Source organism: Blennius ocellaris (genome assembly GCF_963422515.1).
Source record: "Blennius ocellaris genome assembly, chromosome: 5".
Classification (NCBI taxonomy): Eukaryota; Metazoa; Chordata; class Actinopteri; order Blenniiformes; family Blenniidae; genus Blennius; species Blennius ocellaris.
Window position 1 is genome coordinate 22,152,026 of NC_137654.1, and position 64,378 is coordinate 22,216,403.

The following is a 64,378-nucleotide window of genomic DNA, read 5'->3' on the forward strand; positions in this document are numbered from 1 at the left end:
TATAAACTTGTGTAACTCTGAATATCCAAGACTTCCGATCAGTAGACATTGTTTTCTTACATTTGAGCTTGTTCCGATTTGAATTTCAACACTTATGAGTCACGAAATCAAAATCATTGTGTCCCAATGAGACCAGTGATTCATAGTTCATAGTTTTAATGGAAGATTATAGGTGTCATGATAAAACTGAAATGTCAGGAAAAAGAAGGATTTCTTACTGAAAGAGAAGAGCCAGCTGCGTTTTTGAATCACGGAAAAGTGATACAATGAATATTTTAAAACATGTATTAAAGCTCAGTGAAAAGAAAATTAAAATCATTACTGAGGCGTGAAACGTTGACGATAATGTTAACTGACAATAGATTACTTTATCTTTTTTAAATCACATCAATCGACAAAGTCATCAAGTACTAAACTCATTAGTGAATGCAATGATTATGGAAGACACTGTCATAAAGGAATGTTTAATATTTAACTGGGAGCTACAGCAAATGTTTCTTGTACAGAAAATGGAAAGGTGGTTTAAATTACTTCAATAGGATTTTTTGCAAGTGGATTAATATAAAATATAGCAAAAAGTAGCACTACAACAATCTAAATACGCCACATTGTAAAAGTGTCTCAGGAGATAGCTTTGGGCTTTTCCTGCGTTAAGTTTGTAAGTTCACTCTGAGCATGCATTTTGATAAATTGACCAAAAGTGTTGAGTTTGGACAGTCTGCATGTAGACTGGCGATCTGTCCAGGGTGGAACCTGCAGTCACCTGCCGTTTTCTGGGTTCAGATCCAGATGGATGGACTTTAGATCGACCCTTATTATAGAAAATATATGTCATGCCTTTACCAATATTAATACTTTAATCACATTTACCATATGATTTGTACCAAAAGTAGTTGTTATTGTGGTAGCATGTGGAGGTGAAGCTATTTTCATTCTGATATCATTCCATGTCTTGTGTGTGAAACTGTCAAATGGCACTCAACTAAGCATGGTGACAAAAACCCTGAATAGCTTCAAATGTTTAAAGCAGCGGTCGAACAAAACCTCGGTCCACCCCTCCTCCATTGTTCATTCAAACTATCTGCTTGGAAAGTGTTTCTTTCAGCCGAGTGATGACAGCTGACAAGAAACCGTCACGGCTTCATGTGCACGAATGTAACAAGATGAAGTCAAGGACAAGTGTTTTTCCTCGGAGACGGAGCCGGAGGGAAATCTCTCACCGGCAAAGCCAGTCATTTTAGTTCACGCCCGCAGTACGCCACTCGTGTTTCAGGCAGCTGATACAATTTTCACATCCCTTTCACACATTGTTGAGGAACCCAACAAACCATATGGGCCGACCCAGGCTCTCACTCCGTCACTTGGCACGCCTGCTGCTTTCACACTGGTCCCATAATGATGGATGAATCCAGTCTCAGAATGTGTCGAGGTAATGGAGATTTCATGAAACCGACACAAAAGCTTGAGAGAAAGTGGCACAAAAGAGGCTAAGTAAGACTTCTGCCGGTTTTAGAAATGTACTTACGGGTTTCCTCAGTCATCGGAGGTGTTGTCTAAGCATTCCTGTCATCTTACGACGAGGTTATTGTCAGACTTCCTTTGACTGTTCTTACCAAACAGACACTAATGGCCTCATGGTCAGAGTCCACTGGATAACAGGGGGCAGTGTCTAAAAGCACTAACTGTTCTCCACTGCAGCCTGCTGCTACGTAGGCCATATCACTCACCAATCACTTGAAGTGGGGTTTCGACATTTTGACTCACAATAAAAACATACTGCAGCAGCTATTTTTGACAGATTTTGGCTCCATACAGAGGGAGCTGGGGAGTGAAAGTGTTTTGTCGATTCTGATTTGAACAGTGGTGTGCAGTCAGGGGCAGCAGGGCTTTTTTTTTTAATAATTAAAAAGTGCTTCTGAAATCTGTGTCTGGAATCAATTAGTGACTTTAGCAACGTAATCCAGAAGACAACTGGCAATATTTTATGCAGCTCAAATCTCCTATGTCCTCGAAACGTGTCACAGCTCCTTTCCTCTGCTGGGGCTAGCAGAGGAAAGCATTGCTGGCCTCTGATCGAAGCTGGACGCTGCTATTGGGTTAAAATGTGTTGTAACTGCTGGCCCTGACTGAAACACCACCGCACATTACTGGATTTGAAGGATCACGAGGCGTCTTCTTAGTAGGTGATGTCTTCCACCATTTACTGGAATACAGAAGGTTTGTACAAGAGTTCTTATCTGGTTCAGAAAACCTCAGTCAGTGAGCTGACATAACAATGTTTACAAACATACATGAGCTTCTAAACGATGTGCTGTGTCAAAAGATTGGTCTGGATGCAGCGGAGTAACTGTGGTTTAACTCTCCATTAGTTGGTGGTCAGGCGAGTCCCGGCCTCTTGCCACGCTCCCTTTTAGCCAGTCAGGTCATCCTGACCCATTACAGCCACGTCGTATTATCTTCTCTGAAAACAACCACTTCTTCCGTAATGATGGCACTGCGTTGGTTAGGTCGCTTAGTCACAGGCTGTTTGTTTTCATTTACACTAGAGCGTTACACCACATGAAGCAAACGTGTTGGATAGAAATCAGTGTGAATCAATTCCCTACCAAAAGCCATAACTGCAAACACACAGTACTGTGTGAAAGGGGTTGAGGTTACGAAATGATGCTCATCACTCTCGAGTCTAGGATTTCAACCTGCCTCATAGCTGAACAAACAAAAAAATAAAACCTGAGCTTTAAGATTAAATATTTAAATATTTAAGTCTTTCAGAGACATCATTGTGTTTAATGACCTTGATAGATAATCACTTATAAATCACCTTATTTATTAGAGAACTGTTTACTTTTACCTCAGTATCTCAGTGACTCTGAGGTATTTCCCAGCACATTCATGAGTAAATCACTCACACACAACAGAAATTGTTGATAGTGACTCCAGTTTGTGAGGAAAATGAAGCAACCAACAGAGGATTACTTCTGAGAACATTCAGAAAGATTGTCCTCTCGTGGCAACTTTTATTCCCCCCCCCCCCCCATGAGTCCTAACAAGTAGACTGTCTGCATGTTTCTTGTTTAAAGGAAATATTTGTGTCTGCCCTCAAGGTCACATGCTTGGGAAGAGAGAAGCGCAGTGGGGCTGTGAGCCTGTATCTCCTCCTCCTGGACCCAGGAGGAAGTCCTAGAGATTGAGCTGTGAGTGTTCCAACTGGTTTCCTCCCATAGTTCAAAGAAAGTGCATAATGGGTTTATTGGGGATCCAAATTACGCTTAAATGGCTGCGAGTGTGTATGTGCTGACCCTGCAACCCGTATGAGGATGGATCATATACTATGTATACCGTCCAACATACGTGCAGATTCATCCAACATAGAGCACCAAATGTTCATGAAAACTTCAGTGACTTAGCATGTTTAGCATTGCAACAGCAAAAAGAACAAAGCTTTTACCAAACAGTAGGTTCTCGGTGTCGTTATAGTCATATTACATTCCATAGCTACAGTGACACCTATAGCGATCGCTATAAAGTTTAATATGGATTTAAAAGGTCCTGAGTATGACTGAACCGTGGTTCTTTTAATCAGTTTGGAGATGTTTTATATTGGCTGTTTTAAAAGCTGTTTAGAACTTCCAAAACATGTCCTCACTTCTTTTATATCCCAAAGAGATCAAATACTTTGACCTGTCAAGAATCCACATGGGATAACAACACGGTTAGTAAATCCTTTTTTATTATAGCTTCTTATCGTCGTGCACTCATAACGTTTAACCAAGATAACTTTATTCTAATCAGTGATCGAATATGATTGTGCGTTTTTTTTTAAAGTGCAATACTGGCCCCTGGTGGTGATAGGATATTACTACAGTTTCATAGTGTCTCCAGACAGACTTTGTTGTAAATTAAACAGTGTGAATGTGGTCGCGTCTCCTCTTTCTGATCAGACATGCATCACATGTATTTTGTCACCTCCTGAGTCACTGTGACCCAATGTGGCTTTCAACAGTTAATGACGATAATTATGTGTGAAAGTATTTTCTCTGTGTCCCACTGAACCAGAAACAAGTTAATCACCAACTCTTTCTAAAGAGATTCAGATGTCTCTGCACTCATTTACTGTTGATTGTAGTTTTTACTCTTCTGGTCAAACAAGCAGCTTGTTTCCCCTCCTTCCCCTTCTTAGACAGGCTCCCAGTTCCACTTTCAACCCTCTTATTTTTAAATATAGTCTCTTTCTTTTTTCTATTTTTTTTTTACTGCAGCTGCATTTAGTTATTAAACAACCACAATTGCACTTTTTCAGCTTCTTTTTTTTTTTTTTTACAATATCACTTGTTTAAGCTCACATATCGAACCATAAAAGGACATAATTTATGCAGAGCAACAAGAAAGCGTGCAGGCTGTAAAATCAGACCAAACCATGGAGATTTTTGTAAAACACCCTAAAATGTGCATGATGTTTTAAACCTGCAATGACTTACTGAACTATAACAACTTTTGTGAAGCTCATCGAAGCTTTCTGCTGTCGCTTGTTTAATGTTTTGTTGGGGGTTTTTTTTATGTTCAATTAAGTGTGTGGCAGGAAACCAGAATATGAACACATGGACAGGTCGGACATGCAAACGACGCAACTGAAAACCTGGCCCACATTTGAACCCAGACCTTGTCACTATGACGCAAGGGCCCTAACCACTGTACAAGCATGTGGCCCATTTATTTCATGGTAACCTACTGCCCCAAGGGTTAGGGTTGCACTGGAATTGGGAGCAACAGTTTAACCAGACGGTATCTGTCAGCATGAAAAGGTTAAATCAGCAGCTGAAGAGCTATTTATGTAAAAGAAAAAGAAAAAAAATTGTAATTATCAGCACTCGTTTCAAATAAAAATGGCGTAATAGTTTATTTTTTGAATCCTTTTAATAAATATTTTAAAAGGTGTTAGTTCAACTTATAATAACCCGAGTATTACAAGCCCTCTGTAAATGTGTTTTAGAGTATCTCCATTAAACGCAGTACTAAACAAACCCACTGTTTCTCCACTCTCCTACTCCATGATGCACTCAGTTGTATTAAACATTAAGGAGAGGCAGGAGGATATTTTACTTCAACACAGATCATCTGGAGTTTTAATCGACTTTAACTTCACTTATCCGTTGCGTGACATTTTTGTTCACGACCACCGCATTCCCCGTGTAAACAGGCTGTAAACTAACATTATTGCACACAAGAGATGGTAAAATCTCAATTTTTATTATATTCCTAATGGACTCATAGTTGTGGTAATGTTGCTGGTGGTGCTTAAAGTGACATTAGGCATTTTTCAGGATCCCAGCATGTAGCGGCACAGGACAATGGGGAGAAACTCACGAACTGGGAAAGTAAAAAGCACACTCCTTGATCTGTGTCTCTAATAAGCCAAATCATAATGCTTTTATCTGATTTTTATTGCTCGGAGAGTCACGGGACGAGACGCCGGAAAACAAAACCTGAGCCGGTGCACATGATCACTGATCTGTAGCGACACCGACTCGTGGTTATTTTTGTCTGGTTTCCTTCCGTCTTATTGGGAGTGAAAAGAGTGAGACATCTTGTGCTCTCCGACGCACCCCAGTGTCCACTTGGCAGTTCCTTTTCTGGAGACGTGTGTCACACATACAACACTCAATAGTGAGTGGAACTCCGTTCAAATACTCACGTCACTGTAAACAAGTAGGAATTGTGTAGTCATGTTATTTAAGGTGTACGATTGTACTCGTACTTATGTGACAAGCCAGTTGATAAAGCAGTTAAAATGTAAATAGTAATTTTTAGACATGTTCACTTAGTTGACTCCAAGTTAGCCAGTGTAATAGTCACATGACCCTTCCTGTTCTTTTTGCCCTACTGATGACAAGTAAAACATTTTATTCTATTTACATAGGCCAGCACTGTGGTGAGCACTCGCCTCACACAAAAATTAACACTGGTTTAAGTCTCAGTTGCACCTTTCTTTGCAGCGTATTCTACCAGTACGTGAGTTTTGCTCTGGGTGCTCCATGCATTCATGATTCCCTTGCCCACACTAACCCGCAATTGCCTCTATTGCCCCACAACGAAGTAAATAGGATGAAACGGTGGAGATGTGTGAACTCTTTGAGTGCCAAATCGATTCTTTTACAAGGAAACAGTGACAAATACTACTACGGCCCATTATAATGTAAAATAAACTTCACGTGTATGATTTTGTTCAATTAAGTAAATCCTATTAAGCCCGACTATAAATAACACGCAGCTACATATAACTGCATTAATTGTATCTCCCTGGTATGTGAAGCATTAATATGTATTCTTCTGATAAACACAAGGACATGTGCTTCAACTGCATGTATTAACAAGGTGCACAAGACACAAAAAGGTGAACTTCTTCGTCACACGACAGCTTTATGTGTTAGATAAACTGCTCTGACCTGCCAGAACCGAGAGGAAGCGGATTTCACTTCTACATTCACACAGATCTGCTGCAGATCTAGAAACTACTGTGCACGTTCTCACCTGGAGATAACGGGCCATGTGTGTACAGCCATGCACGTACTCCCAAACTCGGTACCTATTTTGTGCGAGCTAATAAAACCCATTCTTATTCTTTGTGTTTATGTGATGAACGTCAAACTCCAGAGAAACCAAACATTCAGCGAGCAAAGTCAAATCATTCTTTTTTCACCACAGAGAAGCAACACACAGATGTACACTCAATAAGATTATTTATGTTATTGTACAATCTGCATTTTTTTTAAACAAATAATAATAATAATAATTAAAAAAAAAAAAGATTAGTAAGATGTACAGTATTCGAATGATTGGCGTGGACTCACAACTGGAGTGTCCACCCAGAGCTCCAGTGATGGGAAGAAGGAGAGGGCCTGGAATGACGTTCATGATCGCTCAGTAATTCTGCATGTGTGTTTACGTATTCATGTGTATATGCATATGTGTGCGCTTGTGTGTGTGTGTGTGTGTGTGTGTGTTGTTTTGAGCCGTGTTCTGTGTGTGCGCTCAGCCATGGTGTCGGCAGCAGGTGGAATGTCTCATGGCGCAAGGTGGAAGTGAAGGGATGAAATAAAAACAGAGAGAGAGGAAGACGGGAAGAGTCGGGGAATGAGGGGGAAAAAGATGGAGGCAATAACGTAGCAGGGGGCTCAGTTGGTGTAGATCTGGCCCTCCGGAGGCTGAGGAAGCTTCATGTTCTCCTTGCACGTCATGAGCCGTCGCAGCTCCAGCAGCACCATCCGGATGCTGTAGGTGTTCTGCCACTTGGATAGCGCAGTCACCGCGTGCATGTCGACCTGCAGGGCAGAGCGGAGCCGGAGGTTAACGAACACTCGCTCCTCGGAGGCGGCTTGTGTGCCGACATCAGCGACGCACTGGCCTTTTACTGCGTTATGAGACGGCGAGCGGTGGGAGGAAGAACTTCTCAGACGCTCAACTGTGACCTGGAAAGTCTCTTAAGAACGGCAACCACTTTACAGTGCAGTAACGGTAAACAAAGTGTGGAAATTCTGCGTCCTTAGATTCATCCGAGTCTCAATTTACATGAGAAGACCTTCACAGGTGCCAGTGGATGGATTTCCCTTATCATCTGCACTGCAATTGAACACCTTGCTAATCTTGTTTCGATGTAATGATGGCGGTCTTGTTCATTTGTGATCGCACCTCCTTAGATTTAGCACTAGGGCCGGACATGATAGGGCAGGGATAATTATCTTTGGGGCCACACGAAGTGAGAGGGCAAGTGGCTGGGCTTCACGTCTAATGATTCAAAACTAACAACAAGAGAGGACTTCTCTCTTTCATCCATTAACATTCATCTCTCTTCTCTCTTTCATCCATTAACATTCATCCATTAACATTTCATCCTTTAACAGCGCATAGATCCACTTTAGATTTGTTGTAGAAAAGCCTCATTCATTTAAAAATGATAGAGGACATCCAATGTTATGATTGGTCCTGCCAAGGTGGAACTTCAGCTGCCGTATGAGGAAAATAGAGTGTACAAAATATTAGATATTCACACCACTGGCTGTAAGAATTATTTTGATGCAAAAACTACCAGCAACTGCTTGGCCTGCATTTTCGCACAGGATCTTAATCATCAAAAACTTTGAATGAGAAGAGAGGGGGGGGGGGGGGGGGGGAATTAAGAATGTATACGTTAAAACACAATGTAGACTCAAGTGCCTTTGAAAATCAACCTGCTTAACCAGACTGACAGCATTACAGATACGCTACGAGATTTTTCATTGTGTACGTTAGAAAAGAACCATCGGACCACAGATTAACAGCATGAATTTATGTGTGTTGGACAGCATCACCATTGTTTAAAAGAAGCTACTCAACAGCATTTCATTTACCCAAAAGTGGATTAAAGCAAGATTTTAAGCGCAAAACAACGCGGGGAAAAATGTTCTTCTCCAAAGTGTGATTATTGTCAGGGAGGCGTTCAAGGACAGCTCGAGAGTGTCGGTCAGCTGGGTATTAGATAAACTCATAACCCAGTTAAGCATGATTGGTCTCACCATCTAAAAATATGCGTCAGGGAAGAATTATTGTGTCATTACCACATCTTGCTTTACCGTTGTGTTTTACCCAGACCAGAAAAAGTCCCTGTCCTGGCCACCATCATTTCAGCTCCATCCCCTTTTTCTAAATCTTGATTCTGTAGAGCTGCTGCCATCCGAGTTTTACACCATTTTAACTTCAATTCTCATAATTTACTGTGTTTTTAGCACCATGTTTTTACCTCTCCGGATGAAAAAATGCCAGGATGTCATCTACTTTAAGGGTCTAAACTACCGAGGCATCCGAACACAGGTAATGAAGATAATGCCGCAACTGGGTTACATACCACACCGTTGGTGGTGTGCACGCCATTCAAGTTTATCTTCGTCACAAATCTGACAAACGGAGGCGACTCTGGGTATCCTGGCCCACATTCCACCTTCAGATTGTACATCCGGTTTTCATAGCTGGTCTGTGGACGGAGAAAAGCAGTGAGAGGTGATAAGGCAGCGCGCAGTGTGTTCATGAGCTCCAATCCATGAGGGAAGACGTGCAGGTAGTAATAATGGTGTGACTACAATCAAAATGTATTGGTTCAAACTTTTAAAAAAAAACAAGCGATAATCACAACACCGATCTATTCTGATTGGCAGCAACATCCACAGCCCTCCGAAAAAGGCTTGTCAGTTCTAATTATAAACACTGCAAAATGATCATTGAGCTGCATTTGATCTAACTGAGCTTCTTCTCGGCGGTCGCACAAGCCAAATATGGCGACGCTCCACTAAAAGCGTTGCTTTTTAAATAGATTAGGTCTATGATGGACTCCCAAACTTCAAATATCAATTGATTCTGCTTTTAAATTGTTCAAAGATTAAAAAAATAATAATAATAATAATAAATAAAGCTCCCCAGATCAATGCCTGTTCTTCAGTAAGCTGCAGTCATGCTATATAGTTTATCTCTACTTCGGTGATTCATAGATATTATCACCTGGGATGTAGAATTACTCCCACTTTAACTTGCTAAAACTTTCACTCACAGTTTTGTTAAAACTAGTGAGAAAGTCTGTGCGTCTCCAGGCTTGTTCCGCCGACAGAACGCCAAACCTGAGACCTCTCCGGTTACGTAAGGGTCTGGTAATCTTCTGGCCACACGGCTCTCGCTGAAGTGTTAGAAATGACAACCACTAACCCTGGGTGGGCCGAGGATCACCCCTCTCCACTTTGATAAGGTCATGTCCTCGTCGTCCTCCAGACCCCAGCTCACTGTGCCGTCTCCTACACCTTTCTGACCTTCTTCCAGCTCATCCAGGAGCCGGAAATTGCGGGGAACTGTGACGCCTGTTTGTGGACAAACGACACGAGAGAGAGGACGTCACGCTGGCCTCCCGTCAAGTTCAGGATTCAGTTCCGAGTTTCTTTTTTTTTTTTTTTTTTAACTCGTGAGACACTTGCGGTCACACTTCGTCCTGTGTGACATCTGTGACGGTCTCCATCCTTACATAAGCCACAGGTCACCAGGCAGATTTGCTTTGATTCCTTCTTTCAAGCGGTTCATCTGAGCTCTGGCGGCTACGTAACAAACAGACTCGTTGATGAGCAGGTCTGTCGCCAAATCAACACCGGTACTGTTCAACCCAGGCATAAAAACTGCACAAACCAACAGTTTTACCAAATTAACGAAGTCGACGATGCAAGAAGTGCTTTCTACTTACATCAGATTTGTGTGAGAGTCAGGAAGTCCCGCTGATGTGATGACTGTTTATACATTTAATAAGGGACCGTGAGCTCTTTGCTTGTAAACGATTTCCACCACAATAATCCCGCGAGTGCTTTTAGCCTAGTGAACATCATCATTTCCAAAGTTATGGAAGTTCAGTTGCATAATAGCAATCGTAAAAGAAAAAAAGCATCCAGTGTGCCGTTTGTTTGCAGACTTTGGTATGATGTTAAAAAGCTGAGGACGGTCACGCCTTGGATACTGTGGACGACTCCGCTATAATACTAAACAACACCATAAAGCCTGGCTGAGGAGCCTTGATTTTCTTCAGCTGACCTTTTTTAACTAGCGGCTGTACGTTTTGATAGTCTGTTGGGAGTGCGGCCGTGTAAAAAGTCTGCTGGTCCCTTGGACTTGTGTGATCAGCATAAAGTGCATCACGGAATCTCATGCAGCAGCAACCTGCTGGTCCCCCCGGGCTGACGTGGTCATCATGAATCAAACATAGAGGCCTGCAATCCCTTTGCTGTGTAACACCCAAATCAGGCCTATTTTGAGAGGTATGGGTTGGTTCAGGCATCTGATCTGAATTTGTCGCAAGCAAGTCGAACCAGAGAAAAGGCCCAAGGTACCCTCCAGGGTGTGGCTGTAAGAATTTTGTCTTTTTGGTGGCAACACCTTACAACACCTCTGTGTCTCCTCTCTGGAGGAAAGTGGTGGGAAAAGGACTGTACGGTAGTACATTGTGGACTAAGTGGCTAGAAAAATTAATGGATGAAAAATTGTTAGTGAATTTTAATGGGTATGTATAAGGTGTTTCAGGCAGACCCTGCATGAAAGGTCTTTCCAAATTTGACAATTAAGGTGATGTTAATATTTTTGAATCATGTCTGTCTTCCTAAATTTGTGCCATGTAAATTTGCCTTCATCACACACACAAAAATGAACACACCATGAACAACTCCTGTTGAAAGAGGCTCTGTTATTGAGAGGAAAAGGCTGAGAAAATCCCAGCTGGGATAACAATCTGAAGTACTTCAGGCCAAATAAAACAGACAAATATGAGACAGCACAAATGAAAAGTATGGATCTATAGTTGTAGGAAACAAGGGACCTCAGATCTGAGAGAAGCCATCCAAACATTTGTTGTTGATCTTCTGAAAGGGAGCCACTGCACCCTCAGACTTGAGATGTTGAAGAGCCCCAGACATTGACTATATTAATGGTTTATATGCTGTAGAAGTAATCTGAATTTGAATTGTCCTTGAACTGGCTAGTTTTGTTTTTTTAAATTTGATTACATCATGGAGCCTCCCCCCTTTTTATTCAGTTTCTGACTGATTTCGATTCCCTTGCTCCTTTTATAGCACGTGTTATTGTCTGTACCCCCCCCCCCCTCTTAAATCAAAAGACGAGTTCTATAAACGAGGTTAACCAAACAAAAAAAGAAACGTGATTGTTAAAATTGGAAAAGACCACGAGGCATCACGGAACCGTCTGTCAGACAGACACAAGCGTCTGCCAGGCTCTCCTCTCCCGTCCATGTGACTCATCCCGGCTGGCAGCAGACCGGGAGAAGAACCGACACCTTTTCGCTGAAAACGGCTCTCAGGAGCCCTCAAGATGAAACCAGGTGGGGGTTTTTTTTCCTCTTGTCCTCTGACTGACTGAGCATCTGGCCTCGGCTGTGCTGCATCAATGTGGCCTCTGCAGTGAGATACGACGAGAGCTGCACCGCAAAACCCGAGCCCACCCAAACAAACCGAGCCCCGGTGCCAGCTGGAGCAGCGGCTCTTTTTTTTTTTTTTTTTAATGGATTAAATGTGATTCGCAAGTCGAAGTGAGGGTGGGGAGAAAAAAACAAACAAACAAAAAAAAAAAGTCCCCGTTATTGTTGACAGTGGCAGCCGGGGCAGAATGCGGATGAACCAGCAGATTATGTTTAGATAAACGCCACAGACGTGCTCTCAATCACGCCGGTTTTCAGTCATTTATCTGATGTGGCACACACACACACACACACACACACAAAAAGAAGCTAACACGGTCGTTTTTTTTAGCAACGTTGTCGTTCAACCGCGTCACTGCCACATATCGGCTCCGATCATAGGATTTAATAGCAAGTCGCATCATCAGCATTTATACAAACAGATGTGTGATCATTGAATCGCCAGTCCCGCAGCGTCTCGCCTCCTTTTATCCAACTTCACTTACGTTAGCTTAGCTAATAGCATCGCTTCCTATTCATTCTCTCCGGGGCTTCGCTTTCGCTTCTGTCATCACGCGCAGCTCAGCGCGTCCAGCGACAACGAACCCCCGGCGCTGAAAACCTAACATCGCCACTGTGAATATTCACCGAGACGATTTGTTCCCCCTACGGCTTCTCATGGTGATAAATAAATGCCTCAGTCATTTACCTGATCCGGCGGGGCACGCCATCTTGTCGCTGCTCAGCGGGTGCGCGCACGTAACCTTCTGCCGCTGGGAAGTCGGACGTGCGCGCGCGAGGAAGGAACTCGAAGCTCTCGCCTGTCAAGTTGTTGCGAGAGATGATGAATAAACGTACCGCTTATTGATATGAAACCAGAAACCTGAGACATTTCACATTCTGATATGATGGAATTAAGACAAATAGAGTTTTTGTACAATATTTCTTGTACATCCCAAAAACAAAAAACACAAGCTGCTTCTTTGAGCACACTTACACAATCTCACATACTATTTTATTACATTATTGGCTGTGTTACATTCAATCTTATTACTGGTAGTTGTGTTATTGGCCATTATTACATTATTGCATATTGGTTACTTCAAGTGCAGTCATATTGAGAGATGTCTCTAAAATCCTCTCATGAAGGAACATCTGAAAAAAAAAATGGAGGAAAAAAAATGGAATTGATTTCGTTGTGGTGTAGTTGTGTGGACTCGTGTAGAGAATTTGAGTCTGGGTTGAGCCAGGGAGCCATTCTGTGCAACAGGTTCTTGCTGTGCTTGCGTTGGTTTTCACTGGTTGCTCCAGTTTCCTCCCACATTCCGGATACCTGCAGCTCAGGTTTGTCTCTAAATTACCTTAATGTGTGAACATTAAGGTAATTTAGAGTTTGTCGGGCAGTGTGACGAGCAGCTGGTCCAAGGCTTACCTTGCCTTCACAGAGACATAATTTTGTTAAATCTCTATTGTTATACTTGTTAAATGTATACCAAAGTGTGTAAAGAATTTTATGGTAAAAAAAAAATGTTACGATCATGGCTGAATATAAATCTCTTGGTCTGATTCAGTACGCAACTACTGGGATGTCCTGCTCTTTCTGTTCTTAAACCAGGCTCTTCAGCCAATCTTTGTGAAGTTCCTTGATGTTCTTGCTTGACAATTTTGTCTCAGCTGATGCGTTTACCTTTTCATACCACAGATTGTCTTTAAAATCCACCTTTTGTGAATTCGCTTTGATTCAACTGTCTGTCATCGCACAAACCCTTTAGATAGATGTTGACATCCTTGGGCAAAACATTGAACATCATTGGAGGCCAAGCACCTCACATGGCAGCCGTCACCATCGTGACTGAAAACAGGAAATATAAGAGAAGTTTTGTCACGAGTGCATTCTGGACTACTGTTAAGTCAGCATGCTTCAACCGTCATTGCAGATGTGTGTAGACTGATCTTAACTGTGGAATCCTATTTTGATTATCAGTTGTCCATGCCTTTGAGTCATTATGTATTTATTTAATTTTGTGAGAATTCGTGATATTGATTCTCGTATTTTTTGTCAAGTTGAATTTCATCGGGGTCATTTTATGCCTAAAAATCATGAGTTCTGCACTCAGTCAGTGACGCATCCTGATATCTTGCATCTCTTTGTTTCACTTTGGTCCTTTTACTTACTTTTGGAATCACTTCACATCTCTGGCACAATCTTGTGTTGTAGTTTGGTCACCTTGCAACTTTCCTACTGGATAGCATATTTGTCGTATGTGGTTTATAAAAGATTCTTTTCCTCAATTTGTTATAACTTTGTGGTCTAAATTTGTCCCCCCCCCCCCAATTACTTTTTTTACTGTCTTTGTGTCACATTTGACGTCTCATCTGGCTTAGTATAGATAATATGAGGTCTTTCTTTAGGCTCTTGGGTTTGTGCCTGGTAAGAACATGTGGTCTAATGTTCAGGGCTTATAATTAGAAATGATCCTGCTGTATGTGGATGCTTGATGCAATGGTGTGAGCAGTGTACGGTGAGGAGTGAATGTACATCAGCTGTTAAAAGCTGTAAAAATGAACCAGAGCTGAGCTCCAAGCAGAAGCCAGTTGAAATATGTATTAGGTGTTTGTTTTTTTAACAGCAGCTCCACAGAACAAACGTCACTAATAACTTGAAGGACGACCCTGTCGGTCTATTTTTACGATGAACATCTGCGCCTTTCTTGCCGTGTCATGTCAAAACGTCAGGCGGTGACTGCAGGCGCCTCAGAGATCGAATGAAGGGAGGCAAAGAGCAAGACCAACGGCGCGAGCACAGAGAATCTGAAGCTTTGTAGCAACAACAAAAGAGACACAAACACAAAGAGAGCTGTTTATTAGTTTAATTATAAATACAGTTTAATTTACACATTGTAGGCCTCCCAAGAGGAAGGCAACAAAAAGGCATCAAGGCATTATTCTGATATCTAAAACTCCGTCACCACTGGCTTTACGTAGCCAACAACAAACATCCATGAGGGTCTCGCCTCAGATAAAAGTAAGAGTCAAATGAAGGGCAATTTAAAGTCAGTCAATAAATTGTTTTTTTCCCCCCCTCCCCCAACATTGTTGGCAAGATTTACAGTAAATCAATTAGGGAGCAGATAAGGCAATTCAATAATCTGTCCCAGGATCATTACATGAGTGATTTCTGACAAAGCATGTCAAACATACCAACAACAAACTGCCCCACCTCCCCCCTCAATAACATTTGTATTTACTTTCTTCAAAAATATCGTCTCTCCAATGGGAAAATATTCTAATTTAACCGCACAAGGTCACAAAATGCCCTTCTAGTCAAAGGGAATTGTCTCGAAGCAGAAAAACCAAACACGGGCTCAATCACGAAATCCACCTTAAGAACAAGAGGAAACGTTAACTCACTGCACTGATTCATGGCTACAATAGAACCGAAAACACACTTGAAACTCATTCGACTACTCTTGGCCAAATAAAATCTGGAACTGAGCAATTGGAACAACTTTTATTTATATATATATATTAAATAACTTCACGAAAAGGAGTTTCTTTTTTCCCCCCCCCCATCACAAATTTACTATTTTAATCAGTCTAACCACATCCTGAGATCATCTGGAGTATAAGAATAAAAACTACTGCTTATGCGTCAAATCTAAGCTCACTCTCCTCCATAGCGATAACAGCTAGTCTGTAAAATTATTTGCTCTCATTGAGTAAATGCTAAATTGTCAGCCTCTAATGTGAGTATGGTGCATTTCCAGCTATCGTCTTTAGTCATCTTTATCTTCTTTTCTGCTCATTTACAAAAGCACAACACATCCTTATAGTTTCTCTACCTTTATAAGATCACAAAAAAGCAATTTAACGAAGCGCCAAAACATCCAACAGGCGACGCCAGAACTTCGGTTTTGAAAGAACGTCAACGTTCCAGAGTGTTGGCTGACTGCAGTCCGACAGTACGTGACCGCTTCGCCTAATACTGAAGAAAAAGATCTGCAGAAGCAGCACTACTTTGACTCGGGTGTCGCACCACGCCGTCCATCTACCGCCACGCATCGCCACGACCAAGCGTGCGCACCAAAGCCGCTTCCCGCAATATCCTACAAGCACTACGCAATCTGCAGTGTTCTGCTGTTGACCTATGGTGAATCGTCTTATATAATCAAGCATGAAGGATTCAAAAAAAAAAACTGGAATATTACATAACATCAATCACAACTTTGGTTGTAAAAAAAATCAACTATCGGTATCTTTAAAATTATCTACTTGGACTATAACACCAGGAGCTTCACAGGTAAGCCTTAAACCTGGCAGGGTCATCTCCCCCCCCCTCTTCTCGACCTGAAAACCTTGGCGAGGATTTCCTTGGAATGAGGGGAACATTTTGGTGTTTCGAAAACCGGGACCAATTTGGTCAAAGTTTGAGGTCATCAAGCAGTACTTTGAAATTCACCTGGAGCCAAGGCGGTCCTTGCTCAGTGTCCGCTTCACACAAACTCCAAGGAAAGCCGGTGACCCCCAGTGTATTGCTTGCACAAGCCAACATGCTCTCAATGCATGCACGCATTCTTACGCCCGCGCGTGTGACATCTAGAACGGGTTCAAACATTTTGTCATGCAGTCTGTTAAGGTAGCTAGAATTTTTTTGAGCTCCAGTTTTTCCAACCCTACTTTTGTAAACTATGAGAAAAAGAAAAAGGCATTTTAATCTAAATCACACGAGTTAAGACGCAAAGTTAAGGGCCTCTTATTACACTGCATAGTTGTTTGCTGTACAATACATTTACAGATAATCGACAACACCATTGGGGAAAAAAAAAAACACACACGAAAAAAAAAAAACACAGATCTCAGAACCAGTTAATCTCATCTACAGGAGTGAAGAAAGTCCTGGATCATCAGCCTTCAGTGAAGCCCTTGAAACGTCACAAAGTCTGCCTGTCACGGTTACAGAGAAGGTACGGCGCATCAACATTACTCATCAGAATGTTATGCTCCAACTCCCGACAGCTCCTTCTTACAGCAACACACACACACACACACACACACACACACGCAGAAAAAAAAATTGTAATATGCGAGGAGTGAAAACGGTGTTACACAGATAGCACATAGATCTGGAGCGTCTGTGTCTGATTAAGTCGAGGCGCAGATCCCCTAGGATGACGGCGTCAAGCGTGGCAACACCTGAAAGTGCTGCAGAGGAGGAAAAGGAAACACGACGACTGTGGCGAGTAAGGCAGCGACTGCATGTGCCCTTTTTCTGCAAAAACTGCCAGTTTACAGGAGAAAAAAGAAAGAAAAAAACGTAAAGAGTAAAAGTGAGATTAACTGGGCACATGATGGTGTGGAAAAAAAATAACAAAATAAAGGCTCACTGCGGTCCAACTAACACAACAGATAAATACACACTCCGCAGCCACTTTATTAGGTACGCCATCTAACGTAAAGCGAAGCCATGAATTCTGCTTTTATAAAAGCAACGATGCCGTATTTGCTTGAGATCGCCAGAGGTTTCCATTTGTTTGCATTAGCTGGTTTGGGGCCATTCCTCTGTGGGTTTTGGGTGATTTCCACGTGTATATTGGATTCATTTTCTGGACACTCCAGATTCCACCCACAGCTGGTTAGATTACGGTAACATTTAGCTCGCCTGTATTATACAGAGATGGAAAATAATAGAGTGACCACAATAGCTTAATTCTGCCCATGCATTAATGAATCAAAACCTCTGAAGTGACCTCAAGCTAAATTAATCATTACTTCAATAAAAGGGGAATTTATGGGAAAACCGTTGTACTGAATCGAATGAGGATGGAAAAGTACCCAATAAACCGGCCGACTGGCGAGTGTAAATTTCACCAGACTATCTAAAGGTTTCGCATCGACGCCGACTACAGTTTTACACACATTTCAAACGATTCACAGCAAAATGTTTTGTCTGAAACCATGTACTTTTGTGTTTGCGCCCACATCAGTGAAGGAGCAGTTCTAGTGGCCAAAATCACTCCGGAAAATAAAGTCACAGGAGGGAGATTGTATTCGTTTTGCATTTTAAAATGAAGTCAAAATGTTTTACACAGAAAATTTCAAACCGTATCATGTTTTCTTCTTTTCAAAATGCAAAATATAAAAAGAATATTCTTCCCATTTCTATTTCCCCTAACATGACCCTTACACAGGGTCTGTGGATCTGACATCAACAAGAGCACTTTGGTTTGTTTCCTTTTTTTTTTTTTTTAGCATCCTGGTGGTAGCAATTAGCTCTTCCTCTGTATCTGGAGTCATCGTCTCCAAGTGACAAATCGCATATTAAAACAATGAAATATGGCTACATTTTATCTTTTATACTGAACGAAGACAAGAAATATTTAACACGTCGTATATCACCTTTCGTCAAAGGCCTCATCAAAAGCGTACAGGACTGAAACCAAAATGTGCAAGTCGACGAAAAATGTAACAGTTATCAGTTTTGTTCTTCGCAATCTAAAAATTCCAAGTCGCCCTCAGCACGAGCACTCACCATGGCCTAGATCCAATTTTATCTCTCGCACGTCAAGTAGACCCCTGGTAAAGTGAAGTTGCAAAGACCGATCCACAGAAAATTAAAGTGCCGCTAAATATAAACGTGATTTGAGCGAGTGTCCAAATAAGCAACAGCTGTGGCTTCCCGAAGAGGAACGAGAAGAAAGTGTTCATTCTTTCAAGTTTTCGTTCTTGTGTTTGAATCCCCCCCCCCCCCCGACGCTGGACGAATCATTTAATCTCCTCGAAAAGCAATTCGAGTTGTACACGACGCCACCGCCGTCTCGACAAAAGCCTTCAAAAAGTGATGAGCTATGTTAGATATACAAAAGACTTACGGATATATTGCAATTTGAAAGGATTCCGTGAATGAATAATGAGGAAAAGGAACAAAGCCCTCCATTTAGAAAAAAAAAAAAAATTATGAAAAAAAGAAAATGTGCAAGACTTAAAGCTATGGCATCAGAAGATGTTACGTTTTTTTGTTTTTTTAACTCCCTATGGATTACAGTTTAAGTGAGGCAATAAAAAGGGGAGGAGAAGCCTGGACGGAGCCAGCGTCTTCTGAGGTAGGGTGCAGTTAGTCTTCGCGGTTACTTCACTTTGTGAGCCCATTTCAGGTCGTCCGCTCGGGGCTTCTCGCCCGTCACTCCCTGGATGAGGTCCTCCAGGTTCCTCCAGAAGCCCAACTTCTCCAGAGGGTAGTTCAGCCAACCTGAAGTAGGAAAACTTTAAAAATCAGACCAGCGTCTCATCTGCTCAGCTCTCCTCCCAAACGGACGCTGCTCTGATTAGGTTTTTATTTGACTTTTAATCTACAACACAGGTGCAAGAAGGGAAGCCAGTAGCTATGGTACTATTAAAAAGGAGCCTTCACTGTTGTCTGGTCCCACTGGTCCCAGACTTTAAAGGCCTCTAAACCGACCAAACACAGAATGGGAATGGAAGAAAAAAAACAAAAAAAAAAACGTACCAGGTGTGTTGCTTTACATCAAATCCACCATAAAGCATTGCGAGTTTACAAAGTAATGCTGCAGGAAATAAGTCGCAGCAGCTTTCCAGCAAGGACACGATCATACAATCCTGGTACAGTAAGGAGGCCGTGCTTTCCTCCAAGTTCCCGAAATGTAATATCTTCAACATGTGCAGACTAGTTTTAATGAGCCACGGATTGAAGTGTGCGAGAGCGAGGATACATATAAAAACACGCCGGACACCAGGAGGAGGATTCAACACCGCTGGTTTACATGTTCGAGCAGCTCAGGCTCCTGTTAACCTGGACAGTGGGTTTTCTTTTCTCCTCAAACTCTGCTCTCGACCAGCGAGCTACACGACAATCTGGAACACAGCCTCAGAGAAACGCTGGAAAACCACAAACAGCTTGTAGAAATGTCACCCAGCTTTTTTTTGTTTTTTACTGATACTATTCCTTTAGATATTTACACAAGAGCAAGTAAGTCTGTGGATTTTTCTCACTCGACAATGTGTATTTACACTTTAGCGCAACCCCCCCCCCCCACTGGAGTAAACACAGATGTACCTGTCGTGATGCAGAAGTACGTCTCATGGGGGGAGACGTGATGGATGCGGTGGTGCTTGCGAGGGAGGATGATGTGGCAGTCCTGCAACAACACGACCCAGCGAGGCAGGCCGAAGTACGTGTGCGACCACTTGTGGATCTGGTTGGTGAGGGTCACAAAGATGGCCAGTGCAAACAAGTAGCAGTACCAGGGGTAGATATGGTAGATCTCCGCTGTGGATAGAAAGAGGAGAGAGAGAGACTTTTATTTGGTTTTGAAAGGTAAAAAAAATCAATTTACATGGTCGTGGTTGAGGAAATGTCAGCGTGTTGATCGTAAACTCGCCAGGGGAGAGGGTGAGGAAGTTGAAGGCCATGTTGGCGAGAGGAACGATGGTCAGCATGCAGTTGTCACCGTTGGTCTCGATGAAATCATGCCGGGTGATGGCTGTGGGGTCGATGTGGTGCTCCCTGAACGGACGTATAAAGGCCTGCAGAACACACGAGGAGGATTACATTCTCTCTTCATTCTCTGAGGTTCAAGCGGTGGGAGTCAACTTCAGTGGAACCCACACCTTTCCGAAGATGGGCAGATCCACAGATCCCCACGTGTCCGCTCCCCAGTGCACAAGCCCTGATGCAAAGTCTGCAGTGAGTATCCCTGCCACTGAAAGAAAAAACAAACGGCCGGGGGTAAGAAAAGTGCAAGACGCAAACACAGACAAACGCAACATTGGGGAATTGTGCCATTTCTGCTTACCGATGCCCAGCAGGATGGGCCATGCATGTCCCAAATGGAAATTGGCAAGGAGGTGAATGAAGTTGAAGGCCATGAGAGAGAAGCAGAGGAGGACACTGATCCATTCTTGACATCGTTTGCCTTAAAAAACAAGCAAACAAACAAACAAACAAAAAAAGCTTATTCATAAAGATGGATCAGAAAATGATGCTTCTGATAAGACTTATCAGTTGCAACATGCTGCACGACCTGACCTGACAACTCCAGTCAGCATAATTATCTACCAGACGTCTTTTACAACAAGGAAAAGCCCAGCGTGGAGACGTTACTCTTGCTCTTTGCCTCGTATACGCCACAGAAAATACCTGCGAACGTCTCACAACTCCAGGAAGTCAATGCCCGAGTGAGATCGGGCTCAGATCTGACCACCACACAGCCACAGTGCCACGTATTTTCTATAGTGGCCGTCAACTTCAGTCCCCTCTGTGCATTCGAACCGATCCGACATCGGAAGGAGGACATTTAGTTTAGTTCCCGTGGCCACGCGTTGCCCTCACCGTTGCCGTCTCCGGGCTGACTGAGCAGCAGAGGCGGTTACGAAAGGTCACTGCAGCTCCGTGGCTCCAAAAAAAAAAAATGAGGCTTGTGAGCCTAAAGCAGAGGCAGTGGATTCTTCTAACCTCTGCCCGATGCTCGAAATGTCAGAGCTGCACAGCAAGTCGAACACAAATTCAGCCGATCTCACATGATTCCCATTGTGTAACGGCAGCATTGTCTCTCAAACAATCCGCCCCACAACTGCCGTTCGTCGCTCGCTTGTCATTTCCATAATGAGCTCTTAAAGAAAATGTTCGTGCAGTTGTTTTGTTTGGGGTTTCCCCCCCCACTCTCAGTTTGTTTCTTGGTAACTAAATAACGCCTGGCGTTATGTCACGCCACTCACGGACTACTTGAACCGGGGGGAACGAGCCAGTAAGACGGAGCCGCCGAGAGGATCGACTCACCTGGCGAGTACAAATTGGCCAGTTCGCGGGCACCGGCGTGCTGCGGACCCCACCGCGCCGTGCCCCGGCCCGGTCCCTGGGGCTGGGGGCTCTGCGTTTCCACCTCGCAGCCGTCCTTGTTAACCATACTCGCCATTTCTCCGCTGTGGGCCCGGCCCCTTCAATCTGTCTCTCTCTCTCTCCGTACTCAGTCACAGGAACCTACGGAATCGTCAACTTCTCAGCCCACAGACAGCGGAGCGTTTTCTAGCCAATCGGATGCGAGTCGCTGAGCTCACTGGCCAATCACAGCGCGGGAGGTTGTTCCTCGGGCGCACGGGGAACCAATGGGAAAGGAGGGTTTCTGGCTGGAGGGAGGAGGGGGGGGTGGGGGTGGGGGTGGGGGAGGAAGAACTGCGTTTCCTGACCCCACCCGTGCTGCCTGGTGCCCGGTCAGCCCTCTGCTGGAGGAACGCTTCACCAGCCGAACAAAGGTGTTACAGCCGAATCCATCACCCGTGTCGATTAGTGGCACCAAAGAGTTCAGCGTGTTGACAACGCGTGTATTGACAACGCTGAACTCTTTACTAATTGACCACGAGACTGCGTTGTGGCAACTTCAACGGTGTAAAAGAAGCATTTACATCATTCAACTAGAAAATTCCAGAGGAAATTTTGTGTGCCTAAGAGCTTTTACTGTTTTATGAACGCATAACTTTGTATACGATATTGTTATAATCAGTGTATCTGTTGATCCAAGAAGGGATTCAGACCCAGCCCATCTCATTAACTTTTGTTATACACTTTTTAGGGTTGTTGTTTTTTTTTTTTAATCTCCTTGTAGTACAGTGTAAAATACATTACAAACTGTACTATGTTCTTTACCCATTATCAACTCGGATAGTTTCCAAGAAGGATGGATGAATCCAAATTAAACTTTTGCTCCGAGACTTCCGAGCAGGTGTATCTGGTTTTATGTGGTCGTCTTCATTTAAATACATGCAAGGGGGGAAAAAAGTCTCGTATTGAAACAGAAAAGAGCTTCATGTTGTAAACCAGAACAGGCGAGTTTGTGTAATTCTCTAGCGCACCACAAGGTGGAAGTAAGACTCAATGTATAACGTTGACATCTCCAGTCTGTTGTGAATCAGCTATTTTTGTTTTCACTTCTCTCCCCATTAGGTTTTCAAAAGTCTTTTTTTTTTTTCAAATCAAGAATCCAAAGACAAAAAGCTCTCTTGACTCAAACATGCGGTCGCCTGAAATTGAGCTGAATATGAAAAGTTAAGAAAATCTGACATTGATGTCAAATCTCGGATCTTCCAAGAAAAAGCTGAGACCCCCAAAAACTACAAATATCAGTTGAACGGCGACGGGTTGTTTGCTTTTCCTTAAGCTATTGGGACTTCTTTGTGTTGTAAAGTGTCATGTTCAAACAGAAAACTCTCCATTCTGTGGACAGACCGAATGGTCTTGAGACACAAACCAGACCGACTGCATTTCTCACAACACCCACCCTGACCCTTACACAGTGTTGGGAGTGAATGCATCATGCAGCACGTCTTTGCACACAATAACACTCTGTGACTGGTTTAAACTAGTCTGTGAACGATGTGGGGATCCAGCTGCTTTCTGGAGTGGAGTCCGGGGCTGCTGCTGCTGTTGCCTTCATGCGCATCACCGTTGTGAGACGATTACGCACGAACTTTAAAAAAAAATAAAAAAAAATGGTAAACATGTGGCCGTAAACTTGGATTTTTCCATTATGGGCGGGTTATTGAGATGCAAACTGTAGAGGGCGCGAATGGACGCGTTGTCAACAAATGCGTGTTTTCTTAATTCTTCGCAGTGTGGGTTACGTGGTTGGTGTTTTGGTTGCTATTTTCACTTTTTGTATGAGTTTTTTCTCCACTTTCAGTTCATGGCGAACCTTGTCAAAAAAAACAAAAAACGCCCCAAAAGCCGCACTTTCCCAGTTGTCTGAGCGAGGATCGCAGCTGCGCACACAACTGGAGGGGGGGGAATAAAGTCGACGTTTTATTGAGTTCAAACTCAAACTCGGGTTATCTCACAGCTGCCCAGGTTCTCCGGTTGGTTCCGCGCCGCGCGTCACACACCTGCCCAGCTGTAACCCCGCCCACCCCGCGGAATAAAACCCCCCGAGACAGGAAGACCTGTCAATCCCTCCTCCATCCATGAGCGCAGCCACTTCTCTCCAAAAAAAAGTAGTTCAGTGCGTGTGGTTGAGTGAACACGGGAGGCTCCACAACTTGTGCCACATTTCATCACAGCAGGCGGACCAAAGTCGAACCTCTACCAGGGCGTCTCGTCTGTGCCCTGCACGCTCCTGCAACCCGGCCGCTCTTGAGATCCATGGAAGTGGCGGGTTTTTACGACGAGGGCGGCTTTGCTATCCACAGTAGAGACAGCATTATCAGTCCCATCGGCGGCGGCTCGTACTGGAGGCTCGGGGACTCGATGACGGAGCTGGGCATCGAGGAGCGGGAGCGAGCGATAGACTTCAGCGTGTACCTGGACTCCGCGTTGCACTGTCCGCAGCTGCCCGCGCAGACGCAGCCGCAGCAGGGGGACGTCTTCTCCGATTTCCTCGCGGAGAACAAGATCAAGCGCGTCGCGGCTCTCCACAACTACAAGAACTACTCGCTGCTCAACGAGCTGGAGGCGAGCCAGTGCGACAACTTGCGGGACCCCCGCGAGCCTTACGCGCTGGGCTACACCGAGCTGCAGGACTCTCGGGTGGACGGCGCGCTCAACCCCGACCTGCAGAGCCGCTACAGAGCCGCGGCTGCCGCCGCCGACCACAGAGACGACAGCCAAGAGGACGTGAAGATGGAGAACGGGTCGTCCGGGTTCGACATGAGGTCCTACCTGCACTACCAGTCCACCAGCGGCAGCCTGGGGAACATCTCCACCGCGTCCTCGACCTGCTCCAGCCCGCCCGGCACACCTGCGCCGTCAGGTAAAGGCAGGTCGCCGTCGCACGGGGGCAAGATGTCCAGCGGCAAGGCGAAGAAGCGCCTGGACAAGGACAGTGAGGAGTACCGGCTGAGGCGGGAGAGGAACAACCTGGCCGTGAGGAAGAGCAGGGACAAAGCCAAGATGCGCAACTTGGAGACGCAACACAAGGTGCTGGAGCTGGCGGCGGAGAACGACCGTTTACAGAAGCGCGTGGAGCAGCTGTCCAGGGAGCTGGCCACCCTGCGCAACCTGCTCTCCGCCACGGGGCAGTGAGTGGAGGAACGAACGAACAACCCCCCCCCCCTCACCACCCAGCCCTGAGCAGAGAGACTCCACGCGGATCTCCGGGGCTGCTTGTGTAATCATTGATGGACTTTAGAGCCAGAGGTGAAAACGGTACGCTTCACAAGTGAAGGCAGTGGCCGCCAGTTTACAAGGACACTTTGAATGGGACTGAAGAAGTGGGTTGCATGGATTGCGCAATCATTCCACGACTCTTCACATGTCACCTAAGCTTTATTCTCAGATGTAATTTTTTTTTTTCGTTCGTTTGTTTTGTTTTGTTGTATGCAGTATTCTGTGCAGGTTTTACATACGTACGAGTGAATTTCTACATTTTGTGTATAACTGGAGCAGTGGTTGTCAAGGGAAGAGTTGTGCTGCAGTGAAATGATGCAACTCTTTGTAATAGTATTGGCAATGAATGAAATAAGTCTAATTATTTAATATTGAAAGGTGAAATGCTTTAATTGTACTTGATATTTTATTGAATTAAACAGATTTATACTTTTTAAACAATTTCACTGGCAATTTCCTCTTTTTTGTGTGCTTTTGAAGCGGGTGAAGGCTCAGACAGACAGGGAGATGGGCGTCATACCCGCTTATTATTCACACTCATACTGTCTGTTTCTCATTTACAACATATTGCAGATCAGAAATGTACACAGTGTAGAATATTTTTGCAGTCTTTGAATGCAGACCAGAGTGCTAAAACCAAAAAAAGACACCAATACACTAAAGAAATTCCTTTTTATTTTGGAGGTGGTGTGAATTTTCTCCTGTGAGGCGACATACATTCAAACGGTGTCTCGAATCTCCATTATTGTAGTACTCCTGCAGGTTTCTGCTCGTGTATTCACGAAGCAGAAAATGATGATGAATAGTTTGATCGTCCAGCAATAATAATAATAAAAAATACCTGAGATATGGAATATTAAATAAAGGTTGATATGTTGTGTTAATAAATTGTGTTTTTTTCACCAGAGATGAGATGATGCTTATACCAGCAACACCAGTGGAGCAAGAAACTGCACATAATCGTTAGGTAACTCTTATTAGCAGTGCCATTTTTGTCTCTTGTTTATTCAACGACTTAAAACGCAAATCCTCGGATCCTGAAATAAGTCCAAATTATGTTGAATCGATACTGCTGAGTGCAGCAGAAAAAAGAAAGAAAAAAAAAAAAAGACTTGGTCACTGCACACAGCCCAGAAATGTTAGCTTTATCTTTAGCACACGGCTCTGTCAATAGTCTGCAGGGTGCACTGGCCCAGAGAGGGGTTCAAGGTTGCAGTAGAAATTAATGAGCAACTAGCCTCCTCACACTGCTTCAGGTCACGCTTCAACAGCCAAGACCTGGTCCACAGTGAAATACTGTATGAATAACCCCGAGCAAGACCTTGTTTAACCCCACAAGTAGGAGTCCTTCAGGAGAAAATGTAGAAATATAAAATGGGAGTGACACGCTCGGGTTGCACCAGACACAGATAAGTTGACAAATGGATTGTGGTGGACTTTACCAAGCCGTCGCTGTGTCCACAAAAAAAATGAAACGTATCTATCACAGACAAAGCACACTCCCAGACAGAGAAAAGGAGCGCGCGGGTGGGAATGCTGTCTTGCTCTTAAAGAAAACCCACCTCCGCTGGTCATTTGCACAATATCACTCTTACTGTAGTTGGCAGTGTCGTGTCACATTGTGTTCTCTCAATAAAACATGCAAACAGCGGTGCTGTTTTGTTTTTTTATTGCAGCCAGAGATGACATTTTGGATATTTCAACACACTCGAATGATGAACAGTTTGGCTTTTAACAGTTGTGCAATATCCTCTCTTCTCCAACACATCACCACTCGAAGACTGCTACACCCACATTAGACATTGTTGCTCTCGAAGCACAAGACAATAGATCCAAGATAGTTGTGGCTCAGCGTCAGGCCCGAGTGGGTACGAGATGGTGCAAACAGCATTCATCATGTTTAAGTGCAAAGCAGCGCTCCGGTTGTTTTTGGCCGTGTGCGCTGGCTCAGATTCATTTAAACATTGTGAGCATTCTTTCTTCGATGACCCCCCCCCCCCCACCTCCTCCTCCTCCAATTCCTGACGGAGCCCCATGCAGTCTCTCCCTGCTCCTGGCTGACATGCTGACAAGCAACAGGGAAATTCCCACACAGGATGACCTCTTTTCTCCAGAGTTTAGTCCTGCCCCCTCTCCGCGTTTTACCGTCAATGGGCAGTGTCTGTCCGTAAACTCCTTGTTGCATCACAACCCCTCCAAATGCTCTCCTGAAAACTCCTCTGATAAACCAATGCATACACAAACATAAACACACACACAGACTTGGGCCTCTTTGCTTGACATGACGTATTTTCGATCCTTTTACCCCAATCTTCATAACTAAGTGCTCAACAGACTGACCCACCCGGTTTAAAATGCAAGTCAGCGCTAAAGCTACGTCCGAATCCTTAAAAACAAGTAAATAATTATGACTTATGCACACAACATATGTTCGACCCAACGCCCCCCCCCCCCCCCCCCCCAAGTCTTGAACCCCACATACAGAGTAAAATAAGGAAGTACACACACACACACACACACACACACACACACACACACACACACACACACACACACACACACACACACACCTGTCATCCCAGTTCGCAGTGTACTAGTTGTGAAATGGCAGAATTTCTTTGCAACTATGAGTCATGCAATGATATGAGCATCTGTTTCTTCCTCAAAACACTTTTCTGCCATTGTTGCAACTGATTGTTATTCCCAAACAAATACAAAAAAAGTTGAATACAACATGATCCTATGATTTTTTTTTCTTTTACACCATAATTCTGAAAACAAAGAAGCTCAGCGTACATTCAAGGAAGAGCCTCAATTGGTTTTTTTCTTGTTACACCACAGACAAGGAATTTTTAAAATCAAGTTTTCAATTAAAGGATTCGGCGTTTCATTAGTCACTTGACAACGGAAGAACGTGCATTATAATTGTTTTCGCTCTAATTTTTGTCGTGGCCTCGACCTTCTTGTACATAAGGAGTTTATATATATGCTCATATTATCCTTTTATTTGCATATAGTCAGGTCGTTGGCAATATCTACTCTGACATCTTCTTGAATATGTCGATGGAACAATTAAGATTCCTGAAAACATTCCACCACTCTTTTTTTTTTTTTGAAATGTCTCTATTTAATGTCTCCTTTGAAATGCACCCTGACCTGCATGACTGAGACATTTCACCACGCAAACTTCTGCAAGCGCTGAAAGATATTTTTTTGCATAGGAGCATGGAGCTTCGAGCAATTCAGTTGTAAATTATTCAGGGAATTCATTCTGATTCGCAACCAAAACGTGGCCCTTGTCCACATGACATTTGTGCAGCTGTTGAACTCGGAATGAGGTGCGTGCAGGTTTCTAGAAACGGTCTTCTATCTGTTGACTCCCAACAACCAGACGTGAACTTCAGTCGATTGTTTGTGAGACAGAAACAATGTGTGTTTACTTCTGGTGGCCACAGTTGCATCTCGGAGAAAAAGTGCATGTAAAAGCCACTGGATTCAAAGACCAGACTAAACTCTGTGTAGGGAGGGTGTCACACAGGGTTTTGACTGGGTATCACTGTTTGTCTTGTGTACAAACAAATGTCAGGAGATACTTATTTTAGGTCCGGCTGCTCTGGGACTGTTTTTGTTCTGTATTTCCATAAATGTTTTTGCTTTACTTGTGTCCCATTCCCCGAAGAAAGACCTAACCTTATTGCTTATTTTTACCCCAATAACACAATAGCCTCCCTTTAGTCATGATTACATCGGAAAGTCAAATATATAACAACACATGTTTTATACAATGTGAAATCTTTGCATTTGTTGGTCATATATATTTCGATCCGTTTATTGTCATATCCAGTTTTGATAATTCAATCGTGTGCGCCGAATTTTTTATTTATTTTTTGATTGTCTTTTAGTGTTTGTAATAATGTGTCGATTAACGGTGTCACTGTTCAAGTGAAATGGCCGTCGCAGCATACACAAGTCATGCGATCAGTTTTAGCCAAACTCAGATCCCACTCTTTTGTTAAAATACATAGACGAAATTATATTCTCAGGGTGGATTTTTAACACTGTGATTTTACTTGTTTTATTGGAGTCCCTTCTGTGAGTGAAAGGGGCGCCGGATATCCGGATCAGGGCTTTTAACGGGAAGCAGGACCGGCCCTAGCTACGGTAAACGAATCTGATCTGTCTTGAAGTGAACCAGAATTTCGACATCTCTGTTCACTTCTGCTATTTCTTTGTGGATGACTGTGAAGACACAAAACTGACGTGCAGAAATGTCTTGCGGTCACTACACAGCAAGTGTCACTGCCCAAGATCTTGTGCAACAGCAGGCCGCACTTGACTTCTGTCCAAATTATTAGAGCAACGCAAGAGTCCATTTTGATACGTTTGAAGAAGTGAATAATAGGTGGGTCCCGAAAAAATGTTTGAAAACAAACTATAATGCAAGAAATATTTGAAAACAAAACTTTCCCTGCTGCTATCAGACATTAGTATGTCTACATCACAGAATTTACAACAATCCAAATACATCTCAATGTGTAATGTCATTCCATTCTCTAAATAAAAAAACATTTCAATATCTTTACATTGACAGCAGACATGTAGCCTAATGCAAACGTGTTATTCTGTTGACATGAGATGTTGATGTTGTATTTTGCTACAGCTGAACAAAAAGAGTTTTAAAGTAGATAAACATACAAACACACATTTCCCCCAGAGATAACTTATTTATGATTCTGATACAACAGACGACTTGTATAAATTGTGATCAAATTTACAAGCGAGTCAAAAAAGATGGCGTAAATGGGACCAAGAGGTTTGAGAGAGACCGTCGAAGCAGATGGACTCTCCACTCTATGTTAAAACAACTTAGAAAGTGATAATAACCCGAAAAGACAGCAGATTGTGGTGGCCCAGCTGAAAAGCTCATGACAGATAAAGAGGAAACAGGAAAACACACAACACAAATGTAACATTTATATTTACTGATTGAGCAGAAAACTTTAGTCATCAAAATAAAAAGCTAAACAAAATAAAAGTTGCAGAGGGTGACGCCGAAGAGGAGAGAACTACATCACAACGTCTATCCATCCGTTGTTTATACTTGTTTTTTTTATCCGAGCTGGGATCAAGGGAAGTACAACAAGCAGACAACAGGCAGAAGGCAGGGTCACCCTGAGCAGGTCAGTCATAAAGGACAGACAATCACACACAGCTGAGGTCAATTAAGAGCCAGTTTACTTAAGATGCCTGTGTTTGGATTAAGGCTGGAGCAGCACAGAAGATGGACGGGACAGATAGCAAGGAATGAGTGTAAAAACCTGACGCAGTTTGGAAAAAGTGTGGGCAATTATTGACGAGCTTGAGTTTTGGCATTAGCCAACATATTCACATGTTCGTATAGATGAGAATGTCAGAAACATTTAACATCAAGTTGACACGTCGACAGTGCAAGGCAACTTTATTTGTATGCCACGTTTCAGCTGCAAGGAAAATTAAAGTGTTTTACATGAACAGAAATGGACAGAAACAAGTGCAGGATAATATTTGAGACATGAAGAAAGGTAAACAAACACATAATGGGAATTAAAATAAACATAAGAATACAGATAAAAAGTAAATGCAACACAGGAGTCACACACAAAAGTGCCACTTTTAATGAATAATTGCTTTACTGAGTACATAGTGCTCTCTGATGGTGAAATGGGTAAAACTCTAAATACATAACTACACATAAATCACTTACAATTACACAATAGATGAGCTATACACGTATTTATGTTGTTTACATAACTGAGTAAGGGATCACATTCTCTAATCAACCCTTTATATTTAGTTTTTCAACTAAAGACATCACGACATCAACACTCCTTTTTAGCTTTGAAACTCCAGAAACCCTGTAGACCTCTGCAAGTAGTTCACTAAAACAGGAATAAAAAAAAAAAAAGTACAATGAGAAGAACTGCACTCGTCCCTCAAAGTGGCGAGGTTACACTCAATTCTGAAAGTTGAGCTGATGGTGCTGGTTCCTCAAAGCTGCTCCCCAAAACTTTCCTAGATTACCAGACATCAGAAGTCGCTGGTCCGGCGAGCGGCCGTGCACTCTTAGTCTTACCAGCGGACCGTGGACATTGTGGAAGTGAGACTTTTCTCCTCAGGAGTGCTGAACACATAAGAAACTCCTGCTTCCCACCACACACAGTTTAAGCAGGAGTAGAGCCGTCACTGAAAGCCAAGAAATGCTGCTGCCAGGGCAGAATTGTGGGGACGAAAAAGGTTGTGGTGAGAAACCAGAGTCGGCAAAATGTGGTGGTGGAATTTATACAAAGAGAGGGAAGTTGTGAATTTAAACCAATTCATGAAAGATTTTTTTATCTGATCATACAACAGCATGAAACAACATCACAGGCCATATTTTGAAGATGAAACTGCACATTTTTGTCGTTGAGTGAAGCATACTGTAAATATTTAGCTCATGAAATCACAGACGGCAGCGTGAACAAGGAGGCGTATGTGTCGTGTAGAGTTTGACACGCAGATTACTCAACAGGAAGTATGGAGCGTTGCCCCTGGTGGCAGCCATGAAAACATGCACCACCTACACAAGTTGAAGTATGTGGCCGTCCTCACGTTCATCACGTCGTACCTTTCACCTTGACATCAACAGACGTGGCAAACAAACCCCAAAAGGGAACGTGCGCGTGCGTGCGTGCGTGCGTGTGTGCGTGTGCGTGTGTGCGTGTGTGTGTGTGTGTGCGTGTGTGTGTGTGTGTGTGTGTGTGTGTGTGTGTGTGTGTGTGTGTGTGTGTGTGTGTGCCTGAAACCATCACATCCGATGCAACAGGTTGTCCTTTTCCACCGATGTGAGAAAAACAACAATAAGCCATAAGAGCTCAGTGATGACATCGGTAGCGAGGCAGCCAGGTTTGTTTACATGTTGACCACATGTCAAGTGTCCACGTCATAGCTTCTGGCTGCGTGCAGCGAGCGAAAGGATGCGGGAGCTTTGATGCACTTGAAGGGGGAAGCACCGGCTCCAAGCTGTCAGTGTTTTACGCTATGACCTACATGCATGAACTCTGAGCCTACGATAGCCGATAAGGCTATGTCACATCGCTTGCGTGTCTGACGGTTGATCCTCAACAGCAGAAACCAGTGTGGTGGTGGTGGCGAAGGGGAGGACAGGAACAGGAAGAGGAACTGCTCACGGGTTCAAGTCTCAACAGACGCAACCAGAGAGACAACAACACGCTGTGCTTTTCCACCCCCGTTCAAAACATTTGTGCCGCGTGTCGCGCGGAAAAGTGGCCGATACATCGCCACAGTTTTGAGGCTCTCAGTGCATTGATGCGGAGGAGTGCACGTGAAAGGTAGCGCTGCTGGTGGTCGAGCAGCATCTGCAGACACAGTTTTAGTCGAGCAGTTCTTGGCTGTGACTCCGGGCCCTCAGACGGGTGTGAAATACACTGTGGTGGTCATGAGGTTATCAGGTTGCTAAGAATTATACCAACATACTGTATGCATGTATCATTTTATGATTGCGTGTTCCTTTCTTGGATGATCACAGTATTGCAAACCAACCTCCTCATAACGCAAAAAGGAGGGGGGGGGTAAGCTGTGGAGGAGGTTGGCACGGTACAGAGAAGTGAGGTTATGGAGAACCTTGAATGTCAAAAAGTAAAGTTTCAAGTGATGGCGCTGTTTTGGAGAACAGGGGTTATGTCATGGGAAAGAAAAAAAAAAAAAAAAGGTGTTGTGGTGAAGAGCCAGTTGGACTTTATGGATGGATTTGAGCAGGAGACCAGAACGGGAGGTGGCCAGGACGTGGGCCAGTGTGGCGGTGCTGCTGGGTGAGCGGGAGGGCCGATGCCGGTGATGTTGCGATGGTTGAAATACGGAGACTGAGTGATGTTAATGATGTGGATTTGAAACGATAAAGTGCTGTTCTGGAACGACCCCCGGACTCTGAACCTGAACGGGAAACAGAGGAGCTGTCGCCATTGATGGAGAGACTATGAACTTTTGTGAAGGAGCCAATGCGAATTGGTTGAAAGGTAGAGCTGGGCGTCATCTGCATAGCAATGGAACTGTATAATGTATTTTTGAAAAAAAAAAAGGGGGAGGAGATAGATCATGAATAAGTATTTTGTTTTTTATTTGTTTCTATTATCTTCACTATAACTGTTTCTAGCCGATGTTAGGGGTAATGTTGGCTTTCAAATCTAATCCCCCCCTCCGAAAACAAACATATGTGACTCAGACTTGATCGAACATTTCAAGAAGTCCATCGCAGTATACTGGGAGATGTGGTACATGCATCACCTGACAGTAAGGGAGGAGCATATGAAGTCAGCACAATTTTTGCAGAACGCAGACGGAGAAAACGCCCTCGAGCTCAAGATGACTCATCAGACATTTGACACTTAAGATGAAGAGGAACTTTGAGTGGAAAATACTCCAACAACATCTTTTTGGCAATAATTTGGCACAGATCAGTTCATACTTGAGTAAATAGTGTATGTATCCAAGATCAACACTTGAGGAGATGCATTTTTAACTTTATGTAGACTGTAATGTTCTGGTAAATGGAACTGATTTTGGTTGCCTTAGTTTCGCAATACATTTGGGATTTTCGAGGGAGATTAACTCGCCGGCTGATGGTGTTAAAGAAACAATCCATGTGGGTAGCTGTGGATCAGATGATAGGGCGGGTCATCTTCCCATCCCTTGGTCGTTGGTTCACTCCTCATCTTTGCTTAAGCCGTCTGCCGACGTTTCCTCAAGTAAGACGTTAAAACCCAAGAGGCTTCCAGTGGTGGTTGAGCACATTACTCATGTCGCCATTATTGTCAATGTTACAAATCTTGTAAAGCACTTTGAGACAAACAAAACAGTCAGACCAGGGATTATATAAATCCACCTATAAGGAAATTAAGGGTTTGGGGGTTTTGAAGCTGAAAAATTGGGACCACACCACACCACACTATGCACTGTATAGTTTTTACACTTGCACATATGAAATATGACACCTTAATCAGTGGAATTCAGAAGAACGGTTTGTTTTTAGACTTTATTACCTCTTGAGATTGACTAACTAGTTTTGCATGTGATTTTAAACTCCATGCTAAGGCATGCTATCCAGCTGCTATCTGCAGCCTATATACTATCCAAACATCACTGTTATCACACCTCTTATCTCATTTTTTGCAAGACAGCAAATATTTTAAGTGTACTGACCAAAACTGCTCCTTCAGACATGTGACTTTACAAAAGTTTGACCGTGTGCAACGTGTGAATCAGAAAAGAAGCACTCGAGCAAAAGCAGTGCAGTAACAAGTACTCTGTTTGCCTTTGAAACGTCATGGAGAGCTGAATCCGATCCCCATGCATGCTTTTCGTCACCGGTCGATACTGAAAGTCGACGCTCGTTCCTTCCCCCGCCTTCTTGGAGCGATAAGGGCATGAAGAGACATGGTACACCTGACAGCGCTCACGCCGCGTTGTCTTAAGTCTCCATTGTGCAGAATTTGCTACGTGCAATGACTCACAGAGTTTTGCAGAGTCACACTTGGAAAGCTCTGACTCTCCTCGTGTTCAGGAATTTCCTGATCCCGGCTCCGCTCAATGTGAACACAATCCGCAGGCGACGCGGGGAGACTTACAGGCAGCGCTGGTCCCTCCCTCCCTCCCTCCTTTTCTCACAGCTGGCCAGCTATTGGGAAGTTCCAGGTTAATAACTAAACTCAGGACACATGCTGGAAGAGTCAGCAGGGCAGGGCAGATATAATTTTTTTGGACGCCTGCGAATGTGGAGTCAGCGTAGTTCACAATGAGGCTGAGTAAGGAGGCGCTGTGCGCCGAGGCACTTTTGACAGTTGTTCCAATCCGACTGTCATATTTAAAATCTGTGACACGCTCAGTTGAGAACGTGTAGGCCTGGCAGATGGCACACATAGATGTAAGTGCACTAAAATATGACATTTAGTTGCTTTCAGATCATAATATAAAAACACTGTTCAGCGTGAGTCATGACATCAAACAGATTAAAGTTTCAGGAGCGGCAACTGTGGCTTTAAGATGACTTCCGGCCCCCAGTCACACACCTTGATTGTAGTTTTCCTAAAGCAGCTTGTTCTGTCTTGTTCCTCGCTTGACGTCAGCAGAGCGGTGGTTGGGGAGTGCTATTACTCACCCTGTTTAAGTTGCATTCCTGTACACCACGTACCAGCGCCTGCCTCCTATTTCCCAAACAGGAAGTCCCAGCCAAGACTGTTGCCAAATCATCTGTAGTACACCCCAATGGTTCAGTTTACTCAAGCCGAGCATGTCTGTCTGTTTGATAGAGAATGTCACGGTCAGAGTTCACATCAAAATGTGCAGTGCCAAAGTTTGGACATCAGCCTTGAAATCGTGACAAGAATCCATGTAACAGTAAGTGACTTGAGGAGAGTGACAGTGACACCCACTTTAACAGAAGACATAATGATTTGGTGAACTTAAAGTCCCAGTTTTAAAACACATTTTCATTTAAAGAAAAAAATAAATAAATGAGTACGTTTCTGTTTTCTTTTCTTTTTTTTAAATGAGGGTCGTTTGTGGCATGTTGCGGCTTCCCCCTTGTAAGTTAAAGCTATTCTTGGGTATAAAGAATGCCTTCCCGGCATCAGATCACTGTGAATACAGCAGAAATGATGAGTTAAACCAAGTACAACGCAGGACAAAGTTGACAGTTGGAGCCAGCAAAAAGGCATGGCTTCATGTTTAACAAATGAGTGTCACAGACCCAAAGCGCCACCTGCTGGTCGAGTTATAAATACTTCATTCAGAATCTGCAGAGGCAGAACATTGCCACTCAGAAAAAAACTGTTCTGTAACACATAAATATGAAGTGGATCACAACTCAACAAAAAAAAATAAGTGAAGGACTTCACGAGAATGTTCCAAAACCTTCAAAAAGGGTTGACGAGTCAACCATTTTTACTAAACCATAATTAAGAAATGATGTGCTTCTTTGTACTTTGGGTGCAAATATGCCAGTAAGAGTATTCATACCCGCCTGCTGCTTATTTAATTAATGGTAATTTTCTCGTTACAAGCTATTCTAAGTGTACATTGTTATTGTCACCATTGTTTAGTAGTTTAATAATGTATAATTTTAAAACATCCTGTCGATCGGTCAAACTGCCTCTACAATGGTGTTCCCAGACAGTTTACCAAAACCTAATTGAAATTTTGTACGACAAAAATGTAATGATTTCTGAGGGTAATTGCCTTGTGAGGACAGCCCTTCCTCCTAACCAGTGTACCATTATTTTTCTTACCTGATCTATGGGGGAAAAACATTCCCTCTATGTACTATCAAATGATTTACTATTAATAAGACCCACTTTAAAGCCCCTCAAAAGTTGTATAGAAACACTTGTGGATTTCAAATGATAACTGTACTCTTAAAAAAAAAAAATACATGTAGGCTGGAAACCAGAGAACCTGGAGAAAACTCAGCACAATATCAGCACAAAGGCCCTCAACTCAAATCACTGAGGTAAGAGCTAGAAACACATCATGTGTTTGCTGTGTTCGTGAAGAGATCAGGAGGGTGCCCTACCCGAGTAACTTTACATCTGTGCTGGCAAATACTGCATAAAGAGATTTCCGTGAATGCAATGGTGAAGAAAGGTGCAAGTAAATACTGTAAAAGCAGCGAGACCGGCGTCTGTGGTCGCCTTGAAATGACGAGAGAAACAGAACTAAAGACAATACTGCACAACATAATCATCTACTGACTTTTCTTTCCTCCCTTCCTTTTCCTTCCTGTGAGGCTCCATCTCATGTTTGGGCAGCAAAGCAGAGACTTTAACTTCCTCTTCAGGTGAACGTGCATTAATGACTCAGATCAGGAGAAAGGACGGAAAATAAGTGACATCAGACCATATGAACAGTTGATGTTTTTTCCTTTATTTAAAAAGTAAAACAACAAATGTAAATAAAAAAATACATGTTTTGTTTTTTTTTTCTGAGCTGAGCATAAGTATAGAAAAACAATAACTGGAGAACCTGGTGCAATGGCTGCACAGGTGCTGAGATTCACTCCCTTGCTAATGCGGAACAACAAAAAAAATACAAACTCAGCACACTGAAACCTGACTTGAAATATATATTTCTATCTAATAAGGATTTGTCCTTGGAGAGGACATTTATACATTCTAAAAGAAAGGTACAGCCGTCAGACAAAGTACTGGACTTTGTCTCGTCCTGAAAGTAAACGAACATTAGCAGCTCAACTAATCTCTTCTCAGGACAAACCTGTCGATTCACAAATGCAGCATGCTAGAAACAAAACAAATCTGGATTAGAAGAAACAATATTGCCAGCTCAGGGCCACGTTACAACAGACAATCACTACAGTGTATTTCTTGTTTTTTCCTCCCTGTGCTGGTGTTTTGATTTTTTTTTTTTGGTTTGTTGAAAATCCCTGGTTTTCTGATCAAACTCAGATAAAAAAAAAGAAAAAAGAAAAAAAGGTGAGCACAATCATTCACAATTTGTATTGCTGGCAAAATAAAGTGGGGTGTGGGTTATTTTTTTGCCACACAACGTTAAGCGTTGAGGTTTTTTAATCCACTGCGAGCGAAAACGACGAAAATCCATGACTTAGAAGCTCAAATGAAAGACCTGGAGCCGTTCAGATTTCTCTGATTTTAACACCAGGTGAAGACAAAGTGCAACAAGTCACTTTAACACGACAGACTTTTTTTTTATTTATTCCCACGTCACTGCTGCACCAACAGGTCAGATTACACAGCAGGAATCAAAAGTCAGGAGGTCGCCTGGTTAATATTTCACTTGGAGCAAAAAAAAAAAAAAGCTTCATCAATGACCAGTCTGGCGTACGAAACGCTCGCACTGCGTGTTCACCTCCTGCAGCTAAACACGGGCCACTCGGGGAGATTAGGTAACAATCAACCCCCCCCCCCCCCCCCCCCAAGTCCCAGCATGCATCTCCTCTCCGGTTGGCACAGGGTTGTTTCCTCTCTCTCGCCTTCGCGTGCTTCACTTTAATGCTGGGTTGAATCTTAACCCAAAAAAAACATAGCAACATGGGAAAAAAAAGTTTATCTTACTGGCATGTATGGTCAAAAAATCTGGCTCTGGGATTTCTGATCCGCTCGTGTGAGCAAATGAACACAAGTGGCGAAATGGAAGAACACATTCGAGTGTCGTTTGGTAAAAAAGAGACGTCGGCGGTGAGAGGATTGGTTCCGACTCGCAGAACAGCCGAAAACAAGCCTAACCCCGCCTTTAAAGGTTGAGTCTTGGTATGACACGAGTTTTTGCTATGAAAAAAGATGGGGGGGGGGGGGGGGGGGGACAAAACGGAGGCCCTGAGCGTCCAAGATGGCATATACTGGAAAAAAAGTGACGTTTGAGTGGGCGATGAGGAGGCCGAGCCCTCGTTACTGCGGAAAAGATAAGATGAGACCGAGTCCGTCCGCTTCGGTCGCAGAGGCCGACTTGACAAGCCGAGTTCGCTTCAAGAGCGAAAGGAGGAAGAAAAAAAAAAAAGAAGAGAGACATCAGTGGAAATATGCTCGATAACAGACATAAGCACTGAGAGCCAGCGCAGTGCACAGGCACACGTTGGTGAGGAGAGGGGACCACGTCCCCGGCACAGGAGAGCCACCTGCTGGCCGCTCTGCTGCCTCGGGCAGCTCCGGCTCCTCCGCCTCCTCGCACTGCTGCTGCTGCTGCTGCTGCTGGGATTTGTTCGGAGCTTTGGAGGTAAAATCTTGGATTCCGACATGGCCGTCGGGCAGATCGCTGTCAGGAGGAGGCTCGGGGGCAGCGATGTTCCTCTTTCGCAGCTCCGACTCCTGCGTGGACCTGAATGAGAGAACGACGAGTGGAAACGGAGCAAGATTAATACTTTAAAGCCTCCTTGGGGGGGCAGTTTGACTCCGTTTTATTTGAAGATTACAAAAGCCGAGGGATGAAAGGATTTTCTCCGCACCGACTGAGCTTGCACCTGTCGCCCGCTCTCCCCTAAAAACTGCTTTACCCCCCCTAAAACTTTGTGCAGAGGATTTGCAATACTCCAGCTTTTTGTTTAAGATTTGCACAGCAGCTAAACCAAAACTCGTATTCCCGATACTCTGCGCAAATGCTTCCAAGTGCAAAAAAGATTATTTCAAAAGAAGATGCACAGAAAAACAATAAGGCGCCATCTTAATCTCATTTCACAAATATGGTGATTTGCAGAACTGAAACAGACCCACACATGACTGGTTTCTATTTGTCATCATTAACCCGAACCCACTTAATGACCTCATTGCAGCTTATTATGGCGTTAATAATACAAATATAGTTCTACATTACTATTACACTGCTGTACAGACTGTAATTTTACTTTGTAATTAAACTGTAGACTCGTATGTCGAGAAATACAGACTGAACTGCAATAAATGATGTTTTCAATGCACTGTGAAGCCATGCTCTGTATGCCCACATATTCGTGTTAACAAACTACATTTTACTTCATTATTTCAACATTAGAGCATATCTGGTAGCAACAGGCCCGAATATAGACATTGCAGATGCTTAGATCAATATAGAAAGTGACAGATTACGGCCAAATCATTGATGACGCTTAAAAACTACATCTCCGTTTCAGAAACTGAGCATTTCTGAGCACCTCTGTGATTTTTGTTTTGATATCTGCGAAAGAGCAGGTATAAATGTTCTACGTACAGAAGTCGTTCAATCTTACGGTATGTTTTTGATGGTACCGAGTACAAACGTGCTTGAGGTTGATTTCTCGTAGGCGTGAATGAGTGCGATTGCCAGGAGGGAACCCATCCTCCATCATAATAAACTCAGTTGTGCGAGCTGGTTCAGTCCAAACAGCTACACCATCAGTGTCGTTATCGCCACCATTCTATCGTTTCCTCTGAAACTTTCCTGCCACTGTAGCTTCACTATGATCCAGCTGCTTATCTTCATTCCTTTGTTTCCTCGTCTAGCTGGATATTACCGGCGGTCCAACGCTAGTCAAGGACACGGTCAAACACTTCCTGTCTCGCTCTGCTTCCATTACTGGCATTTTAATAATTCCAAACTTCCTCTTAAATCAAAGTGGTTTCATTTTGAAATGGTCAAATAATATTTAACAGATCATTTTACAGTTATCAGTCTGAGTTGTACACATTTTGGTCAAGTCAAATCTTGAGAACAACAAAAGGCATTTTTTTTTGTATTTTCTTTGGTTGATTTCTTAGTGCAGTATGAAAACATAACATCAGAATCCAATTGAAAGTGGCCTAGAAGTCCTAATCGGGATACTGGTGTTCCAGTAAACACGCGGGACGGTTGCCGGTTACCCAAGACTGCGGATCTCCACGTGTCGGATGAGCTCGTCCTTCTCGGGAAAAAAGGATGACTCAACTTTCCCGTTGTGAGGATCTCTGGGAGGAGGGAGAGGAGGAGGAGGGCTGAACTCCGGGGGGTCGTCCTCCTCGTTGGAGAGCTCTTTCCATGACTCCTAGCCAAAGAAAAGAGAGAAGCTATTAACACACTGGACCTTGAAGTGTGATTCTGCAGCAAACGTGATCATGGCGAAGGCTTTGATCGAATCGATGCCGATGCAGAGGGGAAAGAAGGGGGCGGGACTTGCCTGCAGTGACGTGTCCCCCTTGATGTATTTGGCACCTTCAATGACCGCGAGGTAGGAGAAGCGCAGCTGGTCCGCCGTCTGAATCAAGCCCATCCGATACCGCCGCATCTCAAGCAGCACGTCGCGAATGCGCACCGACGACGGGTCCTTGCGGAGGGACATCTGCACACGATACGAAAAAAAAACACACACCCCCGTCCACTTCAGCTTTACGCGGACTTGCGAATACTTCAGAGATGGGAGCCTTAACACAAACCAGCAAGAGGCAGGTGTCCACCAGACAAAAGGTCCCGGAGCGTCCGATTCCGGCGCTGCAGTGCACCACCACCGGTCCCTGGTCCGAGTTCAGACACCCCGACTCGCGCACTTTGAAAAGGAAGTTGAGGAAGGAGGCGGGCGACTCTGGTACCCCGAAGTCGGGCCAGGTGGTGTAGTGAAAATGTAGAATCTCACGAGTCTCCTGAGTCTGTAGACAAGGACAAATGCAAAAAAATTTTTTTTTTAAATGAGAGGAAACAAGACAAATCTGAATAATTGTTCCAATTCGATTTTTTTTTTTTTTTTTTTTTACAAACTCCTGGCAGAAGACTCACCGACAGGTTTTCCAACTCCAGCTGACGGACTGTGTAGTAAGACTTGACGTCTTCGGAGACGAAGGTGAGCTTGAAATTGGTATCTTCAAAGATAGCATCTTTCTCCTCCCTGTGCGGCCAGTACTGGGCACATTTAATCTGCGGGAGACGAGATAAGCCGTGAGTCTCCGGGTGTCAACGACAAGAAGTGCCACCGCGAGGAAATTAAACTCGGGGGAGACAAAAGGACAGGCCTTCATAACATTTTGATTCCCAGCGATCCCTTGAGAAGAAATAAAAACAAACATGGAGGATGTGCAATCATATTTATTTCTACTAATATGGCTTTTTTTTTTTTTTAAGAAGTGGAGGCTTAAAAAAAAACCCAAAACAGGATAAAAGCAGTAAAAACAAAAGACAAAATTGTCAAACTGAAAGCTATTAACTCGCATTTAATAAGCAAATAATAATAAATCAAAGTAGCATTGATCAGTTGTGATAAGAGGCGAGGATTGTGTGCCTCCAGTTATGAAAAAAAAACAACAATTCTGCAAAAAAGTGGAACTATGTGAGACCAACAAATGCAAAGGTGACCTTTCGCTTCATTTTACATTCAGATCGTGGCTCAAACTGTGTAATGGCTCCCTTTGCTTGTATGTGGTCATTTTTAAACCGTTTTCAGCCATTATAGCCTGTGTCCTTGTTCCTTCATCTCAAAAAACGAGCTGCAATCGACAGCGAAGGGGAAGAAAATGCAGCTTACGGATCCTTTCTCTATAACTCGGTTCAGCATCACAACTCCACGAGTCCTCTGCTCCCACACCATCTCCCAGAAATGGCCACATGTATTCGGAAGGGGTCCCTAAAAAGGAAATGGAAGCAACAGTCTTTTAAAACAGCTGTTTTTTTATTTTTAGCTGCACAGCAATAATCTATTTTAATGCATTTTTTAAGGCTTTTGATGATGTTAAAAAAAAAAAAAAAAAAAAGACACTCGAAAGAGGAAGTGGACTTGATTTAAGTCTCCAGTCTAATGTTTTACTATGTCTCTGCTGTTGAGCATTATTTGGGCATGAAAAATAAAAGAATGTGTATTTTAACATGCTTAGAAGAAGACCCTTAAAATAAAACCAGAGACAACGCAATATATTGCAGCTTCGAGGAAAGATGGAAATGGAGCATTATCAATCACTTTAACTTCCGCTTGGGCATTTTTTTTTCTTTCTTTTTTTTTTAAGCCGTAAAACATGATGTTGAACACTGAAGTGCAGAAACTATTTGGGCCCTTCTGTCCATTTCGCTGCTTTGTCCTTTTGTCATAGAACAGCTCCGACGGGACCTTTGAAGGTTCCTTGTTGCATCTGGCTCCAAGACTTTTAGCTGCAGATCCTTTAAGTCCCGTGGATCAAGACTCTTTCCGGCTCAGGCCACAGCGCCCGGGCACCAGTTCACAAGTCGCCCCCCCCCCCCCCCCCCCCCACCACCACCTCCCCACCGTTAACTGGGAATTATATGCTTACAAACCACCGAGGTCATTTCCTCGAAAATCTACCCCAAAACAAAAAATAATCAACTGTTCACCATCTAATACCCACGGTTACGTAACGCGAGTAATGATGTCGAAGATCCCGGAGCAACTCGAACTTCTGAATGAACGTGACTAGAACAGTGGCAATATTGCCATTTCACAGAAAGAAGAAGTGGCTATATGTACATGTGTCAATATAAGCTTGGCTGCGTCTTGACAGCGATTGATTATGCGGCAAAAGATAAATAAGGAGGTTCGGATTTTTTTTTTTTTTTTATAGCTTCACGCAACAATTCATTATCAGCCCATCTGCACACCGGCCGACACTTTAACTGCACACAGGAGGAGTTTGCGCTTGTGAACAAACGCATTAATGAACACATCAATTATTCATACGCCGACAGAAGGTTTTTTTGTAACTGAATGAACCTCAGAGTCACATAATTCAGTAAAACCTCCCTGCAGACGTCCCGCGTTATTATCAGAATGTTTACTCAAGCATGAGCAAAATGCCTTTTATAAAAAGGAAGGATATGGCGCTTATTTGGTTATATATTTTCTAACTTACTCACTAATGTCTTCTTGTTGGGACAAATCTTTCATCTTTTCCTACCATGTAAACTGCTATATATTATAAGAACTAGATTTTGTAAAATGTGTGTGAAGGGAGAATCTGTATAACGCCCACGTTACTGTACAGAGGTTTTTGGAAACACTCACCTGAGTGAGGATATAGTTCCTCTGCGCCTCGTCTGCCGCTATAAGGCTGGCGTTAATGTAGTCATTCGTACCGAGCTGCAAACATATTCTGCTGTGGTCAACTGAGGAGGGAAATTTAAAAAAGAAATGTTTAAAAAAGAAAGAAAAAAAAAGACATGGAAAATATACACTTTGAATTAGCCGCATCCTCCAGGGACAACAAGTGAAACTCTCAAAGCGACACAGCTGCTGAGAAATGAGAGCCGCTTGTTCAAACTGAGAAGAACATGAATACGTGTAAAACTCGTCGAGTTTAAATCCAGCAGTTTAACTCTGTGTGTATTTCAAATAGCTTATCTGGCGTGAAAAAGAGGAAACCACAGTTCAGCGACTGGTGAAAACATTTTACTCAGAAAAGTCTTTTTATATGTTAAACACACGTCGGGTTTATAATGAGAAAATAAAGATCACTGCAATGACAAACTTAAGACAATGTTTTCGTAGACTAAATCCAAGTTAATTTTTACATCGATACGTTTGTGTAGTTGGTTTATAATTTTTTTGAGCACAAACTGTGATCACTTCAAGTCACAATAAACCTTCACAGGAAAAAAAAAAAAAATCAGAATAGATCAATTTTTCAGCATTTACCTCGTGTAGTTTACTGACATTTACTACCAACATACTGACGCCCCCCTGAGTAAAATATACAGCGATAAATTAGCCGGGATTATGATGCCAGTCTGTCCTCGGTGACGCAACGCCGAGGGCTGTTGTGCAACGAGACCGTTCTCTCACTTCAAATGGTGATAAGAGTGTGTCGAAACGGCAGTAAATTGACATATTTGTACAAGAGAAAGAATGAGCGGGATGACGCTGCCGTGACTTCACAGAATAAGTCACCCCTACCCCCACCCCCCTCCTCTCCTGTACCGATGTTTGAACATAAGTAGGAGATTAGAAACTCTGCAATACTGTGGGTGGAGCGCAATGCAAAGAGTCCAACAGTGCCGAAGAGACTGTATTAGGCTTTCTTTTTTTTTTTTTTTGTCGTAGTTAAAAAGACCGTTTAAGGTCCAGTGGCGAACTTACATGGGCTGACGTCTCTGTATCGATTCCGGGTCTTGTTTTCAGGCGATTTGGCAACCTTGCACGGGAGTTCACATGATTGCTGACGGATGTCCTGCCACATGGAAACAGCAACATGTCGGTGTTACATTCACATCACTTTAAAACCATTTTGTGTGTGTGTGTGTGTGTGTGTGTGCATCAGCCAGATGCTTTAAAAGTAAATCCGAGCAAAAAAAAAAACCCCCCCCCCAAAAAATTTGGAATTGATTTGGCGTCAAGTTTGTGGTCGTATTGTATCTCCGTGTTTGTTTCCAAAGTCCCACATATTTAGCGTGCTTATTTTTCTGTTTATTCTGTGCAAAGAAGCGTATTTGCTCGTGAATGTTTTACATTTGTCAACGCTTTCCTTGCCGTTTGTCGTCTTCTTTTATAATCTCGGTTGTGGTCTCTTTATTCCGCACAGCCAATTTTCCATCACATTTTGGTCATTCTACATCTCTTTTTGATCGTTTTTGTAGCCCGAGTTGAGCCCGTTTTGTGTTTTCTTCTCATTTTGCCGCCATTTGTAAATATTTGATGTATCCGTCGTTTGTCTCGTACATCTATCGTTGATTATTTTAGGTCCGACATCGTTTTATGTTTAATCAAATACTGCTGTGTGTACTCCAGCATCTTTTTTTTTGTGGCAATCTGTTGTTTTCATAACCAATCTGAAACTGTTGACTTTACACCCATGCCTGGTTGTTTTAGGACCGAAATTCATCATTTGCCCTGTTTGGAGATCTTTGCATTCATTTGCTGGTATTGGTGACATGTGCAGGGAGCACAATGCTTTCACCCTCAGTGGTTTCAGATAATGTTAGATTGTCTCAAAGATGGATGGATGCTTTTAATTTGGAGGTCTTCCATGACTGCAGGTTATGGAGACATTAAAGTTTAAAGTTGAATTTCTCCAAACAGCATGTCTTACACAGCTGAAAGAAGTTAATTAACGTCATTAGATTGACAGATTAAACAACTCGGGTCTTGTAAATGATTAAAAAAAAAAAAATTCATATCTACTTTCTTGTATAATATACTGATAACTGGTGAGAGGCAATGGATGAAATATTTTATCTTGTGATTAGATTTTTTTGGGGGGGGATAACAGGTAATCAGTCACGATGGACGCACAGTTTGAACTGAACAATGTTGGAGCTCCGTGTGTGTGTGTGTGTGTGTGTGTGTGTGTGTGTGTGGGGGGGGGGGGGGGGGGGGGGGGGGGGGGGGTTCTGCCGGCTGCAGCCCCGGCGGCGCAGAGGCATCGATCCTCGGGTAGAGCCGAGCAGGAAAGACCGGACAGATCCAGGTACAGCCACAGATCGGACACTTGGCAGACGTTTACAGCCCCGGGCTTCCGTGTCGGCCTCACCGCCGTGACAGCTTTCGTCCCCCCCGGTCCCACCCGGCCCCCCCTGTTTCCACCTCGAGTCCAGCCGCAGCTCCTACCTGATAAACGGCGCTCCAACTGCCGTTCTCGTCGATGTCCCGAAACTCGGCTTCCATCGCGGACAGTCCAGCTGTCTCCTCTCTTCCCGATCGCGGCGACAAACCGCAGCTCCTGTGTTCCCGGTGCTCAGACTCGGGACTGCGGTGGATGAACTTTCCCCCCCCCCCCACCCACCCCCCAGCAAGCAGCCGCCGCCTCCTGCTCCGCCGCTCCCCTGGTTCCTCCGTCCGGCCGCGCAGATCACCGCCTCGGCCTGTTGTTAGCGGAAACACGCCGCTAGCTCCTCCTACAACCGAGTCGCTGCCGTCCTTGGGAAGCTTAAATTAAAAAAAAAATAGAATTAGAAAAAAAAAAGAAAAAAAGAGTAAAACACGTTTAAATAGAGAGGCAGCAATCCGTCGCCGGCTGTACAAAGCGTGAAGCGAAGGTTTAAGAGAACGTGCGGTCCGGATGTGAGTCCGTGTTGGAGTGAAACAGTCACTTTACCTCCACAGCGGCGCGTGAAGACCGAGTAGCATGGGGCGCGCGCGGAAGGCATCTTGGTTCCCGGCACGTGCACGCTCCAGGTGTTTTGACGAGAAATGTTTCCCCCGGAGCGCGCTGCCCCGGCTTCAAACACGTAGAGCTGCTATTTCTAATCTAAATGTATAAACCAACATTAGGCTGGAATATAAACACAATGAGTGTAAATCGAATGGAAATATAAAAAAAACAAAAACATGTAGAATGTTTCTGTAGTCTTCACACGAATTATCAAAACTATTAAACTAGTGTTATGATTAACATCGGTTAGTTGTACATTTCATTTTGACAGTAAATATCTTGTTGGGTTTACATTATTAGGGTTAAAGTTACTTTGTTATTCGTAATACACAGTAAAATAAACTTGCTGTTAATGGGGAAGGAAATTGAAGCTTTGTTGGAAGACTTACTGATTCAGCAATAACAAGAAATAATCCACGATTCCCGTAATTTCTGCTGAAAGTTAGTGAAACTTCCCTATTGTAAAGCAGTCACTGAAGAGGCTTACATATGTGGTCATTTTAAACTCTTTGTCACCCAGCGTTTTCTAAAACACCTCTCTCTTAATTTGAAAAAAAAAATGAGAGGAAATTGAATCAAGGCCCAGCTGTTTTCCATCCATCTTTGGAAAACACAGCGAGACGTTCACATAGATAGATAGATAGATAGATGTACCTTTCCTCCCTCCATCCATTCTGTGTTTCATCTTGAAAAGTGCAGAACAAAGTGTATGGCCATCATACTACTACTACTACTACTAATAATAATAATAATAATAGTAATAATATATTTTACTTATATATCACCCAAGGTCACTGTATAATACACGTTTTAAATGCAGTTATAAACAAGTATTTTTTTAAAAACCTTCAAAATCTTAAAATGAAGCACAAGCTGACTCTAGTTATAAGCACATTTATCACATTTTTCCCTTCACCAATTATGCAACATTGCTCAGCAATACTTTACATGGTCAATAGTTGATAAAGAATTGCGGTAATCGTAAACGTCCGCTTTATCCACCCGCGCCCCCGCCGGATATACGCACTTCTCGGCGGGGCAGACCGAACCCGACGTAACACCGGCGGCTCGCTCGGGGAGCGCGCACGCAACTTTGCACGCAGCGGTGTGTTTACGTTGACTGTGTGAAGTCGCTGCCGCCGCGACCCGCTGCGGTTCAGTCAACGCTGCATGAACGGGGTGAAAAAAAAAAAACCCGCATCGGGGAGATAATATGACGCCGTTTTGACTGTCCAGACGTTTCGGTGCTCACGGACGCGTCGCTCGGTGTGACCGGGCTCGGGTCGTCATGGATTCGCGGTAGTTTTTGGGTTGTTTTTTTTTCTCCCTTCAGACAGCGTGACTGACAGCGCGAGCTGGGACAAGGGACTTTGCTGCTACTGACGTTAGCTAGCGGCGCCACTTAGCTAGACGCGTTACGGCGGCGACAGGTAGTATTATTATTATCATCGTCATGTCCCGTCTTGACAAGTTGTTGTGTGTGTGTCGCTTCATGTCTTGTCTCCCCGCGGCCGCCAGCGCACTTTGTGTTGCCGTGCTTCCCTAGTTGCTCTGTGGCGTTGGCGTTTTTTTTTTTTTTTTAGCCGCCAGCTGTCGCTGGCTGCCGCTAGCTAATGTGTAGCTATAGTTATTGCCTCCCAGTGGTGGAAAAAGTGTTCAGATCGTTCAACGGTAAGTTGTACCACAGTGCAAAAAAAAATAAAAATTAATACCCACTTTTTATTAACAGAAAAGTCCCCCCCTCCCCCCAAAAAAGACTGATCACTTGTGTGGAAAAAAAAAAACAAACAAACAAAACTTTTTATTAGCCTTGATTGCTATAGTGCAACAGTCACGTTCACTCTCCTCACATTTGTATTTACCTTTAGATTTTCTGTAAAACATTACCCACTGTTTGTTATTATTAAAGGAAGCTTATATTGAGTGTCAGTTTTTTTGGGGACACTTTTTTCTGTCTAAAATCATGCCAGTAAAAATAACTAATCATCTGAGTTCTCATATATTTGATGATTCAATATATTTCAGCGCTTGCTGAAAATTGCTGTCCTGACACTTTGCAAAGAAGTTGTTGAACATGACAAGTTTTTGAAAAAAGAAAAATACAACACAGCTGCAGAGAATCAGAAGTTTTGCATAAGTATAATACCACACAAAAAGGGTCCAACTCTTATCTACAGTGGCAAAATATAATAAAATCTACATGTTAGGTGTTACTGTGAGCTGCGCTGAGCAACAATAATTGAGCATTTCTTCAGTTCTCCTGCTGTAATCACAAGTTCTAACAATAATAATAATAATAAGACTCTTGCGTATGTTTTCTTTTCGCTGATGTTTTGCATCTGAGTGTTGTTTTTCTGTGCCATCAAGACTACTTTGCTTCGTTTTTGTCCTTGTATATTATTCTTTCTTGTCGAAGTCACAATCGTTTTTAATTCTTTATGTTTCAGTTTTAACATATTCAATTTTTCTGGTTATTTTCTACATTGCGATTTATACGTTTTGTTTTTATATTGGGATACGATTTATGATTTCTTTTCTAAGAATAGGAGAACCCTGAAATCTTAGGATTCTTGTTTTGTGATCTGTCCGTATCTTAATTCCACAGCTTATTTTTATGTGACCACATCCTCCAGGGACAACAAATTACACTCTTATTTGTGATGAGAGACATTTGCTTTAACGCGACCAGTATCAAAACAGTTGCCAAGTCGCTTTCTGCCCGGTGACTAATCGGTTTCAGACCTTATGTTGTACATTCTCAAAAGCCTTTTTTTTTTCTGATGTTTTTCTCCATCCTAAGAAGAGCCCGTCTGTTGTTTTCAGATTCCCTCAGCAGTTTGAGGTCCTCAACGGACTCTCAAGGCGTCATGGCTCCTAAAGACATCATGACTAATTCCCACGCCAAGTCCATCCTCAACGCCATGAACTCGCTTCGCAAGAGCAACACGCTCTGCGACATCACTCTGAGGGTGGAGAACACAGACTTCCCTGCGCACCGGATCGTGTTGGCTGCGTGCAGCGACTACTTCTGTGCCATGTTCACCAGCGAGGTAACGAGAGAGAGAGAGGAATACCGAATTCTCGATATTGGAACATGTAACCTTCGTAATGATCACGGTTCTGCCGCCGGTTGCTCCGCAGCTCGCCGAGAAGGGGAAGTCGTTCGTGGACATTCAGGGGCTCAACGCGTCGACGATGGAGATCTTGTTGGACTTCGTGTACACGGAGACGGTCCTGGTCACGGTGGAGAACGTGCAGGAGCTGCTCCCCGCGGCCTGCTTGCTGCAGCTCAAAGGTTTGTATCGGAGGAAACGTTTTCGCGTTGTTGCGAGTGTATTCACAGGGAGTCCACAGCTCTTGAATAAGCAAAGAAAAGCCAGAGCGGTGTTGGGGAAAATATTTTTTTCATCCCAGACAACAGTTTTTATGTACTTGTGCACTATTTCATTGTGTAGTTTTGACAGTTGGATGCAGTGTTTCAAGCGATCTTTTCTGTCGATCTGTAACTGTATCGTGATTGTTAAACGTGTATATTTCTAAATATCCAACCCTATTGTATAAACAATAATAAGGTCTTCAAAAGAAGAATCGTATTGTGGCATCTTTTTTTTTTAAATGCATTACAGTCATTCCAATGTGCTTTTATAGAGAAAATAGAAAAGCCCAACATATCCACATGAGCAAGCAGGTGTGTTTGCGACTGTGGAAAGGAAAAACTCCCCCCAACAGGGAGAAACCAGACTCGGAGGTGCCGGCATTCTGCGGACCGGTTGGGGTGAAAGGATAGAGGAGAGGAGAGGAAAGACAGAGATAGACTTGGTGGGGAGATACATACAATGCCCTTGTTAGTGCTACATAAAAACATTTTTTCATTATAATACAATAATCACAGTGATCCAAATATTTTCCAACTGCCATGAGATTAAACCAGCCTGAGCAACAACAGAGCAAAAACCAAAATAATCACAACAATGATAGCGAAGACAAAAACAAAAGGACAAAAAACAACAACAACATGATTGTGGCATCTTTTTTGTACACTCATGCTGTATGAAATGGAAAATTGATTTCCTTTATTTAGGTTTTCCACCACTTGAGCGGTTTACATTGCTGATCACATTCACCCATATGTATCATGCTAAATGGCCTTGTAATCGTATATCTACATGCAAGATAGAGCAACCTGGTCTTGTACTCTGAAACAAGTTGCTCAAGCAAATATGTAGATATAAGAAAGGTATTGAAGGCTCAGTCTGCTGGAAAACTACTGGAACAATATCTGATTTAAAGTACGGTAACTCCTGCATCCCCCAGATTAAGACTGAAATATTGATGTCCGTGTCCTGTTCGCCGGTTTCCGAGTTCATCTGTGTCTCGCATCTCTTTATTTGTTTTTCCTCAGGAGTGAAAAGAGCGTGTTGCGATTTTCTGGAGGGCCAGCTCGATCCCTCCAACTGCCTGGGCATCCGAGACTTCGCAGAAACGCACAACTGTCTGGACCTGATGCAGGCCGCCGAGCTGTTTTCCCAGAAGCATTTCTCCGAGGTCGTTCAGCACGAAGAGTTCATGCTGCTGAGCCAGACAGAAGTGGAAAAGCTTATAAAATGTGATGAAATCCAGGTAAGAGGAAAAACAAAGCAACAACAACAACAAAAAAACGTCTCCAATGGTTTCCGTTTTTTTTTTTTAGTTTTTTTTTTAAGGATATTGCAGAAGCATAAGATTGTGTGTGTTGTTATATCTGTTAACTGTGTCTATATTTGCAGTTTCATACAGCCAGTTTTCTACTTATACATTTACAGAATGAATTCACTTCCTAACACCCCGTTTCATATGCTGCGTGAAAGCAAGAAGTAAAATAAAACGTTGAAAATGCAGTTACATTTGAGATAAATTACCAGTTAAAATGATGAAAGGTCGGTTAAATACGCGACATGACGTTCGGTGAGTCTGATCTAGGTGGTTTAAAAGAAGGCGCTGATGGTGGAGGAATTATTTTAAAGCACTTTGAAGCTGTTTGTCGCTGTGATTCACTTTACAAAATGCCGTTCGTGAAAATAGCTGCAGGAATTAGAATGTTTTACAAGTACAGTGCTTACAAATGGTTTTGTCTTGAATAGTTTGATAGAATGAAAAGCCTATTTGAGTTTGGGTTCCTTTCGAGGTTTTTCACCTCTGTCATTTTTAATGTTTTTATTTTTTTTAAATAGAAATCTTCAACAAACTTGAGTCACATTCAGGGTATATTCCTGTGTGAACTTATGGCTGGTTTACGAATGCTCAGCTTCACGTTTGCACTTTGTGTGTACACATTTAAAGGTGAAATTATAGTCCAAACAATGATGGTAGAAGTTGAACTATAATCAAGCCCATTTATCTCCCCCTTGAGAAATGCCACTTCCAATAACCGACACTTCACTGAAAATGAAGTAAAGGTTGATTCTGTTCACTTGGGAGGGTTTCTTTAATTAAAGTATCGCAGAAGGAAGTTGACCTTGTGACCTGCGGGCATGAAACTCTGGCCGCTGACTGACTGTTCCCTGAATTAAGCCGTTTCAATTCAGGGGGTCGTCAACCTTTTACAAACCGAGAGCTGCATCCAGAGCACCAAGTACTATGAAGGGCTTCTTCTTACAAACATCCCTGCATGTTTAGTTTTGAGCTTGTATTTTATTTAATTTTTTTATAGTGCAGACGTTAACTGAATTTATTACAATTTAATAATCTTTGTAGGGCTCGACAGAAATATCCAATCATTATTATGGTATACAAATATAAATTTTCAGATCCTAATAGTCTGCATTTTTCTTTAGTTCGTCCCTCCAGGATCTCACACCTCGGTCTTGATTAGTTCAGAGTGAGACCTTAGGTTTTCTGTACAATGTTTATTAAAATCGCAATGAAACATGCAGCTTTTTGTTGGGAGACGATTAACAAAGTCAGCTTTTTTTTTAATATATATATCCTGCAACTTTCACCTTTTAATCAGTGGCTTCATGGCTGCAACTGCCTGACTGGTTATTGTAGCTTTAAACAGAGACAGTATAACTACATTTAAGCTACATCAACACAGCATATCTTGTGGGGGCAGTTTCTTTTTCTTTCTTTTTTTATTTGTCTATGTTGTTGAGATGAGATCATTTCCTGATGCTTGTGGAGGGCAAAGTGTCTGTGAAGTGAAGAAGACTTTCCATTCTAGTTTAACAAGGCGCGTGTATCTTATCGGGAGATTGTCAAGCGAGAGCTTCGATTTATCGCCGGGAGCCGTGACTCCTCTCACCCTGCACGTGGCGTCTGTCTCCAGGTGGACTCCGAGGAGCCCGTCTTTGAAGCCGTGTTGAACTGGGTCAAGCACAATCGAAAGGAGCGCGAGCCCTACCTGCCCGACATGCTGGAGTTCGTGCGAATGCCGCTCCTGACGCCCCGCTACATCACCGACGTCATCGACGCAGAGGTGAGCCCGGGGCGCATCTCGTGGCGGGAGTCGGAACCCCCCCCCCCGGGGGCCGCCTCGTCGTCGTGTTTGTTGCGGTTTGTAATCAAGCGGGTCGTTGCACGTTTCAGCCTCTCATTCGGTGCAGCCTGCCGTGCCGAGACCTCGTCGACGAGGCCAAGAAGTTCCATCTGAGGCCGGAGCTGAGGAGCGAGATGCAAGGCCCGCGCACACAAGCCAGATTGGGTACGGAGCCGGGTTTTCGGGGGCCACGGCGCGGGTGTTCGTTTCAGCTGCTTTGTAATCTACTGATTTCCTGGGCCAGGTGCCAAAGAAGTCCTGCTGGTCATTGGCGGGTTTGGAAGCCAGCAGTCGCCCATCGACATCGTCGAGAAATACGATCCCAAAACTCAAGAATGGAGCTTCTTACCTGTGAGCAACGTCTTTTGAAAAAAAAAACAACAAAAAAAACGGCGGGGCTTTGATTTTCCTCGGGTCTGACTGAAACCCTTAACGCACGTGTCTTCGTCAGAATATTGCGCGGAAACGACGCTACGTGGCCACGGTGTCGCTCCACGATCGGGTTTACGTGATCGGAGGCTACGACGGGCGCTCCAGGCTCAGCTCCGTGGAATGTCTCGACTACACGGCGGACGAAGACGGTGTCTGGTACACCGTCGCCACCATGAATGTACGGCGCGGCCTGGCGGGAGCGACGACGCTCGGAGGTGACCGGGGAGTTGCAGCTCCACCGATGTTTCTTCGCCCCCTTGGTTTCCTCTGTTCTCGCAGCGAAGGCGTCGGTAACCGCCGCTGTGTTTTTGTCCATCTCATACACAGACATGATCTACGTGGCCGGGGGCTTCGACGGCAGCCGGCGTCACACCAGCATGGAGCGATACGATCCAAACATCGACCAGTGGAGCATGCTGGGAGATATGCAGACGGCTCGAGAGGGAGCCGGTCTGGTGGTGGCCAGTGGGCTGATATACTGTTTAGGTAAGGAGGAAGACATGAAGGCATATCAGTCTTTGGTGTTTTGTTCGATATAGTTCACATATTTTGGCAAATCTTGTTGGATTTTGTTTCAAAATGATCTATTAATGATTATGGCGACGTAGTTATGGCAGAAAGCTTGTGACCAGAAGTTTTCTGGTTGAAATCCTACTGGCAACGGGTTTCTGCACCTTCAGCAAGACCGTCAACTCTCTCACTACTTCTGTCTGACACAAAAGTGATTCTGTCTACAAGGCTAAACTATCCTGTCCAATGGCATCGTTTATTCACCTCACTTCGTCACACAGAGTTTCAGAGCCTGACCGATGAGTCACTCCACAGTCGGTCACTCTGAACTCCCCTTCAGTCGTCATGGATTTGTACGACGTTGACGATTGCGAGACTAAAATGGACCAAGCGGCGCCTCTAAACATTCTGAACTCCACTCCTCAGGTGGATACGACGGACTAAACATCCTGAATTCGGTGGAGCGTTACGACCCACACACCGGCCACTGGACCAGCGTCACGCCCATGGCCACCAAGCGATCTGGTAGGTGACGGGAACGGGGAATCGGAGGGAGTCGAACCTGAGGCGAGTGTTTCGTCTGACGCTTTCGCTCTTGCTTCCAGGCGCCGGCGTGGCTTTACTAAATGACCACATTTACGTGGTGGGAGGTTTCGACGGCGTCTCGCACCTGGACTCAGTCGAGGTCTACAACATCCGGACAGACTATTGGACCACTGTGGCCAGTATGACCACCCCTCGATGTTACGTCGGGGCGACCGTTCTCCGGGGAAGACTCTATGCCATCGCCGGGTAAGAAGAAAGAGATGTTCATTCAGGCCCAAAGTGCTTGGATTCTGAAAGGAAACTGAAGAACCAGGGGGGAAATAAACAGGACACACACAAAAAAAAAAAAAAAAAAAAAAAAATCCAAACTTTGTAGAGAGGAAAGGACCACGATCTGGAATCTTAACCGCAGCTGTGAATTGATGCTTGCGTATAAACCTCAGCCTACGAGAAGCTGCGAGCGCAAATAAATCCATATTCTTCGTAAAACCCACTGAAAGTCTGAGATTACCGGGCCTTGTGTAACATTCCTGCCCGTGTTTTGTCTCAGCGGTTCCAGGCTTTATCCCTCCATGCTGTCTGGAGAAACACAAAGAACACATTTAAGCGCTCACTAGACAACTGCAGCTTTGACGAGAACCGTCTTGATTCGTCAGTGTCGGGAAGTCTGAAGCTTTACGCAAACTTTAAAAAACAAATGTTTCTGCACAGCCTGGAACTTGGTCCCGATCTCACTCGTTTTCGCCGCCGGTCTAGATCCACTGAAGTGGAACGCTGGGTTTAAATGTAGTCTTTTAACAAACTTTATGCATTTGAAATGAAGGATGCAGTGAATATGGATTTTGAATGTAACTGCTACACGAGCGAGGGAATTGTCGGCGAATTGCGGCGTGACACACGTCCGGCGTGTTAAGTTACAGCGCAACGCCGGCCACGATAACTTTTAACTGACCTTTACTCTGCGTGGAAAAACAAGCTCATTCATTAATGGCAGTCGCTGTAAGGCTCCGGCTCCGGAACGCCGATCTGTCCGGCGCGTGTTCAGCTGTCGCCGGACTACAATGTCGGCTCGTGTTTCACAACGTCATAAACTGCTGTGCGTTGCTTTGTCATCCGATAAGCCTTCAAACTCGCACGCGTGCAACTCGGGAGACCTCTTAGATTGTGTTCCTCACCCCTTCGTGAAACAACACGTCTCCACAGATTGGCGTGGGCTCTGGTCAGGGTCGGGTTTCTTACCGTAACTCGGGTGTAATCACACCGTCCCTCTTAAATCAAGATTTAAAGCCCTGCTTCTCAAGTTTGCTTTACCTAGTTCCACCCCCCCCCCCCACCACCCCCCCGTCACGGCCTCTTAAAAAAAAAAAATCTGGAGTCGAGACAAACTGTGAGTCACACCTGCTGTCATGTCATTATATAAAGTCTCATGATTTATGCAAATTGAGGCTCATTTTGACAGCCTCAGAGTAAAACCAAGTCATCCTGTAATCTCTGGAGTTCTCATTTACTTACTTTGTCTCTCTGAAAATGAAATGAAGTACTCTAATGACCCACATGCAGTTAAAGAACTAAAAATCCAGCAACGTGGTAAATGAACTAACCGTTTTGTCTCGGAGGAGAAAAGTTTCTGTGGCGACGACGAAACTTCCCTGAAATAAGACTTTCACACTCGGGAGGAAGCTGTATTGTGGGTGTGTGTTCTCACAAGTAATAAATGAAGCGCTACACGAAGGTAACAGTCGGCCCACCGTGACGGTAAATAAGTAGGAACTTATTTGTTTTCGTCTCGTTGCCAGACAAGTTATTGTGGCGCGTCACTGGCGAGGCGAACAGGAGCCACTGGTGTTTTATTCTCGCATGCCGCTTGTTAAAAAAGGGCCTTATGCCTCCCGTGTGTCAATACAGAGATTCAGCTGCGGTGCGAGACGCGACGAGTCCCAGCGTAGCGTTGCTTCTCGCCGCGAGGTTCTCCCGTCTGCGGCGCGGCGTCACTTCCTTCTGCACTTCAACCTTCTGTCCCTGTCCGTCTCTTCAGATACGACGGGAACTCGCTCCTCAGCAGTATCGAATGTTACGACCCGGTCATCGACTCCTGGGAGGTCGTCACTTCCATGGCGACCCAGCGGTGCGACGCCGGCGTCTGCGTGCTCCGGGAGAAGTGACGCCTTTTCGACGGGAGAATCTGGGGGCGGCGGCCGGACAGGCAGCTAAGACTTTTGCGAGAGCTCCACTTGAAACGGAGCCACAAAAGGGAGACGATTGTTCGCCAAGTATGCAAAGAGGTAGTACTCTTTAAAAAAAACAAAAAAACAATATGATTCTATATGAAGGCGGGACGCCCTGTTCAGCCGACGGTTAACCCCTTCGCCACACAGAGACGTGCTCCAGAGATTCAGCTTCGCCGTTGTTCGACTTCACCTGAAAAGAGGCCCCTGAGGAGCCCATCGCCACTCGGTGGTCTGTCGTTATCCGTGAGATTATTATTTTTTATTTTTTTCAGTTCGTCCTCAAAAGTGCAATATATTTCTACTCATCACACAGTGAGACGACGGAGCAGACCCAGACTCCCAAGTTGCTGCTATTTGCCTTATATCTTTGGCCTCCGTAGGACGGCGGACATCCATGTTGCCTCCCGCTGGACTCTTGACGCCAGCGACTCGTAACAAAGCTGGAAGCGAGCGAACTCGTTCGGCACACGCGAGATCATCGAAGATATTTCGGCCCCCCCCCCTTTTTTTTTTTTTTTTTTTGTAACGCTTCCTGTAAACTCTGCTTTTGGATCGGAAAATCACTTTAATACTGAAGATTTAGTACATAAGGGAAAATATATTTACAGATGAATATTGTTTCAGAAAGCAATTATAGGGGGATTTTATTGCCCCTCCCCCGATTTGGCCAAGTGGGGAAAAGACGAAAAAAAAGTAAGAACTACGAGGTGCATGTGATGTTATCGTTTGTTTGTTTTTTTTTCCCTTAAGCATATAGATCTGGACGTGTATGTGTAGGACACACGGTCCCAACATCACTGTTGCCTGGGAGGTAAATAAACACACTGAGAACTTGGTGTCTGTGGTGAATCTGAGCCCAGAGAGGAGAAACGCCGCTCGCCGGTTCGCACGCCATCGGCAGGCGTCTGTGGCGTGAAGAGTCGTCGTCACTCGCATTCACAGAGGAAACGCAAAAAAAAAAAAACACCCTGCTGCTGGTTTCGCCCTGCAACTCTCCATTTCATCACTCGTTTCATCCTCTCATTCAAAACTAAAGACATATTTTGCTGCACATTCTAATGTCGGTACTGTTGATGTCTTAAACTACTAAGATTAAACACTAAATCCGACATTTCAATTGGTGTAGCAGTAATATTTTTTTTGTTTTTGTTTTAATAATTTGATTGAAATGACAATAAGGATACAAAACAAAGCACTAATTTGAAGGCACAAGCAAAGAGATAAAGTAATTAATCAATAAGTGAGTGTTTAAAATGTAAATGCTTATAAAATGGATGAGACAATAACCAACAGGCACACGTTGCAGGATGTAGAATCTTCAAACATTGACAAATGGCATGTATTGCTTGATCAGTGGGGCAGCGGGTGGCAAAAATCTATTTTATTGTGAAAACACAAGAAGGAAAAACTTACGGGATGTGAAGCAAACTGCAGAGTGAATCCATGCGTTATTATTAGACTGCTGCGGATATTCAGCGCTGCTTCATCTGCAGTTTATTTATCTCTGAACCTCTCTTGAGGTTTCCGACATGTTTTTAATTATGATTTGTGTCCATTTATACTCTGGAAACATCAAATCGTCGGAGTTCAGGAAGTTTTCCCTCCAGAGAAAACGAGCTGAAAACTCCCAACGTGTTGAAATCTGAAAAAATCTGGAAGCAATAATCCCAACAGTCCCCAATTAGAATTAATTCACATTTATCTCTGAACTTTACTCCCCTTTAGCTTCCTATGTTTGACTTTATTGTACAAATTTGAGTTCCCATGTCCAAAATTCATAAATAGTTGAATAATTCCTGTCTTTGTCTGTTTTGGAAACAAGTTGCAAAGCACGAGTTATAAATCTGAGTTTGTTTTTGTCCAGTAATAGTCTTTTCTTGAGCGAGTAGCATTTCAGGAAGTTGTTAGAGCAAACTTTGAGCTGAATGTTGCATTTTAGAAATAAACATTTGACTGTAAATCAGCTTTTATAATCTAATTATACTTTGGAATGAGACAAATTAACACATTCAAAGCAACATTCAAAACAAACTCTTGCTGTTTAAAGATTAAATCATAGAAGTAATGTAGAATCTAAAGCAAGCCTGAGAAACTGTCCAGCCCTTGTTGTTTACCTCCTTTGTCACTTTTCTATTATGCTCTACCTGTGTCCAGTACATGTGATGCATCCTCATCCTCAGGTAACCGCTCGCCCGTATCCAAGCAACAAGTGCAGCGGTGACTCCTTTACCCTTTATTCTCAGAGCATTATGTAAAGAGGAGGATGGAGGGAGCCGGGTTTAATTGATTTCGCTCAGAGAAGAAGCTTTTCTCCCATGAATTCATCCTCCAGCATCCAACCAAGCAAGCAGATGTGATATAAAACCTTCACAATAGCTTAATTTAGCTTTTCCATATTGTCATGTTATTGAAATTGAATGTAGCTGTCTGGGCAGCAATATTTATTGCAAATATATGATTATTATTATTGCAATATCAACATGGATAATATTGCAAAAGACTGACCGAAGCTCATTGAATGATCATTTCAGTCATTGTTTCCATACAATCCAACCATATTTGAGAAATAAATCTCAAATATTGTGACATTAACTAATTAGAGTTTTAACTGATTGAGGGTTTTTAACCATTGCATTACTTGGTAGCCACTGAGCAGAAGTCAAATGTGAAAGTAATTAAAAAACAAAATTAAAATTAAAGACAAATGACCAAAAACAACAAAGTTGCTGGTGTAAACGTGCAGCATAAAGGAAGACAAGTGTTATATTTTGCAAGTTTTAAAGGGCAAAGACATTATCATGATATTGTGCAGCACAGAAAACACTCCTGTTCTGTGTAGAGTTTGCATGTTCTCTCTGGGCCTGGGTAGATATTTATACATTTTACAAAAAGAAACTTTCACCCTCTTATAAAATATTGAATTGCTTATCAGGTAAATATTACACATTTTTCTCAACACATTAACAGCTTTGTTGCAAAAACGGTTCCATTTAATGATCGTCACTGCTTTAAAGCTGTATTGGACTTGCTAAAGTTCCTAAAAAGGAATTCACGGGTTAGATCAAGTTTATTTAGACCTGCAAATACACAAGTAATAACCAGTATTGGTGTTATTTCTATCTACAGTCGGATGTATTTCATGTTGCAGGTGACTGGTAAACAGGAGTTGTGAGAAATAATGAATGTATGATCTCAGAGAGGCACAGTTAATAATCCCACATCACCTTCTGTGCAGGTTCTTACAGTTTAAAGGTCTTCGAAGATGATTCACCGAATTATTTTATATCTCAACAGGTAAACACTGAACATGAGGCAAAGTGTTAGTAATGAGTATTATAATAATACGTGTTTCTCCAAACAACAGGGAAACTTGTAAACCCCCTGGAGGGAGTTTGATTGTTCTCGCTGTGATGGAATCTGCCGGCGCCTTTGACCACAGTTGGCTGATGAGATGGACGGACGTGAGGCGTGTGAAGGACAAAGGTCATTAAGACTCGCCTTGATAATCATTTATCACTCCCGTGGATCATTATTCCACCCGTGTGTGCGCCGAAGTACATTTTAGAGCATTTTTCAATTGAAAATAGTCAATATTGCTGCCTTTGTTATGTGAGATAGAATTATGCAGCGTTTCGATATTTTAACCTTTAACCCAATAATAAGGCTGTATTACAGCACCAACTTTTAACCCTCCAAACAATTATTGAACCATTGATTTTATTTTTTACTCTTTTTTTTTAATCATCAGAGATTAATGAATACGTTGTCAATCTGAGCGTTTGCCTTGAAAACCTTTATTTTTCCAATCCTCCACCCTATGATGTTATTTTCTACGACTGAACTCAAAGATCTAAGACTCTTCGTCTTAGATCTTGGGGGTGGGGATGGGGGGGGGGGGGTGTCTTATCAGCCCCACATGCTGCTGGAGCAACAAACTCCACCTCCTGGTGTCTGTTAAATGTCTTCCTATCTGTGCCCTGGTGGGTTTCATTCTCATTTATGCATTTATTTAACATGAGCCTAACACAACAGTGACTATACATGGAAATATCAAACAGTAAAAGCTTATAGAACTGTAATAGTTTCTTATGTTTCATCAGGTGCGATGGAATGCCAATCGTGTGCACATCCTTTTGATTTAAATCCTGCACAAAGGAAATAGTGTTTCTTGTCAATTTGAGTGTTTTCCAACTGATGCGTTCGTCCACTGGTGGCTCCGTCACCGTCTGCTGCACCGACACGTCGTCGTCCCAAAGAACGCCGACGCTGCAACTGCAAACTATTTGCTCCATTCAGCTTGTTGACTGGTGACGTCATAACACAGTCTGAGACACACTGGATAATTCAGATTATTACTGAGCCGATGAAATTAGAGAAGAAAACTCCACTATTTCTGTCTTGAATCTTGAATCCAATATTTAATCTCTTTATCTGATATTTAGCAAAAGCAACGATCCGTCTCATTAAATAACCTCTTTGTCCTGCAATGACCAGCAGTGAATATATATGTATGTATATATATATATATACAATATATATATTGTGTGAACTTTGTTGAAGGCAAACTGTTTCGACTTTATAACAACCAGTGAAGTTTTCCCAAAAAATCTTTCAGGGCCTTGAAAAGTTTGATTTTGTCTCTTGTTGATTAATGTTTTGTCCGTCTTTGATCATTTTCGCTGGCGATTTGTATCGTGTCTCATTGGTATTTATTCTTAACTGATCCCTGACTTTATGTTGAGTCTGATTTGGGTTATTTGGCATCTTCCGTGTGTCTTCACACTGTTGATTTTTTTGCATCTGTTCATTTTGCATGGTTGCCTGCGGGTTTTTCATAGTTTCATTAATTTGTACTTAATTTTAGTGGGTTTTACATATTTTTATGACTGTTTTGAAATACAGGTTTAATTGTTGTTGTTTTTTTATGTAATCTTATTTCCTCTTTGTCTCATAATGGTCATTTTAGAGGAGGTTTCTTTTTTTTTGTGACGGGGAGTAGAACGTGTGTCAGTTTGGCGCTTTCGGTGGCTGTTCTATCTAAAGCCAGAGAAGAACTGCAGTTTTCTGGGGATCATTGTTGGTCAGGACATAATGATGGGATTATCCTCTTGTTAGTAAACTTTTTTAAAGCTCATTCATTGAGTCACATCAGTGAGACAGGCTGAGACTGGTGTGTGCGTGTGTGTGTGTGTGTGTGTGTGTGTGTGTGTGTGTGTGTGTGTGTGTGTGTGTGTGTGTGTGTGTGTGTGTGTGTGTGTGTGTGTGTGTGTGTGTGTGTGTGTGTGTGTGTGTGAGCAGCTGTCACAGGGCCTCCTGCAGCAGATGTTACAGGAAACCCAGCCAATCAAACCACTCACTGCCTCTATTTAAGGAAGTAGTCCCGACGGCCCCCGCAGGCTCACCTGCTCATATCCATCCGCCACAGTGTAAACAGACGGCAGCTTACAAAGAGAGGGACTGTTTTCTGCAGCACACCGACACATTTCTTCATAACTCCACCGCCACAGTGGACCCAGACGATACATTAATAGATAGTAATCTATGCCAGTCTTAAGATGTCGTCATGGAAGTGAAGAGTTATTCAACTCGAGGTTGTTCGACCCTGAACTAATCCTTCTGTTTCACTAAAACTTCAACCTCAGGAATGCATTAAAGTGTACTGCTGATGTTACAGAAAATAATATCGAGAATAATTACATATCACCCTTGATATTTACTGTATTCTGGTAAATATTTCCAACTGTCAGTTCAGACCGAAGGTTTCCAAAGTGTGGGGCGCCACTTTCAGGGGTCACATCTGCTGGAAAACTCAGGGTCGGCGTAATCCCAATTCATTTTTTTTTTTCAAAATAAATCCCAATAAATACAAACACTTGGAGGAAAAACTATCGATCATTCCAACTTTTTTTTTTTTTTTTTTATTGTTATGGACAAATTAAAATGATAAAACAAACAGTTGCAGACTGGACATAAAATCCTTAGATTTCACATTAAGAGCTCCTAATAAGCCCGAGGGAGGAGAGTTATACTTCAGTGCTTAAAGTCACAGTCACAGTTATGTAATTAAAACAAATAGAAACTCCAGCATTCCACCATAAATTAATACTTGAGATGAGACAAAGCGTGCACTAAGAGAGCGACAGGGCTGAGAGACACGATACGGTTCTGCCGTTTAAGACGCATTTATTACATGTGTAGTTTACGTGTGACTACAGACAACAACATGACAAGGGATGTCGCTGATGTGTTTAAGCAGTAACGGGCTTCTATTATCATCGGCTTGTATGTAATACAGCCGCCGCTAAGTTTCAATATGAATCTAAAACTTTGAATGTTAATCTATAGTTCCTTAATAAATTGTATTTTTGGAAAACTATCAGACAGATCAGCTCACAAACTTAATTGGGTCCTGATCTGGACTGGAGTGGACTACTGGACTTGAGCAATATCACATTAAATGCGATGTCCTTCTGAGCTGTATGAATATGAAAACAATAGATTTTTTTTACTAGATGGTCTACAGCTCAGACTACCTGCGACGTAGTTCTACAATCTTATTTGTTTTCTTATTTTCCTATTTCAAAAAACATAACAAAAAGTATTGAACAAAAAAAATTGCAAATAAATATCCTAAAAATTACATTTGTAACCAAACACACACATAAAACATTCAAACGTATAAACAATTGAAATAGAAACATAATTTCTTTGTTTTGTTATTAGAAATAAGTCTTTTTATTTCAGTCTGTGGGATGGATCAATGAGCAGACGAGCTAAAAGAAAATGTTTTGGGGGGAAAACTAGCAAATCGAGAAATAGAAATCTGCAGGTACTGGAAAGGTTTTTATGACGACAAGTAGTTTATAATCATTATCTTCTGAGTGAATACTTTAAGAATGTAGCATTCTTAGATATTTTGGGGTGCAGAAATTGGAGATATTTGTTTGCTGCTAACTGCAAGTATGTTGTAAATATAATTTAAGACAAAGCCCATGGTATTGAATATCACCCTCGTCTCGTGGTGAGAAAGTTGTGAGTTTGAGTCCGGGTTGAGGCCTATCTGTGTGGAATTTGCACATGGGTTGTTTCTTCTTCTTTTTTTATCACTGAGTTGTTTCTTTTTATAATTATTGATGTCAATGGATCACAAATCAATGTCCTGAGTGTGAATGTGAGTGAGTGCGATTGTCTTGTTAGACTGTTGAACTGTTCAGGGTTTTGAGCTGCCTCAAACCCACAGCTGGGATCATCTCCAGCGATCCTGGAGGGGTGAAATGTATGTTAATATTTGAAAACAGAACATTTCTTTGTTTAGTTTGTTTCACATTAGGACAAACTGAAATTTTAAATGAAGAAATTCAGATGCTGTGGAATTGAGAAAACTCATTAACGGCTGGTTTATTGCATGTAGACAAGTTAATAGAAGATCTTGTGAAATCCCATTATATTTCTAATGAAATAAATAAAGTCGTACGTTTTAGCCTCGTGGCCAAAAAAACAGATAACTTCCTC

The 64,378-nt window shown here is 43.1% G+C and overlaps 4 protein-coding genes across 5 annotated transcripts; 2 read left to right on the forward strand and 2 right to left on the reverse strand.

Moving 5' to 3' along the window:
• Positions 1-6,669: 6,669 nt before the first annotated feature.
• On the reverse strand, positions 6,670-21,919 carry peds1 (plasmanylethanolamine desaturase 1). Of its 2 annotated transcripts, XM_080497261.1 has the most exons (8): positions 21,756-21,919; positions 20,773-20,892; positions 20,588-20,679; positions 20,359-20,503; positions 20,034-20,246; positions 9,727-9,875; positions 8,879-9,004; positions 6,670-7,319 (listed from the first exon to the last, which is right to left on the reverse strand). In XM_080497261.1, exons 1-8 carry the CDS (start codon positions 21,889-21,891, stop codon positions 7,173-7,175), a joined length of 1,128 nt encoding a protein of 375 aa, XP_080353387.1. In that variant the 5' UTR covers positions 21,892-21,919; the 3' UTR covers positions 6,670-7,172. The 2 variants fall into 2 exon arrangements, with proteins under 2 accessions (XP_080353387.1, XP_080353386.1); XM_080497260.1 differs by lacking the exons at positions 20,034-20,246; positions 20,359-20,503; positions 20,588-20,679; positions 20,773-20,892; positions 21,756-21,919 and adding an exon at positions 12,672-12,726.
• A 2,011-nt stretch (positions 21,920-23,930) lies between these two features.
• cebpb (CCAAT enhancer binding protein beta) lies at positions 23,931-25,511 on the forward strand. The gene has a single exon (XM_080497021.1). It carries the CDS (start codon positions 24,108-24,110, stop codon positions 24,984-24,986), a length of 879 nt encoding a protein of 292 aa, XP_080353147.1. The 5' UTR covers positions 23,931-24,107; the 3' UTR covers positions 24,987-25,511.
• Positions 25,512-38,063: 12,552 nt separating this feature from the next.
• ptpn1 (protein tyrosine phosphatase non-receptor type 1) lies at positions 38,064-46,226 on the reverse strand. Its single transcript, XM_080496676.1, has 9 exons — positions 46,093-46,226; positions 44,626-44,716; positions 43,555-43,655; positions 42,070-42,168; positions 41,328-41,465; positions 40,991-41,200; positions 40,735-40,896; positions 40,442-40,602; positions 38,064-38,948 (listed from the first exon to the last, which is right to left on the reverse strand). Exons 1-9 carry the CDS (start codon positions 46,147-46,149, stop codon positions 38,642-38,644), a joined length of 1,326 nt encoding a protein of 441 aa, XP_080352802.1. The 5' UTR covers positions 46,150-46,226; the 3' UTR covers positions 38,064-38,641.
• Positions 46,227-48,200: 1,974 nt separating this feature from the next.
• Positions 48,201-57,702, forward strand: klhl12 (kelch-like family member 12). Its single transcript, XM_080497219.1, has 12 exons — positions 48,201-48,307; positions 49,460-49,686; positions 49,778-49,931; positions 51,039-51,256; positions 52,941-53,090; positions 53,201-53,315; positions 53,395-53,501; positions 53,602-53,797; positions 53,910-54,068; positions 54,519-54,617; positions 54,698-54,884; positions 56,674-57,702. The coding sequence occupies exons 1-12, from the start codon at positions 48,250-48,252 to the stop codon at positions 56,798-56,800; spliced, it is 1,797 nt and encodes a 598-aa protein (XP_080353345.1). The 5' UTR covers positions 48,201-48,249; the 3' UTR covers positions 56,801-57,702.
• Positions 57,703-64,378: the final 6,676 nt, after the last annotated feature.

Bases quoted from the DNA above. Each gene is read 5' to 3' on its own strand.
- peds1 (XM_080497261.1), bottom strand. From the start codon at position 21,891: ATGGCGAGTATGGTTAACAAGGACGGCTGCGAGGTGGAAACGCAGAGC. The intron at 20,680-20,772 runs GTAAGCAGAAAT...TTTTTCTTTCAG, and splicing joins GCCCATCCTGCTGGGCATCG to TGGCAGGGATACTCACTGCA. The intron at 9,876-20,033 runs GTACATCTGTGT...GTCCACAAACAG, and splicing joins GTACTTCTGCATCACGACAG to GCGTCACAGTTCCCCGCAAT.
- cebpb (XM_080497021.1), top strand. From the start codon at position 24,108: ATGGAAGTGGCGGGTTTTTACGACGAGGGCGGCTTTGCTATCCACAGT.
- ptpn1 (XM_080496676.1), bottom strand. From the start codon at position 46,149: ATGGAAGCCGAGTTTCGGGACATCGACGAGAACGGCAGTTGGAGCGCC. The intron at 41,466-42,069 runs GTAAGCTGCATT...CGTCTCCCGCAG, and splicing joins GAGTTATAGAGAAAGGATCC to ATTAAATGTGCCCAGTACTG. The intron at 38,949-40,441 runs GTAACCGGCAAC...TCTCTCATTCAG, and splicing joins GTGGAGATCCGCAGTCTTGG to GTCCACGCAGGAGTCGGAGC.
- klhl12 (XM_080497219.1), top strand. From the start codon at position 48,250: ATGTGTAGCTATAGTTATTGCCTCCCAGTGGTGGAAAAAGTGTTCAGA. The intron at 49,687-49,777 runs GTAACGAGAGAG...GTTGCTCCGCAG, and splicing joins GTGCCATGTTCACCAGCGAG to CTCGCCGAGAAGGGGAAGTC. The intron at 49,932-51,038 runs GTTTGTATCGGA...GTTTTTCCTCAG, and splicing joins CTGCTTGCTGCAGCTCAAAG to GAGTGAAAAGAGCGTGTTGC.